The following is a 72,089-nucleotide window of genomic DNA, read 5'->3' as shown; positions in this document are numbered from 1 at the left end:
TACAGAATGTACACCTAGCAGTTAATCATGTAACATTTTGTCTGTAAAAACATTATGCATTTTTTTAAAAAAACTTAAGTTTCTAGCTTGTATTTATCAGAAAAGTCATACTTTGAATTTAGTGGTGGATAATTTGATTGCCTTTTTTTTCCTCTTGTGAATTAACTTACTGTGAAATTTAGCCTTGGTCTGTGTGTGTGTGTGTGTGTGTGCGTGTGCTCTTGATAATGTTTAAGGTTTTTGCAGCAGTTTTTATCAAACAAACATTCCATCTGTGTATGCTTCCTTTACTTTTACGGATGCATTTGCAGTGTGCACTGTTTTAACCATTTACATAAATGTATAGAAAGTGTGATAAGTCAGTCACAAAACTGAATGCTGTTGCACATTGACTAAAACTGCATGTTTATCAGCCCTTTAATATCAGGCTAACACATGGCACATTTGCAATGGTTTGCATTAATAGGCATTACCCAACTTCCTTTCTCACACCCACTCCAGTTTCTCCTCTCCTGTTGTGAAGGTTGTGACTGCCAGTAGTCTCCAGGTTCTTTGGCAAGAGGCCATTCTTGGTGACTGATTTTCCGTGAATGCGACAGGTTATTTTGACTGAGGGAGGGATGGCTTTACCTGATGTTCACACGTGCACTTTCCAGTGTGGATTTCTCATAGGGTGATGAGCATTGGCTTCCTCCCTCTCCCACTCTCTTCCCCACCTGGATGTTGGGGCTAACACCACTACTCCACTGCTTCTCTGATTGAAATCATAACAGACCAGGAATTGAACCTGGAATTTTCCTGGTCCGTATGGTTCAATATAAGCACAGCATTCACCTACAGCAGCACCAGGCAGCCTTGCTTTTCCTCAATTTTACAAACCACAAAGCTAGAGACTATTGTGTCACCAGTGTGTACTTTAACACTGAAATTGTCACTTGTAGTAAAGCAGCTGTTTAAATGAATGTATAAAATGGCCTTTCTATAATATTGTAATTGATGACGTAGGTAAAATCACAAGTTGGAAATGTGAAATTTTGGATTTATAAATTAAAATTGTGCTCCACAGCAATACATTCAATAGCAACTGCACTTACTTCACTATTGGCAATTAAAATCCAAATTGGGATTTGGTTCCTCTACGCCCCCCCCCCCCCCGAGACCAGTTGCTACAGCTCAAGCTGCCTGTTACTGAAGTTCTGGTTATTGTACAAACCTGCTGATTTAGTACAAAATATCATGAATGCTCCTCAGTAAAGTTTTGACAAGTTCATAAATCTAATGATCCCCAATCCTCAATTACAGTATCGATGTGCCAACATTAGCAAATTGTGTACATTTTAAAGAGCACAACTTTGACATTAGCATTGTTTAAAGCCCTGAATACCAATAGAAACACTACATGCTTAGGCTGAATTGTAAGCTTTTTCTCCCTGCCCTGTTGTATTGCAGGAATGATAGCTTTTTTTAAAAAAAATGTGACTGGTTCAAGCCCTGGATTTAAGGAACTATTTGTGCAGCTCCTTGAGGTCAGACAGATTTTCATCTGGAGTTTTTAACAAGAACTTTTAGCTTTGATTTAATTTATTGGTTTAAGATCCTTCAAGTGACCCTTTGTCTTAAATTGTTCATTTCTATAGACCTGGTATAAACATTTTATACACATGCATTTAACTCTTTCCAGGTGCATTGCTGCAAATGGTGGTGATGTAAAGAGCAAAATGGATGATCATGAAAGGGTTACTATGTAATCAGCTTGGCCAAACGTTTACAGAAATTGCTTGAACATTTTTATATTTTGCAATGGCCTTCAATTACAATTAATGTGCCATAAGTAAATAGTTGGAAGTTGAGAATGCTGATTCAGATTAAGGTGTTGATTTGTTCTATATATTCATTTGTTTTACAGTGAATCACAAATACCAAACCAGTTGTACATTTTAGAAAATAATTATCCTTAATGTGTAAACTGTGGTGCATTCAGAAGCAACGACTAAAAAAAACAGTGGAATACAATGCCTCTAAAAATGTTCTCTTAAACTGCCCCAAATTGGTACATTTTATGAAATATTCTGTGAAAGCATCTTTCACCCAATGGCCAGTATTTGAGGTTTGGTTCAGAAATGTAGATTTGGCCAAAATCTTGCTTCAGTATTAAGATTTTGAATGTAATTCAAGCCAGTAAGTAAGATTTATATATTTAATTAAGATGACCTCTAATGAAGTGAAAGTATTCACATAACCTTTGAAGCTGACTTAAATTTCTTTCCTTAAATCTCTTAGTACAGGGGTAGGAATTGCAGAAAATCTGTATTTGAAGGAAAAAAAACAATGTTAATGCTGTAACCTAATACAAAGTTGCCTTGAGTCTGGGCATGGACAGTTGTTTAATTGCAAATGTATTTGGCAGAATAGAAATGGTGTATAATTTAAGAAAAATCAGTGTTAAACAATTGCATAACTAGTGTGTATCCAATACGCTTCCTGCAATGGGCATCACTAGTTAGTAATTCTGAAACTGCCGTTAATTGTGTACCTATTAAAATGAAGTTAATTTCAAAGGCCAATACAAGACATGTGCCATGCATTTCCTCCTACATTGCTACTGTATAATATCTGAAATGACCTCCACTTGCTCTTTCATTAGTCTGTTTTCACATAACTTTTCTTTGTATTTGTACAGTGGCTTCAGTGAAACTGATGTTGCCATATTTTGGTTGTAACCAATAAATGCTTTTAACCAAGATAGGGATAGTTCTGAAATGATTTGTCATTGTTTAAAATTTACACACAAGTTAATTGTATAACATGCAATCAATCTTTAAATCACTGGCTTCCTTAATCCAGAAGTATGTTGCACCAACTCATGAAAACACCAATGTGTGATGTATTCAGACAAGGCTCTCGAATTGCTGTTATGTTAGATCTTATTATTGCAAATGACAGTTTAGATTCATTAATATACCATGTACCACTAATTCACCTTGTTAATTGTTTGCTTATTTCAGACAGTGATTGCTGAAAATCACTTCATCTGTTCTTTAAGAGGAAAAATCACTGCAGCTACATTTGAAATTTATTACCAAATTATACGCAGATGTACAACCAAAGAAATACTTCCAATTCTTCATATGCCATTTTTGATCCTTCCAGAACAAGAAATGGAGAAAAATTTAAGTTGTTTTACAAAAATCATGCCACCAGTTAAACCTCTAATGTACAAAATAGATTAAAGCCTTTCCATAGACCTTTACTTACAATGTTAAAGTGATTAACTTGAGGGTTAAGTCAAAATATAAATGCTTAAGAAATATTTCAAATTTTGGTATTTACATCTAAACTTCTATACAAGATTGAGCAAGTTCAAAATCCCTTCATTTAAAGAATTTTCTCCAACCCATTACAATAGAACTGCAAATTATACCAATTCAAAACCTTGTCTGAATTGTAATAAGCAATGACCACTGTATTAATTACACAATACCCATCATTGTGCCAGCTTGGAACTACAAGTAGATTGTTAGGTGGAAGTAGATTGTCAGGGTTGATATTGGACCAGCAGTTACTTGATCATCATTGTTTAACACCCCCGACCAAAAGCAAAACAGAATATTCCTAGGTCTCTCACACTTTGCATGAAACGCATCAACTTAGTTTGACTAATTCACAATACTTCCCATTTTTGGCATTAAGTACTGATGAAACAACGGTTCAGTAAATGTGCATGTTTTTATAACTGGTAATAGCCATTAGACTGGATTTATTTTGCTTTGCTTTCCCCAGTATCAACCTTGACCAAAGCATAGGATCAGTGTTTATACCAACACAAGTACCTCCCTGACAAAAATAATAAATATTCTGATGCAGGATTTTTTTTGGGGGGGGGGCAGTATAGAATTTGTTCAGAAAGTGATTTTAATTTACCTTTTTGGACCATCAGTTACTTTGAATTTAGGGTTAGTTTCCCTCAATACCATTGTATCCACATAACATGCATGTTATAATCTCTTCTGGTTTCTCTATCTGAATACTGAATGTGACATACTGGTAGGATTGAGATGTAATATACGACTTATGCTTAAAAAAGGCAAGGAAATAGATCCTAACGACTGAAATGATTGTCAAATTCAACATTTTATATTGATCATATTTTGATATTTGTACAAATTTCTAGCAATTTTTCAGGTTTCATGAACTGTTGAGTTATCCACACAAATCATCAGCAGATAAAGTGCACAGACTATGTCATTCATAGGTTCATTTGTTGGAGGAGTGGGGGGGGGGGAATCAGAGATAAGCAAAATGCAATGGATTTTGTACAGTTCCCTGACTGGTTGCATGAAAATCAAAGATCAGCAGTGATCTCTTTAGAAAAGGTTTGGTTAGTGTTGATAAATCGCCATGACACATCTTTCCCACATCGGGTCAAATTTCTAAATAGGATTCTAGAAAAGAACTGTACAAAGGCTACTAGAGGTTTGTATTTTTCATACGTACTATAGCAACCGATAATGTACCACAAAATTTGATGACAATCATTGAAAGAGCTGCTTTAGGTCATATATATATATATATGCTTCAGTTTGTTACTGGCTCTGCTCGAGGTACTGTTTTGTAAAGAGGTCCCATTTCACTTTCTAGCCACGTTGCTTTATTTCTGCAAGAAAAGTATCGAGAATAGATGTGTATCAGAAATATTTTCATTATTAAATGCTAGCTAATGCAAGGTTACAATGCTAAATTACTAGCTTTTTGAAATCGAACACAAATTCAGCTAGCAATATTTGCTCTTGTTAATAAACAGTCTGGAATAAGACCAACATGCTTTTACATACAAAATACTTCCACTGACTGCTAACTTCATTAGACATGTATACGGCAATATACCTTGACCTTGGAACAAATATTTTTGTGCAGGTAGGAGCTATGTATAATTTATGTTTCCAGTATGCAAGACTGATTTATATAGATTTATAATTGCATAGGTTTACTAAATTGATACCAAATACATGTAAAGACTACATGTATCTCTTAGTAACATTCATGGCATAAAATATATGCACTGTAATGCTGGAGATGTTGAATGTTGATTTCTTAAGGAAGCGATGTTAATTTTGGAACAAACATACCAACACCATATTGGCATCTCCGTGGGACAGTGAGTCAGGAAAGAGTGGTGATTATGGAGCTAAGATACATTTGCTTCGATTACAACAAATAATGTGTATATCAGACCCGAGCTGGGGTCGGGATTGGGGAGGGTAGAGGGAAAGGCAGTCGAAGAGGAGGGTCTTGAAGGTGGCGAGGGAGAGGCTGAGGCAGGGGCTACGAGATGGAGTTCCAGAGGGTGGGGCAGAGTGGCGGAAAGCCGCCTGCCATAGTGGGCGAACGAGGCAGGAGCCGGAAGCAGACCGGAGCCTGGTGAGTGGAGGGACCGAGCAGGATGATAGGAGTTAGGAGGTCGCAGATGTCAGGGGAAGCAAGACCAGGGAGGCTTTGAAGGTGAGGACCAGGATCTTCAACTGTATTTTCTGTGTGATGGGTAGCCGTGGAGTTGGGCGAGGAGATAGGGTCACGGAGCCGAGTGCGGGAGAGGACACGGGCTGCAGAGTTCTGAATGATATGTAGCCTATGGAGGGAGGAGTTGGGGAGACCGACAAGCAGGGAGTTTAATAGTCGAGCCTCGATGTTATGAATGCGTGTTTGAGGGTCTCGTGGCCTGCAGTGTGAGACAGTGCAGAGCGAGTGATATTGTGGGATCGGGGAGTTGAGGGTTTGATCAGGACAACGAGGTTCCATATTGGCTGTAGAGATTAGAATAATTTTAAGGGATTTAACAGTTTGAAAAAGTTTTTTTCTGCCTTTCTAGACAACGGTTGTAAAAGAATCAAATATTAATATAATGATTGTGCTTTCACTAAGAACTACTAGACTGAAAACAATTTTGAGAATAAATCATGTGGCCAAACATCAGCCAAAGAACATTACTCAATAGTTTTGATCGTTTTTGTAGTGACTCTAAGAATTCAATCTTTGTGTGAGGCTGGTGATATCTTCTTCCAATTTTTTCTGAGTGCAATCGACCTCCTGCATAGCTAGCAAAGGTACTAGCCAATTCTCTAAGAATGTAGTCAAGTTGGGAAAAAAAGATAGGTCAGAAATTTAACTCATCTTCTTATGACCAGTTTCAATGTCCTACATCAAAGCAGTCACTGTGTGGGCAAACAACAATCATGCTACTTGTAAATGAGGAAGGATGGCTGATTTTCTCCTTTGTCAGAAGCCTATTATAACTTCCAAATGCTGTCTCTGAGATCAGTTTGCTGAGCAAACTGAGAATTAAACTTATAACCTTCTGGTCTGTTTGCTTACATATAATGCTCTATTTGTAATTAATTCACTAGGCCATAAATTAGGCACCTGCCTATAGCATAAAAATGGTAAAATATACTTACTGCTGGACTTGATGACTACAATTTGCACTTGTAAAACTAACAACCATTTGCAGTTTCTCCGTAGCGTAATCCACAAACTGACGCTTAAACGCTCTCTCCTTGGCCTTAGTTGTCCATGTCAAACGTTCATATGCGTACAAAGACCGTAAAGACTTAAGAATAGCTACAAGTCTCCAGCCACAGTTCTGAAAATCTAAGGTAAAAGCCAATATATACTATTATATTGCAGTTTTATTTATAATAAATAAAAAATAATCCTTGCATTTGATGAAGCGCTTTTCACATCTTCTGGACATCTCGATTTAAACTCTGGCTAGAGGGTCCTATTCAGACGGGCATTAGATCCATAGCACTATTCTCCTGTCCACAATCCAGATAAATTGGTCGTTCATTTCATGGCTATTTCTGGTACAATGCTGGGCCAATTAGCTGCCGCGCTAATATACAATGCCCTTCACACAGGGCGCGTCTTGGAGTACTTAAGATAGTTTTGACTAGTCACCAATGCACATTTACTGGCAGCATTATATTACCAAATGCGCAGTGTAGATTATTGATTTAATAGATTTTATATGACTACAGTTTGCCTGCACTCAGACTTTGCAGAATATATTAAATGTTATGGTTCGACTGTAATCTGCGAAGCACTTTGAACATCCCCTGACTTGAAAGGCACTGTAGGATTATTATGATAATATTCCACAAATTAAAAAAAATTGTTACCACTCCTCAACAACGAGAAAGCCACTGAAGTTCGTGATGTCAAAGAAGCTAACCAGTAACTAGGGATATCATTAGTCTTCCTGTGCAATGTTTTCCCGAGCAAGCAGAGGTACATTAGTTGCAGTTGGAGTGGATAGAGGTCGAGGAATCTATAATATGAAAATACAAGTATTTATAAGATTATTCACAACTTTAGAATCTTTACCACGCATATTTTCCATTGAGAGACTCATTACATTGAATATTTTAGTAGTAGGGATCTTAAAAACTCTCCATGCAGATCTATTGGCTTTCTGACGTCATGCAAAATATACAGTCAAATCACTTTACAGTGTACTCTGTGAAGCGCTTTGAGACGTCTTGGAAGACGTGAAAAGGTGCTGTGTCAAATGCAAGGATTATTATGCCGGTCACTCTTAAAGAATCATGTCATTATCATGTTTGATATTAGCACAGACAGGGATCCAGTGAACATCCTAGTGACATTCTAGTTTTCAATGGCTCAATTTCACTTCAGTGCTTGAAACTGAATGATAAAACAAGTGTAGGTAAATTGTACTACTCCATTCTTGCCTAACAGCAATTGCTTTATACAGCTTAACCACAAAGCAGAGAATAGGTGTGACTGGATTTGCTTGGGTAGCAATGACCTGTTCTCCCTCTTAGCTGCAGCTGGTGCGCGACTGAGAGAGAGCTGAGAAAGAACAACAGAGTTGGAATATTTACCCTCAAAATACACTGTTCCCTTTCAATGGATTTGGAATAAAAGCACTGAGAAAATACTGCTCTAAAGTAAGACAATTTTAACACAAATCAGTTTTGCAAAATTTAACATTTGAACTAATTGATATGAAGGAGAATTTTTGTGCAAAAGACAAATGAACAATTTACAGAGTGCAAGAGAATACCTGAAAACTTGGCTCATCTAATCCCAGCAGGGCCACGCGAGCATTCTTTGGACCGAGAAAACGATTGACCAGCGATGCCCAACCGAGTGAGAATGAAATTCAACATTTTTCCTGGAAATCTGCACATATCTGATCACAATTCAGATCATAACTAAGATCAAACCTTCGGTATGGTAGAAATATATTGTTCTGACTCTGAGTTTCTGAAGAAAGTAAGGCTTGAGATTGTCTGCAAAATAACAAGTAAGCAGCTTGATCAAAGCTCTGCATTCAAATAAGACACTAAAAATATGTAAAAGACTGACAATTTGTAGTTGTAGAATACGAGTTATCGTACTTCAAACTGCACTAAATTATAAAAGCTACAAATCTATTTGAGTTTTAATGGAAAAGTTAAAGCACCATTTAACTTTAGCAAAGTCTGGAGATTTAACTGATTTGGCTGTGCAGGAGCGTGGCTTCACTGGGAGGCACGGGATGTTGTTCTGCTTTATTAACCTTCATTTAATTGGAATTTGCTATTTTTGCTGATCCTAAATTTAGTTGAACAAGACACCTGGTGATGAACCTGTGGTATTGACCTTTTCCTGCTTTCTCTTCTCCCAGTTAATCTGTTCAACGAACACTGATAAATATCTGAACTGTGGAATTTGCTGCCGTTAAATCACAAAGACCAAACACGCTTTCAGCGTACACACCTATCATTTGAAGCTGTGCCGTCTGCAGGGAGGCACTGACTGCACTGGAGCACCGACCAGCCAGGTTCTTGCTAGTCTTTCCTCAATGTGCTTGTGCAAATCCTGGAAAAATACATTTTATATACACACTTTAGTAATTACATTATCTTGATAAAATGAGAGATTTTAAGACAAAACATTTTGCCACAAATGAAAAGATTCTCACTCACACTTCGATAAAGCTTCAAGACTTGTGGAGAAGAATGAAAATCAGCGTGAAATTCATCAACTAATACAGAAAGGCGGCAAATTTCATCAGTCATTGCATTGGAAACCTGAAATACAAGATATGTTTCATGTTAATGTGAACAGTACTAAACAGGTTTATTTTATTTAAAATAATTGACCTATTCTAAAACAGAGATTAGATAGATTAACTAGCAGTGTAAAAGCGCAAGGGGTTCATGTTTAAATAACAAAACCAGACAGAAAATGTACTCATTCATTTCAAGCTTTTCCAAGAATTCAATTAGATAAATGACAAAAAAAAATCAATAGTACTTTGGTTTTTGAATTAAGAGATGTAGGCTTAAGATAGATGGAAGGACATCAAGCTGAAAACCAAGAAATCCAGTTTTGAATTACAAAAAACTATTTTGTTTTGAGTTAGTTGAAGTTTTCAAAATGGAAAGTTTTCTGGAAGCTCATTAGATACTTTCACGAGCATGTAATATTTTGTACATAATTAGGATTGTGCAACTCTAAGGTTAAACTGTCAAATGGGACTCTGGGACCAATCCACTATTTAAGCCTTCTACCCAAAACATGTTCCTTCAGCTAAGAACCAGAGATACTGAATTCTAACAAGTCAAAGAATCAAAATTTTCCTGTTTGCAGCAGGATTACTGTTATGAACCCAGAATGCAATTGAAGAATTGCTTTTTATCTGAGTGTGGAGCCTGCAGAGAAATACACTGGGAAGCTGCTTTACACAAATAGGCTGCTGTTTGCCCACACAATACATATTCACACTACTTTACAGCATATCCTGTAAAACACTTTGAAGTGTCTTGACAATGTGATAAAGCACTAGATAGATCAATGTAATATCTAGAGAAACATATTGACACCTTATGTAAATGTCACTTATTTTGTAGGAAGAACATTTTCTATCAGCTCTTACCTTATCTTGTACCTCTGATGCCACCAGCTTTATCTTCTTCTTGCATTCTTCAGTTAGTAGAATCAGTTGGTTTTTTCACAAACTCCAGTCGGTCTTTGTAGTCCTCTCGCTCCTCCAAGGAACACACTCTATAACGCAAAGAATTAGTTAGAATTGTGACTATATCATAATTAGTTGATGCCATCTCTTCATATTAGGAACATGGGAACTTTAAAGTACATCCAGGAAAGTTTTACACTTTCCATTTAATTTTTGCTTCTTGATCACCCAATAATATACTCCATCCACCACTTACTGAAAATAAAATCTCCTAGCCAAAGGATGCTTAGGAGGTGTCCCAAAAACACTAGAATAGAAATCCATCATGTAAACAATAAAACATATGTATTTAAGTACTCAATTTAACCATGACTAATTTTTAATCAGATACATACATATACATTAAAAAAGCATGGTATCTGTAGTTCTTTCCCCCAAAGAAAATCTAGAATTCTCACAGCTGCACCAGTACACAGTGTAACCCACCTTATGAAATGACGAGCATCTTAAAGTGTGTTTGATAGTGGGAGTAAGATTGAGAATCTGGTCAGAATAAGGCCCCAAACTGTATCTAAGTGGGAGGGTCACCAATGCGCATGACAAAATTCATAAAAGGACATTATGCCTTCTTTTCTCTCCTCATATGAAGACATCTGGTCTATATGTGATAATGACTAAAGAGGAATTACTGGTTTGACACAGGTATATTTGAGATTAACAGCAGCATTCAAAATGGCCATGATCTGACCAAATTTTGTTGTTAAAACTAGATCATGAATAAACCTTAAAATAAAAGGAATTGAGAGCAATGGAGAAAATTAATCTGTACTAACAATTGACATTTTTCCTAATGTTTAAATAACTTGAGATAAACTACAAGTCAGTCAAATGTAGAAGGCAACTTGCAGTTCGATCCTCCACCCAAAATTTATAAAAGCCAGGTTAAGTTTCTTTGTAATGTTGAGAAATGATCCTTTGTAGATAAATCAAACCACTGTGCAGATTTTTCCCCCCTACCTTTATCTGCTGCAACCACGTTGATCGAGTCCATGATGTTTTTCACAGTGTCTATGATCTGTTTAGCTGTGATTGTGTGCTGCTCAAATTTTGTTTTCACTGCTGACTGCGAGATACACTCCTGCGAGACCCAAGCAGGAACACATTACTGTGAACCCCATATTATTTGGTGTAGACATATATAAAGAGCTTGTCAGATACAAACTTGCTGCTGTTAATTAGGAATGTGCAAAATCATAAACTTCACAAGTGGAAAAGCAAAAACGCCCAAACAAAAATATGCATAAACAGTAGCAAGACAGTATCTGACAAAATTTCTATTCACAGTAACGTGTTAGTCTCAACAAAAATAAGCTCATGCATAAAATGATTATCTAGGCCAAATGTATCTTACACTAAGTATGTGAACGTAAACTAAAGGCCTGTCACTTACCACTAAATTATAGCAGCATTTCCATGACTGATTGAACATCTACAATTTACTATCAACTTACAAGTCAGAGAATATGCATATCTTAATTCATTTAGATTCTGTGTGCGATTGAGTATCAGCAATCATGCTTCTACGCACACATCAAAAAAAGTCACATAAATAGCAAGGACTAAAATCAGCCACAAGCCTTTCTATGTGTTTTGTTCTAAATTGTTCTGTCCAGTATAATCAAAAGTGTACTTTCCTAATCACATGTATAAATTGATAAATTGTTTTACTTCTATCTTCTTAACCAAAATTAGGAAACTAGTAAAATTCAGTACCCTTATCCAATGCAATTTTAATCAAAATAAACAAACAGAAAAGAATACAAGGGTGGAAAAATAAGGAATGAAAAGGAAAGTAGCATTTCTAAGAGCATCTCACTGAAGCACATCTAGACTTCAGCAATGAATGCAAAAGGTTGATTAATAAACACACAATTAAGGAGCACTAAGGGACAGCTGTGGGATAGAAGAAACAGCTTCTCAATGAGAAACTAAGAGTTAGGTGATTTCATTATTTAGTATTAGTTTCCAGAAGAAAAGAAAAAGGTTAAAGAAGCAGAAACCCAGTACTTATCAACGATCGTCTACACAATACAATATTTGTAAAGTGCCTTTCACGTTGGGAGGACATCCCAAGGCACTGCACAGTCAGGGATTAAGATCCGAGCGGGGAGCGCGTGGGGGCTGGGATCAGGGAGGGTGGAGATAGGAGGGTGGCTGAAGGCACGGTCAAAGAGGAGAGTCTTGAGATGCGCCTTGAAGGAGGCACGGGAGGAAGCGAGGCGAAGGGAATGTGGGATGGAGTTCCAGAAGGTGAGGGAAGAGAGGCTGAAGGCCCGAAGGTAAGGATGAGAATTTTGAACTCGATCCTCTGAAGGATGGGGAGCCGGATAAGAGTGGGGGTGATGGAGCCTGGCGCAGAAGAGGACATGAGTTGCAGCTTCTGGGTGATCTTCAGCTTGTGGAGGGAAGAGTTGGGGAGGCCGACAAGCAGGGCCTTGGCATAGTCAAGCCTGATTGTAATGGAGGCATGTATGGGGGTTTTGCAGCTTGCAGTGGTGGAGTCTGGCAATGTTGCAGAGATGGGGGAAAGCAGAGCAGGACATGGCACCGATGTGGGTGAGAAAGGACAGTTGAGGGTCAAACAAACGCCTATGTTCCTGACTGGATTGGTGGGGTGGAGTGTGCATCTGTGGATGGTGATGCTGCCAGTGCCTGAGGCGTGGAGGCGCTGGTGGGAGCCAATCAGGAGGGCCTTGGTCTTGCTAACATTCAACTGTAAAAAGTTGTCTCTCATCCAGGAGTTGATGTCTGACAGGACATCAGTGGTCCTGGGGTTGAGGGTGGAGACAGAGAGATAGAGTTGGGTGTCATCCGCATTCATGTAGAAGTTGACCCCATGTCTGTGGATGATGTCACCAATGGGGGAGCATGTACAGGTTGAAGAGGAGAGGACCAAGGACAGAAGAACATTGTACACTGTACCAACGGTTACAAATATTATAAATATACAATGAATTCAATTAGTGCATAATGAAATTGTTGCAATACCATGTTTTCAAGACTTATGTAAAACTTCCTCGTATATTTTAGAACATACTCCTTAAAAAGATATTTGAAATAAAAAGCTATTTAGTGCTTTTCTCTGGAAGTTCAATTTAAACCTATATAGCAGTAACTATTTCAACAGCAACAAATTGCACTTATATAGTACCGTTCACATCAGGAGGATGTCCTAAAATACTTTTGTACGTATATCATCTTACAATGTTGAATTATTGAAGTTATCTAAAGTAAGTATGTTGCAAAGTTAAATTTACATTTCCTAATCATGAATGCAGTATATATTTTATGAGATAAAGGAGAAAAACAAATTTTATACATTTAAAATCATACTTAACTTTTGCTATTCTTACTCAAATTCAAGATATTCATAACATCACAAACGTAATAACTTCATTATTTTTTACTAAATAAAAGCTCAGCACATGTACTTTTCAACTAACCAGAAGTTATAACTGCAAATCTAAGATTTGGAGACAGCAATACGTACTTTTGGAGCTAAGCACAGTTTAGGCTTGAGGAGGCATAACGGTTACAAAATAAGAAATGTGCAGTAATATAAAAAGTTGAAACAAAATACATATTTAGCTTGTATACAAGTCTAAGTCTAATGCATTCAAATGACACAAGACATTATCAAAGAAATTCCACTGACATTTCTTACATAGACACAAAGTCTATTGCATTTAGAATCAGATTGTAAAGTGATGCATTTAAAAGCATCAACAATTACCAGCCTATTAAAATATACCCATAGATTATTTACCTCAAACCGCCGCTCAAAATTCTGAAATTCAACAAGTCTGTCCTGGAACCCATCTGCTAATGCACCACCTGAAGAACAAGAATGCAGGATTTAAAAAAGAAAATCAAAAACATTTATTTATAACTATGGTATCATAAAAATTTGAACTCTAAAGGGAAAATAAAACAATGTACACCAACCCATTTGCTGATTGCTGTATCTGGCAGGATTATAATGGGAATAGGTTCTATACATCAGTGTTTGAAACAATTGTACAGAACTGTCAGACAACCAATCTTAAACAAAGTTTAAATATTGTGGAAGTAACTATCATTTGATGCAATCCCAAAATATTTTTTAAAAATCATACAGCCTCCCATAAAACAATCACTAAATAGTCAGTTGGCACCAGTGGTATTAGGTTGATTGACTAAAGAGATATGGAAAAAAGAGGTATTTTAGAAATTCATCTTTAAGAAAAAAAAATGGAATAACATTCAGTGACAAATTTACAACATTGTAGTTATGTACAAGACTTCGGAGATCCAGAAAGTCTTAAAACAACTAAACCACAGGACTTACCACCTTCTGGCATCCCTTGTGCTTTATGAACTCGTGCATTCAGAACCTCCTTGGCTGAAATAAAAAAGATGCGATTCCCAGCTTGCCGCCGATCCATTACTCGAAGCTCATCCACGAGAAAACCGATACAGCGGTCAGTATGCTGCTGGCGCACCTGAGCCATACACCAACAGCTTCATTATTAGGTCATTGTTATTTTCTAGAATTAATCTAAATTGGTTAAAACTATCATCTTCATTTTACTTTGTATACTACATATGAATAATAGCAGTAAATATACAAACTGCAAATGTAACATGTTCACACAAATGCGTTCATATTTCAGTAATTGTTATGTAGTGTTCAATAAGCACCACAAGCCAGTAATGCGCAATAATGAAATTGAAATATTTTGCATCCCTGTATTTCTCCAATAACAACATCCATCAACAACTTACCTCATCCATGTATTCTGGCTCAGAAGCAGAGGCATCCCAGCGATTATTCAGAATGAAAATGTTGGGCTTTGAAAGGCGTGCATTAACTTTATGGAAAAACTGTTTCTCCTGAAAGTGACAAAAAACTTATATGTTCACGCTATTCTGAAGCCAAAATGTTCTTTTTCATACATCTTTGAATTCAGGTTTGCAGCCAAACCTAAAAAAAACATTTCAAATTTAACACTGAACGTTCTGTGGATTTGCTGGGTCTGTGGTACAGGACTTCCAACTTATGAATGGTGACTGGAAGGTAGTTTGTTATATTTAAAATTCACAGAAAATCAAAAGTAAAGCCAGTAGTATTAATTTTACAGGATTAGAACAGTTTGGGAAGCAACTATTGAACATTAAGATAATTTCTGATTTATTTACAGTTTGCATGAGCGTGGATTCAGAATTTGCCACTAGCACAAAGACATCAGCATCCAGACAGAACTTGTCAATCCAGGTGTCCAGTTCAGTTGTGACATCGGTACCAGGGCTGTAGAAAGAGAGATCAGTAAGTGTTTGAGAAAAACAAAGGACTTGATCAAAATATAAAAATCTGCAACAACCTACAGATGGTCATATTGCCTCAGTTACAATTACAATTACATAATGAATATGAGCTAAACACTCTAGTGCATACTAAAGTAGAAATTAGACCCTAGTTTAAAATTTCTATTAATATCTATATAATTCTGTTTCTTTACCAAATACTAGTCACCTAAAGAATGCTGCGCAAAAGTCAGTACAACTCTAACTCTTTAAGTCAATCAATTTGAAATTCTAGTTTTCTACATCACATACCTATCCATCAACACCAAGTCATCTCGGAGTATAACACATTTTGATTTGGGCCAGAAAACACGAACAAGACATCCAGCATCCAAATATTCATTCTGATGCAGAGCATGTGCCAGCTGGTTCACAGTCTGAAAGCAGAGAAATATACATTACTGTACAATAATATCATCAAATGTTCTGAAATATCAAATGCAGGTGGAGCTTCTGAGGAACCCCTTTCTCCTCCAGCAATAAAAAGTTTCATGTTAATTTTTAAAGAAAAATAACCTCCCTTTGCAGGAAGAAGCAGTTATCTTAACGTATATGTTTAACACCAACTTATATATGTTTAACATTAAGATTTACATTTCATTACTAAATACTAATCACCTAAAGAATGCTGCGTAAAAGTCAGTACAATTCTGAACTATTTAAGTCAAGTAATTTGAAATTCTAGCATGCCAAATCTAGTTTCCAGCACTTTGGGATGTCCTCCTGATACAAAAGGCGCTATATAAATGAAAATTTGTATGGTATTATATTTACAGGAAATACTGTTAATCTGTAAAACTCATCCTAACTTTTAATATACTTTAATGGAGTTTCCACTGACACTTATACCTGCAATACATTCTATACAGCACAGCCCTCACCTTCACGCTCTTTTTTTCCTCAGAATCTTCAGTCATCAGATAGGCTTTATCCCATCTGTTCCTTCAACACTGAGGAAACAGTTGGTTGTGTGTCCAATTCCACTGGGTAATACTTTATCCCATAGCATTGCATTGATTACAGTGCTCTTCCCATTGCTTGTTCTATGGGAAATTCAAGGTAAAATAATAACTGTTCATTATGGGAGAAGAGGGTGTGAGCAGGAAAAGTCTTTCAAAATCTGTTTGCATAAGATAGAATTCAAAAGACTTGGATTGCCCACATTATATTTTAGAAAGCAAAAGCTATTAGTGCACAACTCATTTGTGTAAAACTTCACCTAGACTGCAAAGAGTGGGCAGAGAAATAATAATGCCACAGATTTGCAGAGCTTTAGATGGCATCAACATTTAACACTCATGAAGATTTTGAAAAAACAAACAGGAAATAATCTTTGCAACTCACCTTCCAAAAAATGCCACTTTCATGTGTCGCCGTGCCAGCACCTCACTGATTCCACCCACTTTAGAAGCAAATGTTTTTAACTTTTCCAACTGCTCTTCAGTTGCTATCTGATCTGGTCCTTTATTTTGATGAGATTCTAAAGTATTTAAAACACCACAAAGAGATCATCTTACTGTTAGCCTGGGGTTTGTTTTTATGTCTATTACATCACTTTTCATTCAGTGGATTGCATATTCCTAACAAACATCTGAAGTTATAACAGTTGATAATTAGCACATACCACTATCACAACTGCTTCAGAATGATCCAGTTACAAGCTTTATAAACTAAACAGTCTCTACCAAGGAATAACAGAAAATAGATCATTTTCAATCTCAAGCACACCAACAATCAGTTACAACTATGGTGTCCACAAGTTACAAGGACCAACATTACCCTAAGATTATCTTTTGCAATCCATTAGCGATTATTAAACACCTAAAGAAACAGCGGACTGTATCGACGGTTTACCTTCAATAAAGCCTGCACCTTCAGTAACATATGCCAGCAGCTGTTCAAAGATTGCATTAATCTTCTTTTTCGCTTGAACAAAGTGCTTCAATGGAGATACATTTGTGTCGGTCATGATTCAACTTAAATACAAAGCAAAGAATTGTAATTACAATGCAGTTTGACTCAGTAATACCAGGCTTCAGGACATCTGGATCTGTATGTAATACAGGTACAATACGATGTGGTACAGCATTGACACAGCATGTATTACATCAGCAATGCAGAGCAGGATGAATAGCCTTATTCATTGTCCCTGAGATATTTTGAGACATTTGACACAAAACAGCATTATCAAACTGTCTAAATTAGATACCTGTGACATGAGAAATGACATCCTGAAATAAATTTGTTATATTTGATGTCATTTTTTGGTGGCATGTAAGATGTGGTACCGAATTTCTATTTTGTCCGAATACTTGTGAAGAAATAAACTGTTTTAAAGAACCATAATTTTATAAATAAGATTATTGATGAATACAATATTACAAGAGGGGAATCCAAATACAGAATGTTATTGTTTATGTTAACCCAAGACAAAGTTTCTTTGTGACTACTAGAATTAGTTAAATGAAATCATAAAATTCTCCTTGAAATTACCAATCAGTGTTTTTGCACCAATGTATATCATTATTCAAGAAAATAATATAGCAATGTTTGAGGGCTTCCCCACAAAAGAAAATTATAATTGGGCAAAACAAACAGCAAGCATAAATATTCACATATAAAATGCTGTTGTATTTAGACAGACAAATTGGCTGAATATTTCAATGCAAAGTAAACAGATAAACAATATTGGGAGTCAAAATTATTGCTTAGATTTACTCCATAGTGCATCCATGTGATTCACATTCGGAGTCTTCCATACTCAAGTATTCCCATTTCATAGTTTTTGCTCAGTATCTAAATAACGAATAATAAACAGCAGCTAAAAGCAAAATTCAATATATATTTATTCAGATATTATGCCACCTCTGAGCACCTTTTTATCAGTCTCCTTCACCAAGCGTCTTTTTGCAAGCTACCTTTGCCAGGTGTCTGATAAGACCAAATTCAAGGTGAGTTTCAAACATAATCCTTAGCATCACATACAGCTGCAGGATTACAATATTGTACCAACTCCCAATATATTGGATAGCAACAATCACTAAGGATGTGATGTCACATTGCAGCTATCATAAGACTTTCTTCACATTTATTCTATGGCGTATCATACTTAAGTTTCACCATGATATTGTATCACACTATTTAATCACAGTGGCAGTAAAGACTAAAGGAACCACCTGGAAATGCTCTAGCTTTTCTTATTGGTTTGACACTCTAAAAAAAAATCTTTTTTGACGATAATTTCATTATTTTTCATACCAAAATTCTCCGTTACAAGAACGGCAGGGACTGACCACACAGCAAAATAGTGTCAACCAATCGGTCAACTAAAACTTGAAACCACTGAACAAGAGGCCACAGATCGCAAGGAATTAATTCCACCGTGAGAGTTCTGCAAACTTTCTCCCCAACCCCAAAGGTAAGTCGTGTAAATTCACAATTACTTTTCTTTCTTTGGCATCACATTTCTTGCCACTCAGTTCGCCATATGTAACTAATACTGTACTAATTTCCATTAAAAAAAAGGCTTTATCGAGAAGTTGACTCAACAAAACCACTATTATGATGGAAGGAGTTTGCGAAACTAAGGGAAGTCTAAATATGACCAAGATTGGGTAAAACTTTGAATCCGCATTTTGTATAAAGTTTAAGAGACAAGTGATGCTTGTATTTATGTGTAAAGTTGCATTTGTGTAGCGCCCTTCACAGGGGGTAAAATCTCAAGAGAGATTTACCAGCACCCGGTCAGCCTCAGAGTCAAACTAAAATAAAAACACAAGGGGGCAAATGTGAGGATGGCTCAGATCTGCATTTGATTTCTGACACAATGATATTTTTAATTGAGACGAACGTGGGCAAAGGTCCAAACATGGAACTGAACGCACTGGAAGGAGTTCATGAAATCAGCACCGCATTGGAACACCGCTCTGATTCTGAGACACGACGCTGCCGTCGCTGCTTCGGGACCCGAACCGATTGCCACCGGGAAACATGGGTCAAAAGGTGGGTCACAGCGGACACGTGTCACCCAGACCACTGGTCACTGTCCGCCACAGGGACGGGAGGCAGCCTCCTGCCCGGGGGGGGGGGGGGGGGGGGGGAGTGGGGGGGATTAAGCTTCGGAGCAGAAGTTAAAATAATATTTATTAACAATAATAATAATAATAATGTGGTCACTCAGTCCGGCACTGCTGGTGGGGCCGTCGCTGGGGCGCAATCGGCTGCCGCACATTACACACAGTCACTACACTTTCCGGTGTATCCTGTGAAGCGCTTTCAGACGGTCTCCAGGACCGGGTCACCGTTCGGGACGGTTGTTGCTGTCGTTGTTGTTATGCGGGAGGGGAGCGGGGCCTCGGGGCGCTGCCGTGTGCGAGTCCCTCACACACCGCGCGCGAGGCCCGACCTCTCCCTCCGTCAGTCGGTCACTCAGTGAAGGCCCGAGCTCGGGGGGGGGGGGGGGGGCGGTCTCTACAGTGAGGGGAAAGGGGACGGCAGTTAAGGGAGGGCGGGGAGAGCCTGGACTGGTACCTCACGGCCCCCCCCGCCCGGGCTCGAGGCCTTACCCGCTGCCCCTCCGCCCCGTCCCGCGCTGTGCGGCCGCTTCCAACTGTCACCGCTCGCGAGCAGCCACCGCGCAGGCGCACAGCCGCCCTCAAGCCCCGCCCCCCCGCGCGGCTGCACTGCTGCAGGACCGGCGGCTGCCGGGAGGGGGCGGGGCCAACAGGTCAAGGTGGGGGGGCAGTGTGTGTGGGGGTGGGGGGTGGGGGGGGCTGTGTGTGGGGGGGGGGGGTGTGGGGTGGGGGGGGTGGTGTGGGGGGGGGGGGGGGCAGTGTGTGTGTGGGGGGGCAGTGGTGTGGGTGGGGGGGGCAGTGTGTGTGGGGGGGGGGGGGCAGTGTGTGTGGGGGGGGGGGGGGGGGTGGTGGGGGGTGGGGGGGGCAGTGTGTGTGTGGGGGGGGGTGGGGGGGGGCAGTGTGTGTGGGTGGGGGGGCAGTGGTGGTGGGGGGGGGGGCAGTGTGTGTGTGGGGGGGTGGGGGGGGGCAGTGGTGTGGTGGGGGGGGGCAGTGTGTGTGGGGGGGCAGTGTGTGGGGGGGGCAGTGTGTGTGGGGGGGGCAGTGTGTGGGGGGGCAGTGTGTGTGGGGGGGGGGGGGGGGGGCAGTGTGTGTGGGGGGGGGGGGGGGGGGGGCAGTGTGTGGGGGGGCAGTGGTGGGGGGGGCAGTGTGTGGGGGGGCAGTGTGTGGGGGGGGGGGCAGTGTGTGTGGGGGGCAGTGTGTGTGTGTGGTGGGGGGCAGTGTGTGGGGTGGGGGGCAGTGTGTGGGGGGGGGCAGTGTGTGTGGGGGGCAGTGTGTGTGTGTGGGGGGGCAGTGTGTGTGGGGTGGGGGGGCAGTGTGTGGGGGGGCAGTGTGTGTGGGGTGGGGGGGGGCAGTGTGTGGGGGGGTCAGAGCGGTGTACAAATATACAGTGATCCAGGACGCTGTTCCGCTTGTTGTTGTTCATGTAATTGCTATAATATAATCCCGGCCTCTGACCTGAGACATCTCAAAGCGCTTCCCAGGACAGACTGTAAAGTGTAGTGACTGTGTGTTTTGTGGGCAAAACGCGGCAGCCGATGACGCACAGCGACGTCCCCACAAACAGCCGTGGGTTGAGTGAAGGAATTATTACCCCCAGGAAAAGCCCCCCCCCCCCCCACGCCAATCCACTAACAGCTGAGCTCCCACTGACCGCTGCTAAGCGGAGCCGCGGGGAGTGAGGCGCAGGGAACAGAATAGGTTTTGTTGTTGGTCACAGCCGGTGTCCGGCACATGCGGAGACCCATCACTGTGCAAACCAAACTGAGATTCTCAGGTATCTCACCTACATGTGGGAATCCCTGACCTCAGATTGTTGGAAGGGAATGGAACGGGCACTCCTTCCACTGCTTTTACCTGATTCCGGGAAGATTCAGGTGAGAATAGAGCAATAAATGGTGCGGTGGCATCAGTTCATTCTTAAAGTGGAGAGGAGAGAAAGATGCATTTGGCCGTTACTAATAAGGGATGGGTGGAATCTCTAAATGGAGAAAAGATATTTCAAATGCTCTGCAGTAGACACAGCAACCAACCATGGAGAACTGAAATAGAAATGTAGGAAGGGGAGTTGTGGGGACCTATAGTTTTGTAACAATCATAACTAACCAGATTCTCAACACTTCCTCGGACAATTTAATAACTCACTAAATCCATGAAATAAACCAGGTACATTACGATACATTTTATTACAAACTAGCTTTAAAACTGAATAAAAATATTTTCTTTTTCTGCATTGTTAAATGTAGGTTTTCCTGAGGCCAAAATAATTAGTCTAGACCAGTTTATACAGTACATACAGGCTTTTGTACTAAGTCACTATAGGTTACTATGTAGTTCTGTATTTTACTTTGATTAAAGAACATCTTCTGAATTCCATAATTGGGTTGAGGTTTTCAATTCTATTCCAGTTACCCCGTTATTCTCTATGTAATGCAATTGGCCTGGTATTTATATTAGAAATCACCAGAATAAACTTAAAACATTTTAAAATAATGTACATATGTAGTTGCAGAACACATTGAAAAGCTTTTGACATACCAAGTAGAAACAGTTTATTAAAATAGTAAAGATGTATTGTAGTCTGAATAGTTAAACAAAAGAAATGCAGATCATTGTCAGTTTAGTTATTTTTTATAAGCAATAAATACAAAATTAAAGCAAGTGCAGTCTTAGGCCAAACATTTATTTCTTGCTTTACAAGAAATAAAAATTAACTATTGCAAGCCACATCAACAATTGAACTCCATGGAAGCAAGATATTTTCAAGACGTGTGTAATGAGTAATACCAAAAGAAATCTAATATTCTTGTAAAATAAATGTCAAAACTTGTTTCAGGAGTTTCCCATTTTCAGCTTAATTTGATAATTTTGTTCCATAAACATTTAATATTTGCAAAAGGCTTTATATATCATATACTTTTGGCACGTTTTTTAAAAAATATATCAACGCACATGCTTTCACTCAAGTCCAAACTACTTGATCAAGTTCAAACTACTTCTAAATACATGTTAGAGATTATATTTAGTCCAATATCTAATCATTTGAAAATCTAATGTTTGCATTGTCATTTAAAGTTTGGCCTCAGGCGTTTTTGAAAATAATGGAACTCAATTAGTCATTAAATAACATTCATTATTGGTTTGATTTCTTATACATTTTATCACCATCATTGCCACTTGGTAACCAGTTCTGCATTTTAGAAAACGGTGGCTCAATACAGTAAAATTCAAGTAAAGCATCAAACCCGCTTCCCAAGAAATACAAGGGGGAAGGCATTTAACATGGACCAGTGCAGTACAATTCTGTCCAAAATTGCAAAACAAATAATGATAGTGCTGAAGTACCTCCAGAATGAAAAATAGGTATTGTGTTGTTGACTGTTATTTGGTGCTCCTGCCCCAAAAGAACTGTTGCCTGCGTAGACATTAAAATGGATGCAGAACCCGAAATGCAACATTTAACACAGAAATAAACTTGCTGCTCACTGAAGAGAAGTCAGTGAGATTCCTAAGATTTAACAGTAAGCTTAGTCTCTTAGTAACCATCAGATGGACCATTCATAGTGGACGTTACTAATCCAGAACATAATGCAGGGTCCATAAAAAAACAGTATTTTATCTAAATGCTGCAAATTTACCATACTGCTCAGCAGATTATATAAATGCAAAAATATGCTTTGAAATTGAATCCTACTAAATTAACTTTTTAAAAAAATATTTCATTCAACTATCACCTTGTTGGATATTTTCCAAACTCAATTGAGATATACAAAAGAAACATATTAAACACAATGAATAAATTACATTTGGAAGTGCAACGTTTGAAGCCTTTCTATTAGACAATAGTTACACAGCCAAAGTAGAATGAGTCAGCAACTAACAGAAATGTCCTTTGTGAAGTGTTTAATAGAAAAGTGCGGAAATCTATTGATAATGATCTTTGGAAACTGTATGCTCTATTGGACTAACACCAGCACAGATTAGTGATCAAACCTCGGCCTTCCCAGTTTATATTGTTCAGCTACGTACTGTAAGTGTAACAGAAGTATATATGAAATTGACAGAAATTACAAGCAAAACAGGCAAAATTTTGCACGATTCCTGAAAGCATTATTTGTGCTAATTGGGTAAATTGGCACCAGGAATGCTTTAAGGAATCATACAGATTTTGTCCTAATACTTCAACATCCACTTGGTCAGAAATTCCAACGGACCCTTTGCATTTGGGCAGAAGAATGGCAATCTTGTTAAAAAAATACTCAGATGTTGTGTTCTATCTAGGTTAGTACCATGGTATCAGAGTCACATGGCTGCTTTTTGAAAATATATCATATAGTAGATGACACATTTGAAAGTATTTCACATGAATACCCGATAGTAACATAAACACTTAGTGGTTGGAAGGAATTCACATCAGCCACATTACCCAGAGTTTAGAGAATTGTTTCACTAACTAGCCAAATCTTTTCAGCTAGATGATCTTGTTGTAAGATCACTATATTTTAATATCACTCTCAAATGTCAGGCAAAGAAAATGAATAAAAAGCTACAAAATTAGCTTCTTTATTTTGAAGTTAATAATTTTGACTGGAGAAACTGTATTAAAAGAGGAAGAAAATGACCAGATTGTGCCTTAGGTATTCTATACAAACTATATAAAATATTTATCTTAAGGTTTTTGATTGCACATGCTTATCCATTATATTGCTTAGGATCCAAAGAGGAAAATATACAGGCACTCAATGCTACACAAAGGAAGTCTTTGCTTGCACAAATATAATTTTTGGTTAATAGTTGAAATAAACATTGTAGCACTGACTTGCAAGTCAACAGTTTGCACAAGCTGGTATTGCACTTCAAGTTAACTACTGCATTATTTGATACCAGGGTCAATTGTAATTCTGTTCCCAGTATTCAGTGTTTAAATGTTCACATATATTTATTGATTCTTACTTATTGTGAGACAAAACATTCATGAAACATGTGAGAAATGTCATCGAGGAATGCAAAATTATTGATGAATTAAAAACATTAATTTAATGATGGGGCTGAGTCACCTGGAATTCCAGCATATGATCAGTTTTTGTTTTACTGATAATTTAGTTTCATCTAAAACCTGGTTTGCATTCAAGATTACTATACTAGACTATCCAGGCTACTAAAATAGCATTGCAATGATGCTTAATGCTGTCCAGGGTTCTATGATTCCTATGCGACTGATACAGTCTGATTTTGCCTGAAATCTCATTCAGCAGTGCAGTATTGAGTCTGGGTTATCAATCAATCATTCCAGTCCATCTGGACTATGCATTGGTCAGTTCAGAGTATGCTGTCTGATTGTGTGGAAGATCCAATCCATTTTTGTTGTCCAGCCACCATGATGAGCATCATTCATCTGCTTCATGAAATAATCCAGTGCTTCCTGCTCAGTTTTGTCCAGTGCCAATGTTTTACGTATATAGGCAATATCATCAAAGGATTGGAGTTCAGGCATTCCCGAGCCCAGCATCATGGAGAATAAGTTGATGAAGAGATTGGCATGCTGCCGGATTGCCAAATAGGCCTTGTAACATATCTCTTGAAATCTGTAGAAACAAGTCATTAATACAATAATTAAGGAAATTTCCCAGTTAAACTAAATTTCATATAAATACAAATTAGAATAAACAATATCTGGAACTCTAAACATAACAATAGAATGTAATTTCTATATTGAAACTCATCTGAATATTTTCTATGTAAAAAAGATATTCAACAAATTACATTTGTTCTACAATTCACAGTTGAATTAAGAGGAAATAACAAATTAAACCATCAACTTTAAATGAATGATTTATATCACATATGATTTATCGCTGTTTGGCTTTAATGGCATACTGAAACTTTTGTGAGATGACAGTTAACCACAAATGATGCCATTGGTTGCTGGTTTTATTATACAAAATTGATCAAATAAGCAGCTGTGCACAGAGTCTCACAATGATTATATGAATGGTGAATGCCTGTGACAACCCACTACCCAAAATTCTAAACTAAAATTTCCAATTCTGAAGTGCTTTGAATTGAACTTAGTTTCACAAACCGTTTTTTTCACAAGCAGTTTCATGGGATTAAATCAGAGGATACTAATATACACCAATAACCTTGTACCTATGATCTCAAACGATTTAGTTATAATAATGCTAATGAATTAGCTTATTTTTTAACAGATATAGATTTAATCACATCTTCTTCTTACCTCTCAAACTCTCTTGTTTTTGTACATTCTTGTGCTCCTTTACTGATGACTATTAAAAAGTCTTGAGTTAGAACAAATGGCACACGTTCACGTTTGTAACCAAATTTCTTCTTTTTGTGATCCAAGAAATGACCAAAATCTATGTGGAACAGCTGGAAAGTTCAAACACTAGTTTGTTTTTGTTGCCAGTTTATGGTAGTTACACACTTACTTTTAAATAGAATCTACTTTACCAACAATGGGGTCTCAAGACAATGACTTAATGACTTTTAAAAATACTGAAGATTAAAAATTGTGTTTGGACGATTTTTCCTTCCAAAAAAATAAAATGGTAAGATCTAGAAAATAACAAGATGCAATTCCTGGCCACTATACCAACTGATAAAACATGTCAGAAGCAAACAAATATTTAATCTAAATAATATTGAACATGACACAGGCATAGATTTTCATACTTGGGGTGTAATGAAGCTTGCAATTCCAGCTTCAGGGATTCATAGGTCAGGTAAACCTCAAAGCTCGATTTACAATATTGTGTGCTGGAGGAAGGGACAAAAAAAAACTCAAATTGCATAATAATAATAATTATTATTAAATTGCATGGTTTTCTAGTGGGACAAACTTGCAAAATTAACTTGTCTCTCTTCTGCAAATAGCAATTAACCTGTTGAGATTCTTTCGGTTTAATAACTTAATAATATTTTTTAAATAAATTGCAGTTAAGAGTCTGAAAACAGAGAATTAACCAATAAACTGCCCAGTCTATTTGTACAATGACCATGAATCTTATCAAAAGGATCCTTACCTAACCCCTGTAGAACTAATTCACTTATTCAACATTCCACTGGCTAATCTTCATGACAGTTTTACCAGGAGATAACTAATATTTTTGTGTTTTATATAATAGGAGCAACCTTTGCAAATGTCAATTACGATTTATGTTCCGTTTTAAGAGTTGTCCTGGCCACTAACATGGGATGATCATTTTGGACATCAAGTGGAATTCAAAATCTATTTGTCATTAATTTACTGTATAAATATAATACAGTATAATGCGATACTGAATTTATCAACCTATAAGGACTTGGGTAGGAACCCTTTCTTACATCTGGAATATTTTGTCTGGGGAATCTCAATGATAAAGCTTTACTAAATTTATTTAACATATTTAATCATTGCGAGCTAGTCTGAAATAAGTCTGCACTAATTTCTAATATTACTGAACCAGAATTGGTTTTACCTGTCCATCATCTTTCACCATGATGTTACTGTTGTGGCGATCACCTATCCCAAGGATGAAGGTGGCAACACAATAACCAGCACATGAACGTGTAAACAAATCAATGGCTCCATCATAACTAAAAAACATAAAACAAGAGGCCTTGTTTATTAAATCTGCATATTAACAGCCCACCCTGATTCAATGTAATCACATCCTTGGTGGTCTTGAAAGTGAAAACACAATTTTTTCAACAATGATACTTAGTTTTACAAATTGTGTTTCCCTTTACATTCTTTGCTCTTGCTAAAACATTCAAGAAAAACAAACCTCAATCTTGTTTCTCAAGTTAAGATTGTAAAATAGTTAACTAAAAGAAAAATGTACTGTAAATAACTCAGCAGATACACTTACCCTTCTCCTTTATTTTTATCCTTTAGCCACTGGTGCAGAGTATGGCTGTTGAACTGCAGCGCCCCCTTCAGGCCGCCCTTACACTGAATTTGCATGATTGTGTGTGAGTTTCTTACTACCTCAATCAGCCCAACGCAGTCACCAATTGATAAACAGCCATAAGGCAGCATCCTGTAGAAATGAAACACTAACCATTAAATGCATTCCTTGAAAGTGAAAATTACCCCAAAGACATTAGGTCTTCATAGTCTGAAAACTACAGGTCGACCCTGTTATAATTAAGTGGTTCTGGTCAATTTATTCAAACCCACATTATAATGGGGAACCAAAAAAATTGCTGATGCTACTACCCCAGAGAGAGAGTGCACATTCCATTCCAACATTTTATCTCTGGGATTTCGACCTGTAGGTGGGATGCAGAGAATTCTCAGTTTAGTTTGGATACTTTTAAGCATGGTGATGGGTTTCTACACTATGTTTGTCACTCATTTAGATTTTGAAACATAACCCATCATTCTATGTAGCTGACAGCAGAATCAGCAGTCTTGTACTATAAAGGGCTTTTTTCTCATCTTTCCAGGTGCTAGTTAAGAATGACTGTCATTTTTGCAGATAGCTCTTTGGGCTAAGTTAGTTTAACCTTCCGAGGACCACCCCACCTTCAGATATTAATTCTGGTTTATAATTAAAATTCTCCATTCTCAAATTCTCTGCTCATTGCGAGTTTCTTCGGGGACCTGGCAGGCAGTTCGGCTGGTTGTGTGGCTCTGCCACATTTTCCCCTAATAGAGATAAGTTTATTTTGATGATATATTTTACTTACGGGGATGTGTAGAATGTGAATTTGTACATTGTAACCGAAGTGATGAAATAAAGGTGGTCCCTTATTCACATTTTGCATGGGAAACGGCGGGGATTTTGACAGTAAGGGTAATATAAGCCATGTGATAAAATAAGCCAGTGTTTTATTATCAGGAGTTCACTGTGTACACACCAAAATAATTTCAGATTACCTGAGGTCAAGTCCTTGAATCTGCCAGATATTCTCCATGATTCGTATGATCTGGAGTGTCAACATATCCTGGCGCAAATCTGCAATAAACAACGGTACATTTTTAACCTCAGGCAGAATAGTTTCATTTTTGAGTGATGTTCAACTTCTAGATAAAATTAGAAAATAATTTCACTCATTCCAAAGCTTAATTTTGAAATACACTAAGAACGTTGTGAATTTTGAGCATTAGATGACATTTCCATTTTCTTGACTATTTAAACAATTCTGTCTATTTTGCACCTTGATGAATAATCATTTCATGAAAACAAATGAAATCATTTCATCAAGCTCCATGCAGTCTATATTTGAAGGCTGACTAACATTATAATGATTATCATCATCATGGGTAGATCAGATGCTACATCAATGAACTTCATTGAAACCGCTTGAACCATCCACTGAACTATTCCAGAACTTTTAATTATAATATTGGTCTGGATGAAGAAAGCCCTTTGACCCATCTGATCTCATCCCTTCAAAGCACCCACCCCACTGTCCTCCCATGACTGCAACAAGCTGCGTTTTAAATGAGTCTTGTGTCCTGTCCTCTACCACCTTTCCCGGCAATCTGTTCCGTCATTGATTACCCTTTGAGTAAAGGAAACCTTCATGGTATCTATCCTGAAATTACCCTTTACAACTCTAAACCTATGTCCTCTTTTTCTATAGCCTGAGTATGACATCTGGCAATCCAGCAATTTAGCCCAGGGACTTGTTTTGTTATTCAGGAGGTAATTGTGCAACCAGCTCAATAATACCATTAAAAAAAATGGTATGTATTCCAGAGCTCTGTTGAAATGTTAATCTGTGTATCATTCTAAACCGGATCCCAAGAACAATAGTTATTTGAAGTTATTAAAAACATTAGAACACTAGTCGTACATGGGGAAGGGCTGAACTCAATTATTTTGATTGTGGAATGAAAGAACCTCATGGAGTTACAAAATATTCTGGCACAATGTTTCACAAGAGTTCTTCTGACAGGATATGACTGTATGTGAAAAAAAATCCCCAAAATACACAATTTAATCAATGCCAACCATTTCATCTCAGTAAAGATTAAAAACAATCTGTAAATTTCCTTCTATAAAAAGAACCACTATCATTAAGTGACATATGTTATGTAACAAATACTTTCAGAATATCACAACATGGTAGGAACCATAATACTGTGGGTTGAGAGACATCACAGCAATCAAATGGCTATTGTTAAAAACATACTATTTTGCAACTATTTGTCCATTGTACTTACCATCTCCATTTTTGAAAATGATCTCATTATTCTGAAACAGTAACTCAGACATGATGTCTGGGTTCTCCCAGTTTAACCATAGTGGTCTTTTTGCTGATGACATAATTCTGCATTCTTCAAGCCTAACAAAGACAAAATGGCACAAAGCTTGGGATTTCTAAGGGAAAAGCACATTAAGCTTTGTACGGTGGAAACTCACGAATAAAGATCAGCAAATGAATAAGAATTTTAACCACATTAGCAGGTTGACTAATGAGCTTGTATTACTGGGCTATATAAAGCTGAAATGAAAAAGATTGCAAAAAAAGAACCTCATTAGTGAATTGATCACACAAGTATGGGGGGGAGGGGGGGTGCGCATAAGGCAAGATACTATTATTTGAAATACCTCTAACTTCTCAAATTATACCAACGGGTTATGTTTGGCTTAGCTATCAGAAGCAAGTTTTGCAATTTTATATGATAAAAAATAACTACTTGCACTTCAACTTTCATATCTTCACCAATTAGATTAGTAGTGATCTTCACTCCTTTGAGAGAACCGTCATATTCCTGATCTAGTCTCATGATAGCAACACACAGCCTTCATATAAAAATTCAGATAGAAACAGCCAGAATCATAATATAATAAAGTATTGAAAATGTTTTTCAAATCATTTTTCCTCAGAAGTAATTAGATCTTGCCAATACTAAACTATTAATTAAATCCGAATGAGTTTTTTCAAGATTATTTGTAATTACTCATCTGACTGAAGAAAAACTGACTGGAGAGACCTACTTCCACATAGCTTGAGTATACATCCTGACATTGACAGTCTATGGAAAATCTTATGGCCTGGACAGCCAAACATCTCTGCAGTATATCAAGACCTAAACAATATGTCCAAGTTATGATCAGAATTCACCCATCTACATGAATGATTTCACTCTTTATGGAAATGCTAACCCAGCAATAGTATATCTCAAGTCAGAGCATTTTTCCTCACTGTGGGTAGTCAAATAGTTAGCTGGAATATCTGCAGTACTTTGCATTTTGCAAATAGTTAGCTGGAGCAGTTCACACTTCATTTGACTCTCAACCTGTTGAGCATGATCTTTGAGTTCTTCCGACTAGAAGGGTTCTTTTTCCAAAACTATAATAGAAAGTTTATCACGGATTTAACACCAGGAATAATTCTAAATTGCTGGTTATTTTGCAACAATGTAGTCTACCTCAGATTTCCAAGCTGGTGAGCAGGGTTGAGTGGAGACATAAAGCCTTGTAATGCATCCATGTAGTCTGGTCTCCTCATTTGTTCGACCAGGAATTTCATCTGCACCTTAAATACAAATACAATTTTTGACTCATAGGAACACAGGAAAATAGGCATAGGAGGAGGCTATTCATCCATTTGTTCAGGTTCTATCAGTTTATTAGATATTATTTATCTAATATCAGCACCTTGGGATGTCCTACTCTCGTGAAAGGCGCTATACAAATGTAATTTTGTATTGTTTGTTTTAATCCCAATGCGGTAACCCTTTCGACATACCAAGTATCTATTTATCTTTTAAATAACCTATTTAAAGCTGCCTCTACAGATTACTGGGGCAAAGAATTCTAAATCTTCAGAACCCTCTGCGTGAAAAAATTCTTTGTTACCTCTGTTCTGAAGGTCTCAGTTCTGATTTTAACCCTTTGTACTAGATCCCTTTAAAGGGGAAGAGACCTTCATTGCACGAGTTACCTTTTGTGTTTCATCCTTCTTTTCCTGTTTCAGGATATCAGTGAGATTAATCAGTTTTTCCATGGCCTCCACCTGACGACTAAGATGTTTCAGGTACATTCCACATGCTCTGCAATATGACTCCAGAAGCAAACCAAAACGCTGACTCACTGTTTTGTTGTGCATTTCAGACCTGCAGGATAATAATTAAAACCCCAAAATTACACATACAAGCAACTGACAGTTTTCACAACTGGTTATAGAATTAAAGGGGTATTTGAAAGAAATCAAAAGCTGATGGAATTTCCCCTCCGACCTAGGAATTTTAATATCAAATATATTAACTCTAACGCCACTCTAATATCAAATGTAATCAGATTCTAAAATGACAAATTAATGTCAAACTTACTTTAAATGCCAAAAAAAGAAGTGACCTATTCTCTGATTGGTCAGTGCTTTCTTGAGTAAAAACCGTACCAGTGGGTTATCCAAATACTGTTCATACTTAAGAACCTGTGAGTTTCAATAAAAAGAAAAAGGAGCATTTATAAATGGCAAATATGAGTGAGTATTCACACAACATGGAAAATCTTCATACTAAGTAAGTCAGCCATAATTGGATTTTCACAATTCTAGTAATAGTTTAAGATTAAATTGTCAATAATGTCTGTACCTGAACCAACTGAATTAGGTATTGGGAGAGCTTGTCATCAGTCAAACTCTTTTCTAAGCACTTTACTGCAAAATCTCGCACCATGGGATCTGGGTAATTGCAGTCTAAGAGTTCCATGGCTTGCTCTGGCTTGATTGGAGGCCAGTCCTTTAGCAGACAGTACATCTGTGAAATGGATTGTCAGATTTTCAACTCAGAGTCAGCTATCTCATGTTTACTATAATGCTACGACCATAATTCGAACCATACCATGTATTCTTTCTATAAAGGACTATGTGGCATGTTATATTTTGGATCTTAATTACCATATTGAAATTATATCATATACAATCATGCAAAAAAAGTACGTACATCACATCCCAGTAAATACTATCAATTGTTCCATGCAGTGTATTGCTGCACAAACAGAAAATGATACTGTAAACACACTACCTGAGCGACTTCATCTCTTGAGTTCCACTTCACAGATAGAAGCAATTTAGGAAGAATTTCAGGTACATTGACACTATAATGCCTACAAGAAAAGACAAGGTAAACCCCTAGATTAGTGCAATATCTTCTTTAACTCTTAGATTTTTAAGTTTCTTCACTCAGTTTTATTTTTGCCATGAAGAGCTGAAGTGAATGATGCATTCAATCTCTGGAGTCAGCTCACCAATACTGTTCTCTCACTTTTGTTATGAGCAGCTCTATACAGGTCAGACAGAAAGCTTGATGTGTTTGAAAATGTATCGTACAAGGCAAAAAAAAATGTTTCCACATGATTTTTTTGTAAACTTACCTGGTAAGCCTTGGAAAGCTTAACAGCTTGTTTTGTCACTGGCCGAGTCACACTCTTGCTGCTGCTGGCTGAAATACATGGGAAACTAGAAATGTCAACTTTTTTTTTTACAATTACACTTCCAATATTTTTTTTAAACCAGTGACTATGAAAAGGAATTCTTTTGCAAATGATTGGTCATCCAGATCTCTGCTTAAATAGCTCAACACATTTCCCCTTCTCTTTTTTAAAAAACACCATTCTCTAGATTTCCATGTATTTTCCCAGCAGCAAGCCATGTAACATCTGTTCACAAAAGTTGCTAATGATGGTTTCACAGTAGTTAATGGTCACTAATAGACAAGTTAATAGCATTCACTTTGAAACTTTTTTTTAAATAAGTGTAGATAAACTAACAAAAACACATTAAGCCTGATACAGGTGTTTTCGAGCAAAGAACTTTTTTTAACAACTGTATAATCTTACGAAGTCAGACTTTCAAGTAGGTATGATATAACAATGTTTTCTGCTCATGAAATATATAACTATAAACAATTTAACACTGTGTTTTCCTGATAATCCGCGCACAACAGCAACAGCACCGTTCACGTCGGAAAGACGTCCCATGGTGCAGGACTTTTGGAGAGTCAGGGATTTTTGGACCCAAGCTGGGAGTTGGGGTTAGGAGGGGTGGAGAGCAGCAGGGGTAGTGGGAATGAGATGGTGGCCAAAGGCACGGTTGAAGAGGAAGGGGGAAGCAAGACTGTGGAGGGCTTTGAAGGTGAGAACGAGGGTTTTGTACTCAATTCTGTGAGTGATGGGGAGCCAATGAAGCTGGGCAAGAACGGGAGTGATTGGTTCGACATATTTGACATCCAAACCCAAATTACTGTCCTGTAGTTTAATTGCCAAATATTCAACTCACAAGTGATTTGGGCCATGTGAGCATACGGAAGAAAAAGCACCTGGGGCTCATACTCTTAATTCTAACCCATTATTCCATATCGGCAAATCTTATAAATAATAGTTTAACACAACATGCATAAACTACATCAAGATCAGAAGCCAATACATAAAAAGCCACCTTCTCTAGCTAAGGAGCTTAGTGGTTAAAGGACTCGCCTCGCAAACGAGAGGACCTGGGTTCGATTTCCGGGTAGGGCAAAATGATGGGCAAGTTTCCTTACTCCACACACCTCTGTATATTAACAGTAAGTAGGAATCTGGTTGGTATTTGATTTATGGTATTTAACTAAGATTTATTGTCTCCTCAAATATTCGTATTCTGGGGGTAATAATCCCTTCAAAAAACATAATTTGGTCACTCAATCTATGACTATTCGTGGGACCCTGCTGTGTTTTGCCCATAAAATACTGTCAATTCACTTTGCAGTATATTCTGTGAAGTGCTTTGAGACGTCTCAAAGACACGCTAAGGCGCTATATCAAATACAAGGAATATTATTATTACATCTGGTGGTTTCTTACCCCAATTTGTTAACCAAAATTTACACACACACCACCAAGATTCTTCACCTAAAAAGCCACAAAGCTCAATGTCCAAACAAAAAAACTTTAGTATAATTTTGCAACCAAGTATCACTTAATGTCTATACCTGTGTCTCCATAAGAAATCTTTCTCTTGCTCTGTGATTTCTGACAAAGGATCTCGACTGCCTATGCTTCGCAGCTGTTCAATGTCACCCTCGGTTAGGTTGCTATCACAAGCTATTCTGTTACTCTGTAAAATAAAATGTTTGTGATAAAGTATATTCAAGCCCTCTCAAAAAATATTCCTATATGGCAAAAAAGTTTTAAACAACGCACACATTTTTTGTTTATCAGATAATTAACAAACACATTTAAAACCCAAACAATATGTAAAATTCTTCAAGACTATGCACATCAACATTTGTTTTTTGTGATCAATGGAAACAAATAGAGTAGTTTGGAAAACTTGATTCATGGTATTTAACTATGATTTATTGTCCCTCATATATTGTATTCTCTAGATCCTTACTATACATCCTTGGAAGTCAAAGACTGTATTAAACTAAGTACTGGGAGCATGAAAGATTCTCATATATAAATGGTGGAAGAGGAGACATTCATTATGTTCCCTCTGCCTCTGAGTTCAGCATTACCCACAATATATACGGAAATAAGGAATGAGAATAAAATTCTAAAAATTCTCATGAATCAAATACCAAAGCAAAATGGGTTATTAAACTAAATCGCTAACACGGCACAGGAAACTCTTTGAAGTGGAACCATGATTTGCCCACTCTTAATTATTAGTGATCTTAAATTCCACTTGTGAGCCCATTGATTCCTCAATACTAGCTTTGTCTGCACGTGGTGCATAATCCACAATGTCAGTGTCCAGTGTACAATTAATCGTTCCTTTCAGAGTACATTCTGTCCATGACTGAATATTTAATAGAGCACTCTCTAATCAGGATTTGTTTTCTTTTAAACACTCTTATGTCCTATAGGGTCTTGTCACAGCATTACTGTATGACTCCATAATCCTGATTATTAAATTTTGGAGTACCAGTCTTCTTTGGGCATTAAGTATCTACCATAGGCCTTGTGCATCAATCCTGAACATCAAATCAGATTTAACCAGCTCCTTTCTTTGGCAGAATATGGTTATACTCCTGATATAAATGAGAAGGAACTTAATATGGCCTTTTACCTGAATTCTAAGTACATTATCCAGTCTATAGATATTACCCATAATCCATCTTCACTAATCTGGAGCATTTGGAATTTGTTGACAAATCATCTACCCGACCCTATTCTGCAATTGCCTGAATTACAAAGAATTGTTTTCAGGTTTCTATATTGCATAACAATGCTGAATAAATACTACATGACCCATACAACATTACTGTCTTAAAACATACCAGTCTCAATCTTCACTCTCCATCTCTTCTCTCTTCTTCCCGCCCAACCATACATGTTAATATATATTATTATACAAGGAAAGCAAATACAAAAATGATAACCAAACTGAAAAGTAGCTAACTGTTAATATTTCAGAAAAAAATTAAGTTCTGAGATATAATTGTCCAACGTATTGACTTGTTTTCAGTGACCTTCTCTGTAGAAGTCACTGATTTTGGTCCTTTCACCCATTTCCCAATTTCCTCACTTTTGTTCCCGATCAGTAAAATTCCTCCTATATCTAAGAGAGTTGAGGTTCTCAGCGGCTATGATCAATAAGCCACAAGTAGCTGAGAGAATGAATGCTTCTGTGAAATTGTACTGCAGAACTAGCTTTACAGCTTTTTACTTCCACTAGCCATTTCGTTACTCAAGATTCTAAACATTGTAAAATGATCAATAGCTTTCCAGTATACTTTTACACAATCTGGTCCACTGGTTTCCAAATGTTCTTTATTGCATTTTTCTTACCAGTCCAACTAGGCAGTAGTTATATCCCAACTCTCTAGACATGGTCCAATTGGCATGGTCCTCAATCATTGACATAGATGGGAATTTTACTGGGCTACTAAACCAGTCAAACTCAAGTTCCAAGCATGGGGTTTCCTGTGGGAAATAATATGTTGCGATTTAAAAGTCCAAGTAAATCTTACAAAAATAAGTCATTCATATATAAACCAATTAGTCTCCTCAGAACTAAATTTTACATAACAATGCTAAATTGTAATTCTAAGTAGTGTATGTTTCACTACTTTTAGATTTTGATACATCAGCAACATTCAAGGTTAGCATTTTATGGAATATTGGTGAATTCCAAACCTTATTAGGATTTGATCCAGTAACTCCGATTGGGTTCAGCAAATCCTCCATCCCATGAGGCACCGGCCATAAGTTCAATGCCATCTTACTGGAGACCAAAGTATCTGTGTAATCAAAGAGGTTCACATTTCCCCAAGCCAAAGGACAGTGTTCCTACAATAAAAATCAACATAAGGTTTGGTATAAGTGTATTGCCACATTGCAAAAGATCAAATATTGCATTATTTTAATTTTTACATAAGTTTTTTTTTTACATTTTTACATCACCATCCCATGCTTTTAAAACTTCAAAAGCTTCTCCAACAATTAAACTTTATATTAATTTAATGTCCTTACATTTTCAAGCTGAGCAAGTCCTTCCAAGCATCATTATTATCCCAATGATGATCATTTCATCATCAATATACATATTTAAAAATGTAGACAAATTATACAAGTATGTTAAGATTATCAGAATTGTAAAAGTTTAATTGAAAGCTATCAATGCATAGCTTTCAAAAAACCCAACACTTTTTCTGGTTTTGCTCCTACATATTCATGAAGTAATATTTAATTTTACAACTGCAGTGTTGCATTGCCTCTTACCTCTTTGGCACCTTTTCTGCCTTTGACTGAACAGATGGAAAGGCAAAGCCGAGCTGCACGTGGAAGATCAGGAATGTATATATCATAGGTAAGCCACTCATTCCACCTAGTGCAGAAAATTCCAATAATCAGATTATAAAGATGACAATTAGGAGAACACATGAAAATGAATACCTAGATTTGAATCTTACATACTGCATAACGCTAAACCATCCTATGAATATTCATAGCAATAACATTTTGTTTGTCTATTCTTGGCCAATGGACAAATCCAGAAACACTTATCTTTGCTTTTAAGAAAACATTAGCATTAGGAAACCATGAACAACATAAAAACCCAGTAACTAAAGCCAGACAGTATTCAAATTCAGTGCAATGTTACTGTTCCCAATTTTAGTAACTACTTAGTATGGTGAAATGCAGAATATTTTATTTGGTAACTTTATTTTTATTTTATTTGTATTCTAACTTCTTACCTGGGATTTGAACAAGGTACTCTTTGTGTGTTCACGTTATCGCACAAGGGGTCACCTCCATGGTATATACCCGTTCTTACATAGATCTGAACATCGACAAGACATAGGTATTTTAAGATTATATTTGATGTTTTAATACTGCCTTCAAATTAACATATTTCAATTTATTATTGTACAGTAAATACCTGAATCTTACCTTATCAATATCTCTAATATTTACATTTACATATGTTGCGCACAGAATTTTTATTCTCAGTACACTGTTAATTGCCCAAAGGAACTTGGCTGAAGCTTCTCCGTTCATGTAGGGTGTAGCAGTGGAGATCCGTCGTGCATAAGAAGGGATGGTGAATGTGTCCAGTGGCAGTTGAGTGTACAAACTATCTTTAGTCATGAGCATCAGATTAGGCATTCGACCAAGGATGATACAACTTTTTACATACTGTAACAGTCAAAGACAAAAATATGAAACATAAGTTGCAATGCCACAGTTGAATAGCAATCAATTATAATGAACAGGCAAGAACTAAATATTCAGAAAGACCAAATAATGTATTTACTCATCTTCATCTTCTAGAGCTGCTGAAATTAATTATATAGTTAACTATTTAAATATTTTGGACAATTAAGTTTAAAATCTAGAAATCAGCAGTATTTCGAAGAAATCCAAATAACACAAATTTTAAAACTAAGACTTTAAAGGTACAGCTGTCTCATGCCTTTTTTTTGTCTCCATGATACTACAGTTTCTGTCTATTGCTGGCCTTGTGAATATTTACTGTCCCTCCTGACAAGGGACAAACCCAAGACAGGGGCAATTCTTCGCCATTCGGCAGCGAAACAATACAATGCACATATACCGAAGCCAGAAAGTCGGTATTTTCCTCTAGCATCCTAACATCCTTGATTCGCTGTTCTGCAAAACCTGCTATCAACATTCTCAAATCATATCATGATTAACATGTCACATTTAACATAAAAATCGATTTCTAAATATCACTTTTTCAAACGCGTAGTCAGTTTTTCTTTGCAGTTGCCTCTAAAACCAGCCCCAAACTATCCAAGTATATTACAATGAAAATGTAAAGATGAAAGTTTCAAACACAAGTCAAACCCTATCTCCTGAAGGTAATGAAATAATGCTTTAACACGGAGGACAAGAAAATTGATATTTGGCCTCAGACAATCATTTATGTCATGGATGTAGTCAGTTTCTTACCTTGTACTGACTTAATGGATATTTTTCCAGCAAGTATTCATCACAGCCACACACTTTCAGTATGTACTTGCTCTGGTACTCCTGTACACACATTTTCAGCTGTTCAGGTGATAGCAACATACTCCGGGTTTTCTTCCGGATTGCTTCTGCAATAACCTGTTCGGGCATGCAATCATGGTTAATCTTCAGAGTGTATTTCTGTTTGTCATTGTTTGGAGACACGATAACCCAAATCACCACAATTATTTGACCTGAAAGGAAATGACAAGTAAGATATTGTACAAATAAGACTCTCAAAATTATAAGTGCTATATCAAATCCAATGATTATTAGCTAACAAATTCCCTCTTGAATTTGCTGACGTAATATACTTCTACTGCCTCCCAGGGTAGTCTATTCCACCCTAATCACATTTATCAGTATGCATAGTTATTCTCCCATTTATCAGTTTGGGTATATTGTGGTACAAGCTACTAGGGTAGAAAGTATTTTAAATTATCACAATACATTAAAAATATACAAATGACATTAGTTAAAAACAAATTTTACTTTCAGTCACATAAACAAAATTTAATTTGGTACTATGATAGGTGATGAACTGACTTACCTTTATCCAGTTTATTGCTGATATGTTTGGGTAGTTCTGGGGACGATTCTACATTGGAAGGATAAACATACAATGCTCGACTGTTGGCACCATTTACATCACGTAATTCCACTGCTTCTTTACAGACACTAAGTATGTTTCTTCTGAAATCCTGGACCTCATGATCCTTCACAAGGTCAAACTCACAGACTGGCATCCCAATAGCAAAGCCTATAATAAAGCACGTCAGTGTTAAGCAGCGCTCTTCAACAGGCATCTGGGGTACATTAAAATAAATCTTTATTTGCACAGGGTACCAAATGGTCAGTTTGGGTCAAGCCAACCTCCACTGTGTGAAGAGTTCTATTACACTCTGCTCTTCCTTGTCTGCTATTCTACTTGCACAGTATAATGGTTTGTTTCAAAATTGAAGCAGTTTCACTAGCCTCAAAAAATATTTTGTCACTCATTTGTAAAGTAGTGTAGAATTAAGATTATCTCTTATTTATACTGTACTTAACACTATTTATCACATCCAATTTATTGTAAAATAATATAAAGCATGTTTCAGGGTCACGGTTTGGATTCCTAGCATTACTCATTTAGTGAATGCAGTCCATCAAATGACAAAACAGGTTCCATAATATTAAACATTCTTCAAATGTACAAACACTGAAATAAGCTTACCAATTTCTCTATTTAGAATCTTTTCTTCTCTGTTTCCCACTGGCTCAATAACTTTCAAAAATGGTTGAAAAAGTCGAAGGTCACACAAACGACGCGTTTCATCATAAAATTCCTCTCGTTCTGCCTCTTGTGTTACACTAACAAAAATGTATGAAGATTCATCCTGAAGCAGCTGGTGCAGGGGATACTTTCTAGCTTCCTTAAATAGATCATGTTTAACACTTACAAGTGTGGCCTCACGGAGGCATTCTAACGTCACTATCATTCCATTTGGCAGTAGACAGTCCACTAAAATCCTTGGGGGCATCAAATGTAAACCCCAGAGTTCACCTGATGATGGTCTAGGTGGCATTTTGCTCCCACAAATTAGAAAAACGTTGTATTGAGAATGCTAATATTCTAACGTGGTACCTAGAAGAAAAAAAAGGAGAAGAGAAACCAATTACTTGCGGCACATATATTGAACAATTTATATTTCTACCTCAATGGCCTTCAAGCAGATAATGCAATAGTTACCAAGGTATGAAATGCACCAAACGTAATGCGTTTTGAATGACATGTCAACCCCATTACTTTCTATACCTCAGATTGGGATGAGAGGTGAACTCATCATCTGTACATTTTTAGTACCTACCATCGACTTAGTTGGCTCAAACCTGTGCTTGTGACTATCTCCCTGGGGGGAAAGTAATTTTTCTTAACACGTAACTGAGGCATACATCACTTCACAGGCATATTCACTGTATGTGATCTGAATAATGGTCCATCTCACACCACAAGACTCATTAATTCCACTAAGATCTATTCATTTAAAGCTGAACAATGGGTAGGGCCCAGGGGAATGCATAGCAAGTGAGAACAATGCCCTTTTAAATATGGGATCCAAACATTTCCTCACTGTTGTCCAACATCATTTGTCTTGTCCTGTACATAGTACTTAGAACATACAATAGGCTACAACTATATATGTCATCCAGCAAAATGTCAAGAAAAATGCAAGCTTGGCCATTTAAGGATCCATCCCTTTATACTTTGTATCTTGAATTTGCTTTTCATTATACCCATTTTTTGATCCACTTTGAATATATTTTTAAATTGCTAAAATATTCATGTCCATTCATAAAGGTTAGTTGGATAGAACATAAAACAGCAGTGAAAATAAATGACAATACTGTTCTAACCGTAATATGAGCTAATGCCAAAATAATTCAAGCGACAATAAGAGCTTATGATAGGTAGATTTTTTTTTGTTTTCACTAATTCAGCACAGATCCTAAATCAAACCAGGGAATTTCCAGGTTCAAATAGCTGAGTCGTACACCAAACCATGGGGAAGCCTAGTTAAACTATTTTTGAAACAAATTTGCTGACCTAAGCTTACAATGGAAAGTACAATAATGTGAATACAATATTGTTCTAACAATGAGAGAAAAAGTTTTCTCCTCTCTCAAATGCATTTTAAACAAGAGTTTCGAACAAGTTCAATAATCTAACTACCTGTTCTACATAGCTTTATGTATTGCTCCAAACCACTTTTATAAACAATAGTCAAAAACATATCTTACCCAAGAACTTAGAAGACTCATTAAAATAAGTCATTAAGGTATAACACATTATTACCCAGAAATTAACATGCATATGAATTGATCTGAAATGTTTCCATAAAGTATAATAACTATTATCAATCAATATTCTTAAACTCTTGGTTACAAGCTACATAAAATAATAATTCTTGCATTTTATATAGCACCTTATCACGTTTGTTGAGACGTCTCAAAGCGCTTCACAGGATATACTGTAAAGTGGATTGTGGGAGAAACGTGCCAGTTGCACAACTGCATGGTCCGACAAACAGCCATGTGATCATTTTTTTTACTTGGGGACACAAAGGGAAACTTCCTTCTCTTTTATGGAGAAATAGAATTTTTCATGGCAGGATCCCGGATATGAGGAAAAATTGTAAGGAAAGGGAACAACATATGTCAGTGCAATTTTAAACCAATGTTACTGAGCACTTTCAAATACAGTGGGTGCAACTTAGATAAGTATAACAAACATTTAAATTTGGTAGTAGTATGTCATACACGATACAATGCATTCTCACAAAAGATTGACACTCAAATTCAACATACTGACATCTGCTCCTTAGTTTCTCTTAAAATAAAATAAGCCATTAACAGATACTGTAATTATCTAAGCAAATAATGTTTCAGGGGAAGCATTTATATCTTTCAAAAGTGCAGATTACAATTTGCTGCATAACACTTCATAACATATGATTTCTTATAGTGTTTATAAAAGCTTTACCTAGATTGAAGTGTACAGTTTTTAATCCTGCACAATAATTATGTAAAATATATTTGTATGAAAGTTAAGTGGTGTAATCACTGGGCAAGATACTCAACACATTCACATTGTATTTAAATCCTACTAAGTGCATAAAAATCCTGCTTCAATTTTCCATTTACCCAGCTAGGAAACAAACTGGTGGAGGAATTCCATCCTCCTCATGGTAGACAGCAAAATGTTCCAGATTATGCTGTCCAAATACTATAAAGTACTGTATTGAAAAAGAGTATTCAAGGCTCTGGGATGCTACTCTGTGTGAGGGGCGCTACATAAATGCAAGTTGTTGTTATTGGAAAATACCTTTTTAATTTTTTTAATTTTTAATTTTGTTCTCCACTTAAATGATTCTTAAAATGGTAAGTTAACATCTTGAAAAGAAATGAACCCCCGTACGATAAAACACAAAAGCTTGTATGTGTGATGGGGGTAAAGAGGTACTTTATTGTGTGCAATCAACTGTGAATCTTAAACATATAAATGAATAGGTTACACCACATTTGTACTATAAATCAAACCACCTAACAATAAACTACTGAATATAAATGTTGTCCCACTGGAGAAAACGCAATTTACACATATGTGATGTTTTTTGATTCACAGCACATGCAGAATAAATTCCTGAGTTGCTGCACATTATCAAATATCCTCCACATGACTATAATATCAAAATTACAATTCAGTCAAACCACTTTACAGTATATCCAGTGAAACGTTTTGAGACATCTCAATGACGTGATAAGGAGTACCAAATGCAAGGATTATTACAAAAAGTATTTGTAAACATTTGTAAAAGTATGAGAAGCTTATCTTTTTCCAAAATAAAACCCTGACCAAATTAGTTGCGAACAATTTTAAAGACAACTGACTCAAAAGTCACTGTGCGCTTTCTCTATTCACTGCACTATTGTGTCTGACAAGATATTCAAGAGGATAAAGTATGGTCATGGTTCAAGCATTCCACCGTACATTTCCTAGCGGAAAACTTTCCAAGCTGAAATGAAGTAGTTTACCTTTCAAGATTTTTTTTTAAAAAAAATCTAAAACGGTGGGGTCCCACACACTCCAGAGTACAGTATATGAGATTCGACAGGTCAAGGAACAACCTGGCTCTGCCCGCAGTTCTACATACATTGCTCTAACAAGGACTGTGCTTTTTAATACTTATTTTAAGGAAGGGAAAAGCAAACCCTAAAACTTCACCCAAACGGTAAAACACACACACACACAATCCTCTATCTCTTCCACACCTCCCCATCCCCACCCCAAAGAAATAAAAAAAATTTGAAAGTGAAACTCGCTCTGCAAATCCTGGTCAACCGGTTATTCAGCAGTTGTCGAATCCGAAGTTTACCAATAGGACCCCCACCAGCCCCCAAAATACTGCGATGATTCCCTTTCCTCGTGTTCTACGGCTCTCCAGATCACAGTGAAGAAGACCAAAGCCATCCACCGGCTGTACAGTAACAATAATAATCCTCGCAACTGATACGGCGCCTTATCGTGTGGTTGAGACGTCTCAAAGCGCTTCACAGGATACGCTGTGAAGTGTAGTGACTGTGTGTGTTTTGCAGGCGAGGTACTTACCACCGAGCGCGCTGTGCTGGGCTGTGCTGGGGGAGGCTGTGCTGGGCTGTGCTGGGGGAGGCTGGGCTGGGGGAGGCTGTGCTGGGCTGGGCTGGGGGAGGCTGGGCTGGGCTGTGCTGGGGGAGGCTGTGCTGGGGGAGGCTGGGCTGGGGGAGGCTGGGCTGGGCTGTGCTGTGCTGGGGGAGGCTGGGCTGGGGGAGGCTGGGCTGGGGGAGGCTGGGCTGGGCTGTGCTGTGCTGGGGGAGGCTGGGCTGGGGGAGGCTGGGCTGGGGGAGGCTGTGCTGGGGGAGGCTGGGCTGGGGGAGGCTGTGCTGGCCCTCCGGAGGGTGGGGGGACCTTCACCTCTCCCCTTCCTTTCGTCCCTGAGACTTGTGTACCGGCCCTCTCAGGGTTGCCGCCCGGTGCCCGATGTCACCCTTTCGCACTGACGTCGCCTCCTCGTCGTCCTTCCCCCTCCTCCGTGTCGAATTCCTGCTCCTCCTGCGCCCACCCCCTTCCTTTCCCCTCACGATTTAGGCCTCTGTCCGGCCGACGAGCGCCGCCGTTTCCCCATAGCAACCGCGCTCCCCCCCCCCCCAAAAACAAACCCTAACCCACACAGACACCCACACACACACCCACACACACGAATCAAGTCACCCCCCCACCGCCCCCCAGTCCCCGGTCAGGAAGGCGGGCGGGTGGGAGAGACAGACGTGTGTCTGTGTGTGTCTGTGCGCGCAGAGCCACAGAATTTTTTTTTACCTCAACCCAAGCGCCAACGACTTCTTTTTTTTAAAAAAAATACACCGTTCAAACCCCCGGGGCTCCAGGTTTTTTTCACCGATTATTATTGACGCTTTTTTTTTTCGGTCATCGGGGGATCGGATCCGGAGAGGCTCTCTCTTTTTTTTTGTCTAACCTTTCCCCCCCCCCCCCTCAAAAAAAGAGGCGATCAAAAAAATAATAACAACAAATAAAACAAACAACGACGACGACGACAACAACGCCGCCGCCGCCGCCGCGCGATCAACTGTCAGCGCGGTGACCGTTGGTCACTCAGCGGCAGCTCGAGGCCGACGGATGGGAAAGCAGCGACTGGACGGCGGGCCCCGTGCGCGCGCACACACACACACACACACACAGTGCGCATGCGTGCATCCACCACACCCCCACACCCCCCCCCCTCTGCCGTCTCGGACTGAACCAAGAAAGCATTGCGGGAGTGGGGGGGGAGAGGACAGCCAACACGCCATCAAATCGTCATCTCCCATCGCTGGAGTTTTTTATATTTCTACTCAAACTCCAGTAGCTTTAAAGCTACGTTTAATATATTCAGTCGGATTTTCCTTTCTTTGTTTTCTGGGGGTGGGGGGAGGGTTCTGTCGTCGTCTCCCCCGCACGCGCGGCTGGCGGTGGTGGAGCCCGGCTTGTCGCGAGCTGTAAACAAGCTGCCGGGGCTGAGGGGGCGGCGGGAGGGCGGGAGGGAGGGGAGGGGGGAAAATGGCGATGAACGTCAGGCGAGGCGCAGGGTATTTCCCAAATAACCACCGACGTCGCAGCCCGACGCTGCCGGCCGACAAGGGCAGCGATCTTCCCGCGCAGAGGTTCGGAGGTAAGGCGGACACCAGCCTCCGCAGTCGGGGGTTAGTTACCTGTCAGTGCGAGACTGAGGGGACCAGAGGGCCATTTTCTGATTGAATGAACGAGTTAACTGTCTGATGGCCAAAGCCTCCCCCTCCCCCCCTCCCGCCCCCTCACACACACACACACACACACATTAACTTCGGTGATGGTGGGGGTGACGAGGCAAACCTTGTTGGAGAGGTGACTGTACCGCAGTGGGGTTTATTGCCGCTGTGATCGAGATGTGAAAAAGGTGCTCGAAAACCCCAAAGAGGTCGTGATTTGGGGTAAAATGGTCCCTTGTGGTTCGGTGTTCCCGTCAGACGGAGGGGGTGAAGAGTCTCTGCATCTCTCAGACGTGCCATTCACTTATGGAGTCCTGTAGCTCAGTGGTCGCAGCACTCGCCTCGCAAGCGAGAGACTTGGGTTTGATTCCCGGTCGGGCGATACCTTGGCCAAGTGTCCCCCCCCCCCCCCCCCGATAATAATCCCTCAAGAAAAAAAACAATAATAAATTGGTCACTTCAATCCACGACTGTTTGTGGGACATTGCTGTGCGCAATTGGCTGCCGCGTTCGCCCACAAATATACAGTCAATTCACTTTACAGTCTATTCTGTGAAGCGCTTTGAGACGTCGAGAAGACGTGAAAAGCGCTATATCAAATGCAAGGATTATTATTATTATTTCCAGTGACACATACATTTCTTACTTAGTCTCGAATACACCAGGTTTGTGTGTGTGTTTGTGTGTTTTTTTTCTTCTGTAATGTTTTCCAATTTGTTTTTTTTCCACCATTTGCATTAAACTGTTGTGGGGCACATACTGGGAATACAGCAAATCATATACCTTCTATCGCCTTTCTCATATAAAATTGCGGCTAATTATACTACATTCTCATAAATTGAGTGACGGATGCAGGGCGAAACTTTCGGCAAGTTTCCTTACTCCGCACGCTTCTGTTTTACCTAGCATTAAGTAGGAACCCAATTGTTAACTGATCGGAGGTAATAATCCCTTCAAAAGATAATAATAATAATTTGATCATTCAATCCACGACTATTTGTGGGACTTTGTTATGCACATTTGGCTGCCGCGTTTCGCCTACAAAGTGTACAATCAATTCACTTTACCGTATAAAGTGCTTTGAGATGTCCCGAAGATGTGATAACAACAACAACAAAATTACATTTGTGAAGTGATAAAGTGGTATATCAAAAGCAAGGATGATTATTATTATCAACTGCACCAACTGTTCTGTTTTAGCACCAATGTTCATGTTCATATCAATTAAGATAATATTGTCAAATTATGTTTAACTAGCATGTCTGCAAAGGTATTATTTATCATAACTATAAACTGAATTGATCATAATATTGGAAATTGGGCTTATATAGTTTTAGCCGACACATTTTGGTGACAGCTATAACTGTCACTGGGTAATTTTCTGTAATATACGTTAAATCAAAAAGAGTCGAGATAAAAAAAAGATATTGTCATGCTGCTGGCAATGAAACATTATTGAAAGTTACATATTCAAATGATGATACTCACAGGCCTTTGAGGTTAGCTACAGTGTTTGCAAAAACAGCTTCACTTTGAATTTTTTTTTACAGCATCAATACAAAACTTCCATGTTCCTTGACCTGCAATGTCAGGTGCTAAATGAGCTTTACCAGCCCCAGCTAATTATGTGAAAAGGCAATGAAAGTGTAATCATTTCAATGTCACAAGTTACAGTTAAATTGTGTGGTTTCTGCAAATGGATTGACACCCTGGATTTTTGCTCAATAACCTAATGAGTCAGTAAGACATTTTGTAGTCCTTTACATTTTGGAAAGTTTTTTTTACCGCTGTTTAATTATATACATTAAAAGATGAAATAAGGGATAAGGGCTTATTTAATATTGAATTTAGAGTGAATAATACAATAAACCCAATAATATACAGTATAGGGTATTATGTTCAAAACATTTTATTGTTTACATGCTTGCTCAATTTTGTTATGATTATGTATTAAATATTGCTGAATACAACCATGTCATTTAATACAACTTACAGTTTAACAACACTTTGTTGTCATTTATGCAATATTTTCTTCCATTTAATACAGTAGTTTCCAGTCATACAATTTCAGTGTTAGGCTTGCTGATCCAGTGTAGTTGAAAGGAAAAAGAAAAAAAGATTTCAACATATTAACCTTGAAAATATTTGTGTTTTCTTTCCAAAGTCTATTATATTTTGAGCCTCAGGAAAGACCCAACCCCACATTTTTTCACAGAGCTCATTCGTCTACTGTACTCTCGGAGTTTCCCAATGGTGCTTGTTTTCCACTGGGCCTGCTGTGATTTTTATTACAAAAATTTTCAGTGTACTGCTTCCCCCAGATATTTTGTCACAGTGATCCTCACAGTGGTTTCCTGTGCATTCTTGTTTCTAGCAGTGATTCACAATGAAGATTTATTTTCTAACTTGGTACAGAAATGGTTTATCACATTATTCTGTAATGCTCTGAGAAGAATTTGCAATGTCTTTGATTTTTTTTAGCTGTTCTTCACTGATCTTATTTAGTAAGCAGGGTGTCCTTGGGGCTTAGCTGGCTCCAAGGTGATGTGCCTGGTAATGGAATATCAGAATCGAGTCATCCAGTGGGGCAGACTCGGCTTCCGGTTACTCAGCCAGGCAGGTCTGCATTACCTCAAGGCATTGTTGCTTGCAGACCAGGCAGCCTGGCTCGCTGGCAGGACTTGGAAGGGCAGACCATTCAATGGGGCAGGTATCGTTACCACAACAGCTCCTGTTAACCCTGCAAGCCTAACAGGTATGATGGTTCTCGCTGGATAAGTAGTCGAAAACTTACCAACCAGTGCACACAATGGCAAACTACTTGTGTAACCTGGTTAAACTCCAAGAATGCTGCATCGCACACTTTGGGGTTATCAAGCCACGGCTTTTGCCAATCTGTGCCTACTATTTTCCAGGAAGAGAGAGCATGCTCTCCATTTCAGATAAATGGGAAATTTCCATGCATAGGTGATGTACATATATGGATCTGTCTGGTTTAGCTATTCTTAAACATGGCCATGGGTTTCCACATGTGCCTGCATATTTGAGGACTTGGTGAAAACATTGCCCTCTCACCTCCTCACCACAGCTTCTAATTCAACTCAGTTTAATGAGATTAAACTCTTGCTCTGATATCTACACGAGTTTTAAGTGGATAAAGGAAAAAGTGACAAGAATTGTTACCGAATTACCCATCTTATCCAAAAGACTACAAAGAAGGATAGTCTGTGAAATGGAAATTTCACATTGGCACAGTAGGGGTGATCATCCAAGAATGGGTGATGCAATGGAAACTTTACCATGCATTTAATCAGTGCTGTGTGTGACTCAAGAACACTTAATATTGACATGGTGCAAAAAGAGAAGAAATGCTTAATTCACCTCATTAACAGCCAGCCCTCACCTTGGCAAGCATAATCCATTAATGCTCATCTCGTGCAATGATTTGGCACCATCGTTCTTTTTTTTACAATTTCACTAGAAAACCCTGCTTCGTGTAATACCTTTTTGATTAAACACTCCTGTTTTTTTTCTGAATAACTCACAATGCTGATTGTTCCACACAGAAGTTAGCTACACTTTTGAAGCCCTCGTTTCTTGCAATTCACCATAGCTCTCTTGTGACTCAGTTGCATTCCCAGTTTGCTTCTTGTAACAGCTTCCTCATCAAATTAGAGATTTGTCATTAAATTCACACTGTTGGAGTTTCTTAACAGCAATTTGTCACAATCCTTTAATATTTTACAGATTGCTGTTTCTCATAGAGTTTTCCCACATGCTTCCACTCTTCATAGTTAACATGTTATAACATGCTCATTCCTCACAGTAGTACACTACTGCTCTTACGTCGTCAATTTGCCACAATATAACCACAGAGTTTTTTCTTGCAACAGCACATTGATGTGTTTTATTCTTTGTGCATTTCCTGTTGAGCGCTTTCTTACAAGGATTGGAGAAAAGTTAGTCACCTTCGGCCTCTCACATGCTGTTTCTAACAGCTATCTATAGAGCAGCATTGGTTGGGAGACAATGCTTCTCTACAGCTTGGGAGCATATCTGGAACTTATCCTCTGAGATAGAAGAGGTTTGAGGTCTAGAGAGGATAATGAAACCAAGAAAAAGACTTAGTTTAGGACCTTTAGTTTAATAGAGCCTTTCACCCATCTCCTAATAGTGTTTCTTTGATTTCCCTAAAGGGAGAGGAAGTGGTGCTGATCCCAGCACTGGCAACATCTAACAGCCGGACGGCTTGGAATGGGGCCACAGACACAAGGAGCGGCTGGTCTGTGGTGTAGTGGTTTTGCCCAGGCCTGAATTAAGGCAGCGAAACTTGAGGGCCTCAGGTGAGGGGAAGCGGGCTGAAAGAAGGCCAATTCTTTGAGTACCACTTTTTTTGAAAAGAGAGACCAGTTCTCCACGTTCAAATACCTGCACATCGTACATTTTTTCATTGAGAGCCCTTGGAACATGAAAAATCTCAAAGAAAGTTCAGCCTTATCTTTTTATTGTTGACTATACTTTATAGAGGGAGAGTAATTACAATATACTCTTACTGTACTAGATGGGAAGAAAGAGAAAATCATTCTCGTGAATTTGATAGAGGAAGTATGTGGACCAGAGATCTAAACCTTCAGACCTCAGTGAGAGGATCACCTCTAAAATGTTATTCCTGTTTAAAGGATGGTCTAAAACTTACCTTCCTAAATAGTTTACACAGCCAAATACAATATTTAAGATGCAGGAAGGTAGATCATTATGTTTTAAAATTCAGAAATCTAGTTGAAAACTCAAGACCCACATTGCATAATGGCACCAGGTTCCAGTAATGGTGACAGAAAGATTGGTTTTAACAGCTTGTTGATTGTAAGAGGAATGGAAGACTTAAGAAAGTTTAAAAACTTAGGCAGTCTTGAAGCCCTGGGAAAACTAAGTAGGAGATGGCATGCTGAATCTTGATTTTAACACAGTGAAATGAGCAGGAAGGCCATGTAGGGCAGCATATTTGGAAAGGTTGTTATGGGACAAAGCGAGAGGGTGGGGTATGGGGAAAGAGGGAAAGATTTCCTATTAGATGTGAGATTATTTATTGAATCCTTTCCAGGAGAAAGGTACTAGAAGAACCTCTCCAAATACAAAAGCAATAGTTTTTTTTGACAAACTGCAATGTTCTCTAAGGCCTCTTGACCAGCAGCAATGTACATTTTAGCTAATTATGATGGAATATTTAACACTTTTCCATCCATGTAGTTACGATGAGCCCATGTAAATGTTCCTGATGTTAATCAGTGAGGTGGTTCCCAATAACTGAACCCTGGAAAATAAAAGGTTTATTTGCAGACATCCTAGATGGTAGCTATTAGCAATTACAATTAAAGTAAAGCAAATTCTTCTGCGATTTTTCTGGCTTCCAAATACTTAGAAAAAGTGTTTTTTGCCTTTGTTCATATTTATTGTGAGTATTGATGTGCGAATCTTAAGAGATGCCCACTTCACAGAAACTTCTCATACAGCTTTCATTTCACTATCTTGACACTGATGTCAACTTTATCATTTCTTTGCACTGCTAGACATCCTGGGGTATTAAAGGATGCCAGTTGTTTCACCTGACTATTATGTACTAATCAGTGGTGGTCTTGGAAATCGCCAGTCCTCATACTGATACAGAGCTGTGTGGAACTACTAATGGACAATTTAATTCAAAGATCCAGTTGGAAGGCTATAACTGAACTTGCTGAGAAACAACTAAATTGAACATTACTCTCACGTTTTCTATAAAATAGCCATTAAAACTTTCCTGAATACAGTTGCAATTTTCTTTTCCAGTACTTCCATGTTGACTGAGGGGAATCTGTTCCAGCTTTGCATCATTGCAAGCTACCCATTTCTTTGAAGTAAATGTTGAAACGGCACTAAAACAACCGTTATTGAACTAAATCTTCTTTCTGACATTCTAGCAATTAATAACATACAGCTAAAATTGGATTGTTACTGAGTTCATAACACACTGGCCAAATACTTTTTGTCACAACTGTATTATCACTGCAGTATTTGTATAGTATAAAGTTGCATTTAAAAAACCTGCACAAGAACAAAGTGCAAAAAGGAAAAGTACTACTGCAAGCTGTTTGCCTAAAACATTTAAGATTCAACTATTCAAATTGAGCTGAGATACACTTCAAGATCAGGAAAGTGTGAAGTTATGTTGAAAATAAGCTTAATCTATTAATAACTTTCTGATTCCCTAGTCCAATGTCTGCTCTGATCCACGAGACCGGGTATCATACAGTGAACGCATGTTGCTGTAATTTGTTAAAACTTTTTCTTTTAGCTCCAGATATGAAGACAAAGACTGATTGTGGGATCCCTGTGTGCCAACAGCCATATCGACACACAGCTTTGTCTCAACCACTACAGCCAATGACTATCCAAGCTGCACCCTCCAAGCAACTTCAGCCTACCTCGCCTGCTGTACTACCATCCTCCTCCTCACCCCTGCCGCCTGAACAGAAATATAAATCTTCTCAATCTGAACATGTCCCAGTACAGCAAGAGATAGCACCATCCTGTGAGGTCGACCGAGATCCTGTCTTAGCAGACCTCTGTAGACCACTACTTTGTAAACTGTGCAATGTGTCTCTGAATTCAGCACAACAAGCACAGGCACATTACCAGGTGAGTAGGTTAGTGAATAGGAAAGTACTGTCATAAAATAATTCAATGTATTGTATTCTAGTCAAAGAAGTACAACTTAATCAAAATAACACATGTACTGAATATGGATTAAATAATGAGTGCTGCTATTATTAATTCAGGCTCCCAAGTATTTATTGTGTTATCAAAGAGATTTCACATGGGAGTAAATAGTCCATTCTCCTTGTATCCATCCATCATGTTAACCCAGACATTAGAAATAAGTTAAATTGATTCTTACACAAAAAGATTTTGTGGCATTAAGATGTGGCATTAACACCCTGGAAGTTATTTTACTTGAATGACTACCTTTTTGATAAATAGTGCTCACAGAGCTAAGGAAGTTATTCTTTTGTTTAAAAAAAAGCATGATTTAAAGGGGAAAATGAAAGAAAAGAATGATTGTAAAGACAAAGTGAGTTTGTGCTTGGGAACTCAAGGCAGACATTATTTGTGTGAGGAAAGGCAATGGAGGGATAGGTTGGTGCTCTCAATTGCCTTTCCTAGCAACTGGTGATATTTATACTGATCGTTTACCTATTATTAGAGCCTGTTTGCTGCAAAGTTTGTTGCTGTATTAGAGAATATTTGACACTATGGAAATCTTTTGCACATAGACAGTTGTTCATCATCACCATGCTAGTGCAGAGCTAGATGGAATGCTACTATAAAGATTAATTGACACTTGTACTTCAATATATTTGTAATGTTTGGTGAGAGTACCTAGTGCTTCATGAGAGTATAATTTTGAAATGTATTCACATGCTATTGAATTCTGAGTTGTCAGACAGGAGGTTATAAACATTTGCGGAGCTCAGAGATTACCCGTGGAGTCTTGTAGCTCAGTGGTTAGAGCAGTTGCATTGCAAGCGAGATACCTGGATTCGATTCCTGGGCATAGTGAAATGTTGGGCAAGTTTCCTTACTCTACATGCCTCTGTTTACCTAGCAGTACAACAACAACAACAAAATTACATTTGTATAGCGCCTTTCATGGCGGGAGGACTTCCCAAGGCGTTGGACAGACAGTTACAGACCGAGTTAGCAGTAACCTGGTTGTTAGTCAATTGGCAGATCACTTTTCAGAGGATAATAATCCCTCAAAAAAAATTGTTCACTCAATTCACAACTGTTTGTGGGACACTGCTGTGCACAATTGACTGCCGCGTTTCACCCACAAATATACAGTCAATTCACTTTACAGTATGTGTTAAGTGCTCTGAGGTGCTACCTTGTGTGGAGGGCTCTATATAAGCGCAAGTTGCTGTTTATTCTGTGAAACACTTTGAGACGTCTAGAATACGTGGTAAGGCGCTATATCAAATGCAAGGATTATTATTATGTTTTCAAATGGCTCAGAATTCCATAACCGAACTGTTCTGCAGAACGTAATGCATTTTGTAATGTAATTGTGAGACATGGACTGGGATTTCCGAGCCAAGTGGTCAGAATGACGACAAAAGGAGCACATTGCCTCTTTCTTTCTCTTTCTAACTGGCAAATACCATGTCTGCATCGGCAGATTAAATACCATGTCTGCATCGGCAGATTAAATACCACGACTGCATTGGCAGATTAAATACCATGACTGCATCGGCAGATTAAATACCATGACTGCATCGGCAGATTAAATACCATGACTGCATCGGCAGATTAAATACCATGACTGCATCGGCAGATTGAGATTTATTACAGTTTTTTTTATCATGAACCGATTATCAAAATGGTGGTAGATTATATCTTATTCTTTACCAGTTGAGGAAGGGATTGTGAAGCTATAGGTTAGATTTATTTATAAGAATTTTGCAAGTGTGTTTACTCTGAAAATAGCAAATCAGAAACCATAACTACAGGTACTATCATCTGGATGGAAAAGAGAAGAATGGGTGAAGAATTTACATATCTTGGTGTTTTACCAGTTGCAGTCTGTGTAAGCCATTACACTTTACAGTGGTATTTTAAATATGTTTAGCTATTTGTTCTTCTATTGTCTTATCATCATTGTAATATCTTGTCAGATCAGATGGATATTCATTGAATAGCCTTAGGCTGTTTCACTGCAGTGGTGGTAGTGCTGAGTCATACCTATTAGAGAGTGTAGTAAATATATTGGGTGTTTTCCTGTTAGCTCAGTTAAATAATTCTGCATATTTTTCTTTGTTTGTGCTTACGGCATATCAAAATATGGAAGCTTGTTGTGCATTATGCTTTTTTTTCTCTCTGACCAACTCCTGCATTAACATGTATTTCCTTAAGGGTAAAAATCACTCTAAGAAACTTCGAAATTACTATGCTGGCCATCAGTGTCCAGCTCCTACCAAAGTGACTCCATCTGTAGATCAGCCAGTTGTACAACCTGCAGCAGAAGTTTCCAAGGTAATGTAAATATGTACTTTAATAATAATAATCTTTGCATTTGATATAGCGCTTTTCACATCTTCTAAACGTCTCAAAGCGCTTCACAGAATATACTGTAAAGTGCATTGACTGTATATTTGTGGGTGAAACGCGGCAGCCAATTGCGCACAACAGTGTCCCACAAATAGTCATGAATTGAAGTGACAAATTTATTATTTGTTTTTTTTTCTTGAGGGATTATTATCCCTCAAGAAGTACTGTATTATCCCTCAAGTAGAGTACTTTACTTGACGTGGCACAGATTTGCAGACTTATTGTAACTTAAGGCTTTTTTTGTTACCTTTTCATTTAATACAGTAATAAATTTAAAAGCTATAATTTGGTGTTTAATTCTCTATGTTTTTGCTTAAAGTTAAAATGTTAATACTTGTGTTTCAGATTGTATTTGATAATGAGGCAGTGAAGGGATCAGAAATAACTTTTTTTTGTTTATAATGTCTTGTACCTGGATTTTTTTAATGTTTTTGAATTACTGATGAGTGTCAATTTCTGTTCAGCCAGGGTCCTCCAAGATTGCAGGTCGTGTGATTCTAGCCACAGCAAATGATTACTGCAAACTCTGCGATGCTTCTTTCAGTTCCCAGCTGTGGCTCAGGCACATTATCATGGGAAGAACCATGCCAAGAGACTGCGGCTTGCAGAAGCCCAGAAATCCAGTTCGCTTACGTATGTACATTAATATTAATCCTTGCGTTTCAGGCTAAATAAAATTGTAACTGACTCCTTAACAGCTTTGCACTTGATCAATGTTTTACTTACAGAATTAACTGAATATTAATTCAGTTGAGGGTTGCCATTGAGGCTTTTTTTTGAGCTATACAGCTCTTATAATTTTAAATAATTAAGGTACTTTGATTTTTAGGGAAACAACAGATCTGGCAAAGAGACGACCAAGGAAAGAAGGGAGCGAATTTAAAAACGTACCCAACCGGAGGAATCTACATGGAGCTCAAAATACCCAAGGTGTCTAATAGTTACTGTTTACTTGTAAACTATTTGCAAAGTTGACCAACAAACATATCAGTGAGTAATGGAGCCAGATATTGGGCAGGTCCCACATTAAAACTGCATCTGTATTGATTTTGGTGACTTCAGTCAAGATGACATTGGTCTGTAAAGTTGGCTTCAGTTGCCGAGGTTAGAAAGATGACCTCTAGCGGGCTCTCTGTGTATGTGGTTGTCAGGTGAGGACAGGACTTGAGCATAATTCTCTCCCCAGTATTCCTTACCTGTTTCAGCAAAGATAGTATTCTTCATTTATCAGTAACATTTTGTTATGTTAGAGACTTGTATCATCTTCATTCTCTTGCACTCCTTAATCCCTTTTCCCACTCAAACAAAATTAGCTTCCTTAGCCTTTTCAGATCGTAATGATTAGAAACCCCAAACAATCTCTGTTCCCCTTCTTTGAATCCGTTTCACTGTCTGTGTTCTGAAAGCAATTACAACCTGACACAATGGTCTTGTAGCATACTGTTGTAATTGTTCTTGCAGCTATTTCTATATAAAATCATTTCAAATGGTTTTAGTTTTTTTCACAAATCTTTACATGTTCCAGAATAGAGCTTTCCTATTAGAATATTTTATTCAGCATGTTTTATTCCTGTTTTCCTATACAAAAAGTAAAGAATCTTGATGTATTTGGATAATATAACGAACATAATATGTTTATGGCCTAAAGTAGCTGCCTTCTGTGCTTAAAAAAATTCTTGGCAAAATCATTTTGGATCTCTCACTTTAAGTTTTATTCTTTCACTCTTTAATTCAAGTCTTTCAATGTGAGCTCTTTTATTATACAGGTCCTTATTTTAATCCTCGTCCACGTCAGCGGATTCCACGTGACCTGGCAATGTGTGTGACACCGAGTGGACAATTCTACTGTTCTATGTGCAATGTGGGTGCGAGTGAGGAACAGGAATTTCGGCAGCACCTAGAAAGTAAACTGCACAAAAGCAAGGTGTCAGAGCAGCGCTACCGGAGCGAGATGGAGAACCTTGGATACGCCTGAAGCTGTTGAGCTAAACACATCTTAAAGCCTTAGGAGAAAGCTTATGATTGTCTGTTACCCATGTTTATACCATCTCTGTACAGGAAGTTTTTCAAGATTTAAAATAATTCACTTTAACTATCACTGTTTTTTTAATGTACAAATCTTTGTTTGGTTCAGGTAAAACGTAATTTGTTATTTTTGTTGAATGTTGCTGCTTTATAGAGAAAACCTAAGTTTTTTTGCTATTATATTCTGTCCCTTAAAGGGGTGAATATGTAACTGGGAATATTCTGCTTCTGAAGATAATTTCGGAGACATTAAATGAACGTATTTGTTTTTCTTGTTACTGTAGATTAATTGTCTAGAATTGTTTGTGTAAATCTAATTTGAATGCTTTAACTATTTTTGTTTCCCAGTTTATAATGGTTATCTGAAGTTTGAATCAATTATTTATTGCTGGATAATCTTTAAACAGAGAGAGGGAGTTTGATTATCAAGGGTGTCTTTTGAAAATGATATACTGTAGTTACAGGAATTGTTATTTTAACATCCTTCTGTTTGATTCATTTCTATTGATATTTAGGATATATATGTTTTTAACAAGTGCACTAGTGACATTAAGGGGGAGGATTACTAAATTGAACAGTGTGATGGTGCTGAATAAATTATAAAGAGTTTTATCATAACCTGTTTTTAGTTAAATTTCCTCACATTTGGGTTCAGTATCTCCATATTCATTTTTAACAGAATCAATGACAGGAGAAACTAAAGGATGCTAATGTTACTTATAGTTTCTTGTAAATAATTTTTAAAAAGAGCCCTGGTAGTACAGCTCTCCCTTGAAGACCGGTTTCACTGTTTGCTAATTTTATGAAAATAAACCATGGGGTAGGATCAGAAACAACAGTAAAAGTTAGATTTGTGGAAACAGTTCCATGTGCTACTTTTTAAAAAAAAGTAATCTGAACAATTTTCATTTCTCTACAATGAACAGGTAAGTAAGACTTTTTGACACTGGAGGTGGCTGATTAAGTATTTGTGAGAACTACTGTAAGGAGCTGGTGCGGCGAATTGGAAAATAGGTAGATAGATAATGCAGTATGGCCAAAGTTAGTTATATTTGAGTCAATGGTTATATATTTTTGCACAGATATACTGCAAAGTTTCTATTCTAATAATAGAGAATTGTTACCCTTCTGATAGCCTATAGTGTTTGCTTTCCATTCTACCAACTCTATCCCTTGTCAGTGATCTGCCTTCAAGGCTAGTTTTATGAACATTTGGCACAGCACCTTTTTAATAATTCGTAACCTTTGCAAATTAATGTTCTTTAACAAAAGTTTTATTTTTTATAATTTTTTTTACCAAAATGTGAAATATGCTGATTTTGTTTATGTCATTATGGTCATTTGTTATTTTCTCTGCTGTGGAGTGTTTTTTTGTGAGATGAAATATGTCTGTGTCTAAGTTTTAACAGATGATTAAAAGTTTTAACAGATATTAAATTCAGCCTTTCTAGGCTTATATTATAGATGTTGATATTTAAAAAAAAGTAAATTTTATAAATCTGTGGTTAAACTGTAACTACTGCATGATTATACCTGTTTGAAATTCTAGTTGTAGCCAATGATACAATCTACTGGCAAATTGCATTTCCATTTCAAACATAGGTTTACTACATAATGTTCTGTCTGTTTATTCAGATGAACAGAAGATTTCACACAGAATGGCCACAGTTAGTATAAAACCACTTGGTTTTCAAAATAAAGTATATAGTGAAGGATATATTATATTTAAAAATGTATTATACATTTCCAATAAACTATTGTCAAATTACAGAAATAAGAGACTGAATTATCTGTGCTCAGAAGTGAGTTTGTTTTTATTTTGGAAGTTTATGTTGTGTGTCTTCTGTGAATTCAAATTGAAAGAAACTACTTTTTTAAAATTTCTTTGTAGATTTGTACAGTAATAATGTTATGCAATTGTTTCAATTGTTTTGATGTGAACCACATGAGTATCAGTGCAGTTACCCTCACCTATAATTTACCTTTCATTTACAATTTACTTTTAATTTATAAAGTTTAGTAATTGTGTAGATAGAATGTTTGCCAAGAGCAATTTGTAGTAAAACAGTGGCGTGTTTAATGCTGCTAGCTGCATAAATTATCTGTGGCAAACATTCATTTATTGGGACACAGAATAAAGTCTGTCACAAATAAAGTAGTTTTTCGTAATTCCTATAGTCTGTAACATATAATGGTTTTGGATCTTTATTTTGTGGAGTCCTGTAGCTCAGTGGTTAGAGCACTCGCTTTGCAAGCGAGAGACCTGAGTTCAATTCCCGGCAGAGGGCGAAACCTTGGGCAAGTTTCCTTACTCCACACAGAGCCTAATAATAATCCCTCCAAAACCAAAAACAATAATAAATTGGTCATTTTCAATCCACGACTGTTTGTGGGACATTGCTGTGCGCAATTGGCTGCCGCGTTCGCCCACAAATATACAGTCAATTCACTTTACAGTGTGTTCTGTGAAGCGCTTTGGGACGTCCTCCCGACGTGAAAAGCGCTATATCAAATGCAAGGATTATTATATTATTTTGATGTTTCTTAGAAAACATGGGAAGTTTAAGATACATTAGTGAGGTGTTCTCTGCTAATACAAATCAGAACCCGCATATTAAATGTGTACATCATACATGTCTATTCTAGAAGTTGGGATGGAAAATAATTTGGTTATTGATTGCTCTCTGAAGCTTTCTAGTCGACCAGAGACATTATTCAGGATCGCTCAATACCCTGAACCAATCCCACCAATATTCTGGGTCAGTCAGCGGTCCGGACCTTTCCGTGTACTCTCACTGTTCAGCCAATGTCCTGAAATATTCCTTGTACTGTTGTGATTTTGTCGCTTGATGATATGTACTCAAACTTCCACTATTCTGCCCACACATTTACAACGTCATCTAATCGGTGGGAATCAGCAGGGTGGAGGTCAGTACGCTACGTGGAGGTATTTATCCGCGGTTGATTGTTTTGGGGAGATGTCCAATAAGCAGCTCATTTGGTCACTGCAGCGTTTAATTGACGGCAGTCGGTGCTGCTGGAGGACTCTGCCACCTCGTGGTCGACAAGTGCACATTGCAATCTTGAACCAATTTTTCTTTTTTAAAGTACTTCCCGATCAATCTCAGTCACCTTCTCTGCTGATCTGCGATAGAGTTGTTTATAGCCAAGAATGTAACCGCACACCTGAAATGTGACATTAGCAGCAATGGTCTCACGTCGCTACTCCAAGTTACAAAATAGCCCATTCTGCCGGTAACCGGATTTACATCACACCGACAGGTACACACTTCTGGGTCAGAGGTCCCATACATCATAATAACACATTCCATTACTCAACAGGTTATTATTTGTGACTAGGAGTTGCTATTTCAGCGCCTTGGGACGTCCTCCCGACGTGAAAGGCGCTCTATAAATGGAATCTTGTTGTATTTGCAAAGGCTGATGTGAATATCGGGTTGTATATTTCTACAGCATTTGGCTGTTACAGTAAGTAAATTTCTGGTTGGCAGAGAGAAATCATATCTGTGGGTTTATCTTTTAATATTTTAGGTTTTATGAATACAGGGATATGGTAATGGTGGGAAAAAAAGCAACGAAGTAAAGAAAAAAATCTATCCAGTAAATATCCTCCTGTGTGCAATCTAATGAAAATTCAAGCAAAAGCTATTTCTATAGGATTGTAATTTTTTTACTGCGTCCATTAAAATATTCATTACCTAATGAGCTGAGGAAATGACTGGGTTGAAGTGAAACCAGATAAGAATATAATTGAACCAACTTTTATGCAATGTGCATGCAGAACTAATTTGTGTACTGCAAATACTCAATCGCTTTTATGAAAATATGATTGAAATTTTGCCTGATTTATTGGGTTGGAACGAAGCAATGCATTTATTCATAAATTTGCTTTATGATGTTTTATTACTTACACTTGGCCAAATACAACACATTATTAGTATAATGGCTTAGCTTAACTTTAACAAGGTGACTCTGACACATTTGCCACAAAATACACAGTCAATTCACTTTACAGTATATCCTGTGAAACGCTTTGAGACGTATTGAAGACGTGATAAGGCACTGTATCAAATGCAAGGATTATTATTCAAAAAAGACTGAGTGGGTCAGATTCATAATTTATAATAAGTAGCAAGCAGCTCAATACTATATCAGGAGGATTTAATGGAAAATGAAGTAAATGCAGATCAGTACAGCACACATACAACAACAACTTGCATTTATATAACGCCCCTCACGCAGGGCAGCGTCCCAGAGAGCTTGGTACCAGAAAATGGTCACGTTAGGTCTTGGAGCAGCTTCCCAGTGGATGAGTGATTGCAACTCAAGAACATAGACTTCTATTTCCACTACTTGCAAGAAAGTGCGGAGCAATTGTCACTGCTGTTACTTTCTTCAATCATTTTGCACCTGTCATATTCTCAGGGGCTAAGTGTCCACCCCATCCCTGTGAGCATCATCATTTGCACCCTGCCCAATTCCATCTACATATATTATTTGGATGCCCACATCCATTGTCATTTACCAGGTACTGGAATATTACTTGGAGATGCATAAATGTGAGCATTTGAGAACTGATCTACACTAAAATATATTAAAATGAACCCAATGCTCACTCAGGTTACGGAGATGGAAGCCAATTTAGAGTCTGTTTACAGTATAGGTTGTGGAGGATTTATAGAGATAATGATGTAATGCAATTAACACACACCACATGGAAATCACGTATCTAAATCTGAAGAAGCCAATTAGACAGATGGCTCACAAAACCCAGGATAAATGATCAAAATTAAGATCTTAATTTTGACTCTGCATGCCCTCATGTTGTTCTGCTTCCTGGTTAGCAAGGTGACTTGCTCACTCATCTGATTTGTAGCCTGGTTTATTGTAGACTTGATCTTTGATCAGTGTACCACACTTTCAATGATAGTTACAAATTAAACCTTTTTCATTCCAACTTCACAATAATGTTGCTTTTCCTGAATTATTCCAGTTTCCTAATAATCTACCTTTAATGTTGCTGTTTGCCCCCAAAAATGCAAGAGTTTGAACCGTGCCAATGCCTTTGTAAATCGCCATACACAATTCAGCTTGACCTGCATTTCAGCAACAAAGCAAACATTGCAGATGCCTTTCTAAAATGTCATAGTTAAATAAAGTCCAAATAAAATTTAGGGTTATAATGGTTTTGTCAGTGTAAATAAAGATCATCCTATCCCTTTAACATAACTGTACAGTAAATCCTGCGAAGCCCTTGACAGGAAAGGTGCTATATCAAATGCAAGGATTTTCAAAAAAATTATAAATATATGTACAGTATTTATGGTAAGATACCTTTGTGTTGTGATTCTACACTTTTCTCTCTGATTAATTAAAAATCACTTTCATCAATATTTCAGTACTTTACCGCTACTGATTAAGTTCCTCTTCGGATCACTGAAAATCCACAAAGCAGAGCTGAAACCTGCTCTGTCAGGAGACTGCTGCAACTTACTGCTTTCACACAAGAGTGCACTGCTGCACAAAAATGCTTAAGAAAACTTGTTCCTCCTGTTAAATATGCTATTTGCCACTGATGCTATTCTCCAGGCTAACAAGCTAACTTTAAAAGGTCACATTGGCACGGTGGGCGTGAAGGGAAAATATTTTTTAGGCTTTATGACCAGCTTTGCTGATGGAATAATGGATGTGGGGAAATGAGTTGCAAAAGAGTAACTTAAACACAGGTTATAAAGGTTTTTTAATAGAGAAACTCAAAAGCATCCTGACTACAATGCCCATATACAGTATATGGTCCTGCCCTGGGATTTAAGTGTGTGAGCGAATTGCAAATGTAGTTGGCCAAAAGTCCTGTTTCAACATTGTAACATACTCTGATATTGCACCAATTTGTAAAGCTGCCTTTGCAAAAATGCAGACATGGATCTGGGGAAAGAAATTCTGCCGGAGTCTAGGTATTGATTACTTTTGCAGCATTTCAGAGCGTGAACACTAACAACTAGCATTTATGTAGCGTCTCAGAGCAACAACAACAACAAATTACATTTGCATTGCACCTTTCATGTTAGGAGGAAGTCCCAAGGCCCCGGATGGATAGTCGGGGATTTGAACCCGAGCTGGGGGAAAAAAAAGACTAAGCCTGGAAAGATCCGTGTGGAATTTCTCCCCCTTGATTATGAGGTTCCTGGAAGCGCACTGCAGCGGTCACTCAACCATCCAATATAAAATCCAACACTTTCTGCCAAGTTCCACTCAGCGAGGACAATGGCTCGGGTTGTCTCCTGATCACATTCAGGCAATGTTTCTGTACAGCTGGTTACAGTCAGCCCCCGCTTGCATTCCCAAGCAATCACTCCAAGCAACAGCTGACAAAAAGAACATTCTTGTCAACTAGCCGTTGAGATTACAACATAGTCATGTATGAATGACAAACCAGGATGGGATTTCTGTTCTATTGAACAGACACGCATTCCCCGTTGGAGTAACCGCTGCCAAAACGAGCCTCACACAAACTGTTTGTTTCGGTAGCTCGACAGGCGGTCACAATAACCCGGAGGAAAATGGGAAAATAAATCAGGGTAAACAATAAATCTGGTTTGTGGGAGACTGGCATTGGATTTCACTAATATGCACATGCTATAAAAGTCTTTCAAAAAGGCCACATTATGTACAATTGGAAACCAATGACTGAAAGTGTAAATATTGCAGTATTTTATTATATTCACAAAACAGATGCATGCAAAATGTTGACCCTTAAAAATCTGTGCGAGGAAGTTTGTAACGGATTCAGAGATACAAAATCTTTGCAGTCAGTGAAAAGATTTTGTTCAAAGACTGAATTGAAGCTGGTGGCATCGATGTTATGTGTTTTAATTGTGTTTCCAAAAGAAAATAGAGAATTAATTGTGACTGATAACAGTCTCTTGGAATCTTAAGTTTTTAATGACTCAATCTGTTTACAGGGATGGGAGACTGCTTAAATACATAAACAGTTCTGATTCTGAACAAGAGAGGAAGAAGACAGGGTGACAAATTCTCTCAAGGCTTCGAGCACTCCCTACATTACAAAATCCATCAAACAGCTGCTATTTGTGGCATTAGGCAAGGTTCTTGCCAACAGAGAATATTTTGAACCAGCTACTGTGTAATTTGCTGTAAATCCTTCAGATTTCGATTTTAAAAAGCACAGTCTGATCTGCTTAACAATCCTTTTAGAATTTCCCAATAAAATAAAATAAGACTTTCCTACCAATAACAATGGCTCCTGCCCCAAATGCCACTTCCAATTATTACAAATGAGTCAAAATTTGGGTACAACTGTGAATGAGCATAAGCTACTTACTTTTAATTAGAGCGACCTGTTTAATGATCAACAGAGCTAATTGTACTGAATTGCTGCTAAGATTCCTGTTGGGACCAGTTTAAAATGCATGTGTTTTATTTTAACACAGGACATGATGAATTACTGATCTTCTGTAGATTTCCCACATTGGGCAGCTTTTAAAACTGGATTGGATTTGCCAAGTAATTATGTAAAATGATCAAAACTCGAGGCTAAGGGATTCTACAATGCCACTTCTCAACCTTTTTGACACCCAAGCACCAGGTCAGTTTCTTTTTGAAAGGATTTGGACTATTAGTAAATGAGCCCTGTAAAGTCACTGAATCTAAAGAGATATTTGGTTTGGTTTGGCCACTAATGACATCGCAGTATTTTCTCTAAATCTGCCAGCAGCTCTTTGATTTTTTTTTTCAACAGTTCCGTGTTGTTGTCTGTTGTTTGAACCCGCATCGTACTAATGATTTGGAAGATATTACAGAATAATCCAACTCAAATCAGGTGTTGTGTTATTTATGTGACAGTGTGGCTAGAAACATGTCGGGTTAGCTATGTGACTGCAGCAAACTGCCAGGATGTGTAACTAACTGAAAGGAAAACATTGCCCTGATAGCTCCAGGCAGACTAAACTATTTTTGAGACAGTGTTCATTGACATTTTCCCAAGTGATTAGAACTGTTTGTGGTGTGACTGTCTGAGTGTGCAGGTCATACTGTCAGCTCTCATTGCACTCATGTGGCAGCTGCAGCCTCACATGGGTAAGTGCGGAGAACAGAAAGAACTGCAGCAAGGCCAATGTTGAAGGGTGTTATCAAAGTCTTAAGGAGGTTTTGAGCAGGATCAGTTTCTGGAACAGTCAGAAATCGTCTGCTTCAAATCCTGAGTGGCAGAGGTGCTGTATGGATCATTGTCGCAAAAGCTTGAGCTGCTCAAGCAGAAACTGTTTTAAAGAGACTCTTTATGGGACGCTGACTGCTGTGCACAATTCGCTGGCAATTGGCAATTTGCCTACGAAATACACAGTCAATACATTTTACAATATGTTCTGTGAAGCGCTTTGAGACGTCTCAACAACGTGATAAGGCTCTGTATCGAATGCAAAGATTATTATTGTTATTATAACTGCTATATTGTAATTTTTTTGTGGATATTTTCATAATTTGCTTTATTAATGCTACACGATTCTCAGCATCAATCATTATCAGTTATTGAATAGGATCATCATATCAACAGTCATGTTAATAATAATCCCTCCAAAACAAAAAAAAATAATAAATTGGTCATTTTCAATCCACAACTCTCTGTGGGACGCTGCTGTATGCAATTGGCTGCCGCGTTCGCCCACAAATATACAGTCAATTCACTTTACAGTGTGTTCTGTGAAGTGCTTTGGGACGTCCTCCCGACGTGAAAAGCGCTATATCAAATGCAAGGATTATTATTATTATTATTATATTCTGTGAAGCGCTTTGAGACGTCTCGAAGACGTAAAAAGCGCTATATCAAATGCAAGGATTATTATTATTTATTATGTCATTTAAAAAAACTGGTCAAAACCATGAAAGCAATAATAATAATAATCCTTGCATTTCATATAGAGTCTGATCACATTGTTGAGACGTCTCAAAGCGTTTCACAGAATATATTGTAAAGTGAATTGACTGTATATTTTGCGGGTGAAATACATGGTCAATATATTCAGTATTACCAGGTTGACAGCAGCCGCTTAAGAGAGGCATTTGAGGAGCTGTAATTTGCTACCAGTCCCTGCTTTGGCCTTTTAGTGTAATACAAATCACTGAAACTTATTAATAACTGGTGTTCAAGGCAATAATGTAACACCAGCAAGCAGTGTATAGCACAGAGCCTCTGTTCCTCGGCAGGCTCTCTCCCTGGTGGCTCTACTTCAGGGAACATTCTCCCATTTCTTGGCCTTGGGGGTTAATCTGCCTTAATCCATCTCTGTCGATGGTTTGCTCTATACTGATGGTAATGGCAAGGGTGTATGGCTTTGGCTTTCCATTACTGATCTAAGACTGCCCACGCACTGTCTGTGAAGCCTCAAGTTCACTGTTTTTTGGCAGCAGCTCAAGTTCACCATCTGATTGAGATGACTGAAGGCTGTTCTTATCCTCTTGCCTCTCAGAAGCCAGAATCCTGTGTAATTTCTGAAGCTCACACTTGGAACTGCTCTCAGATATCTAATAGAGCCACAGGCAGAGTTGTTTCCAGAGCTGTCTGTTTTACTAAACCCGTGAGTCGGGAGGATTATATCACAGCCACTATGTCAGGTGACATTTGTTGATCAATGGATTCTAATCCATGTTATTTCTGGTCAAAGTTACCTTTACACAGAGCTTCATGTTTAGAGAATTTGGGCTTTCTGTTTTGCTTGTAATTAGATGTCCTGTCTCTATTGCTAACCAATATATATGAAGCTGAAAGGCCTCAATCCAAGTTTGCTCAGACAATTGAGTTATTGTTTCTACTGTCCAGCAATTGAATTTTTTTAAACCAAATTCTGTCATTATCTTAAGATGCATCACGGTAAATCCTTGCATTTGATGCAGCATCTTACTATGTCCAAATTTTCTGCAAAATGTAGTAACTGTGCAAAATGTAGGCAAATGCAGAGGTCGAATTGAACACAGCAATGCAAGATAAACAGCCATGAAGTGAATGACCAATTTTATTCGGGGGACTGTTGGCCAAGGCACCAGCAGAAGAAACTCCCTTCTCTTTTTGAACAGTGCTGTCGGGACGTGAACATGTACCTGAAAAGGCAGATGGGACGTGGGTTTAATGTTTCATCTGCACCACTGACATGGCAGCACTACGCCAGAACTGCATCAGTGTCAGTCATAATCCCATCACTGGGACTCGAATCCACAACCTTCCAACTCGGAGGTAAGAATGTTAGTGATTGAGCAAAGCGGATACACCTCCTGAGTAAGAACATTCAGCACTAACAAGAAGGGAACCTGATTGCCATTAGGACACTCTCCAATGCACCTTCACGTCAGACAGTCTGAATAATAGTGCACATTCATTCTTTAACTCAAAGTGTATTTACCCAGAAAATTGAAGTGTCTTCACAGTGTAACCAATGTATGGCTCAATGTGCAATTAATTCAGCTTAGGAGAAGCTGGAATCTCTGCAGTTACATTTGTCAGTTGAAAGGTAGTAATGTTGAGGATAGTTTATGATGTAAGGGAGGTATACAATATATTTATATATTATTAAGGTATAATAATAATGCACATCGCTCACTTATAACAGTTTTTGGTTTGCAAATATATTGATTTGATTTTACACAGGGTGAAATCTGCAGTATAGTTTGTGGTTTAGAAATATCAGCCCAGGGTTCAGTTGGCTGATGGTTTCTGGCAACATTTTTAAAAAGCCGTATGGAGACTGGCGTGGTTTATACTAAGATTGTGAGATTTCCTGGTTTGGAGATTATGTAACGGGTGCTTTTCCTGCTCAGACAGGCAGGATGTGGCTGTCACAACTCGTTACTTTCCATTCGAAATGGCCCTAAAGCAGCTGGCCTATTGCTAACCCACAAGCCGTCCATCTTTCTACAGTAATAACAACATTCCGCCCTGCCTCAGCCTGAAAAACCTTTATAGAGGGTGAATTATAAATATTTAAACACACAAAATTAGTGCCAATTCGGCCGGGGTGGTAGCACTCGTGCCTCTGAGTGAGAAGGTTGTGGGTTTAAGCGCCACACAGAGAACATAGGCTGCTAATGGAGACTGATACCTCAGTGAGATAATGAGGAAACTCTATTATTATTTGGATGTGGCACTAAATCAAGGTTCCGTCTGCCTTTTCAGTGGACTCCTTGGCAATATCCTAACAAAAGCAGTGTTATTCTGGTTAAAATTCATCCAACCTGTATAAAAAACAGGAATCCTGCAGCTCAGTGGTTAGAGCACTCGCCTTGCAAACGAGACACCTGGGTTCAATTCCAGGCAGAGGGCGAAACCTTGGGCAAGTTTCCTTACTCCACACATCTAATAATAATCCCTCCAAAACAAAACAATAATAAATTGGTCATTTTCAATCTACGACTGTTTGTGGGACATTGCTGTGCGCAATTGGCTGCCGCGTTCGCCCACAAATATACAGTCAATTCAGTTTACAGTGTATTCTGTGAAGCACTTTGGGACGTCCTCCCGACGTAAAAAACGCTATATCAAATGCAAGGATTATTATAATGAGAAACAGTTCAGGACATTTTGACAAAAGACACTATATCAAATCCAAGTATTATTCTAATTGAACACATGCGAACATCTCGTGCAATCTTCAGGGTCTGGGGCATCCTAATTATACCCTACAAATTCAATAATCTTTTATTATGATGTAGGTTTGAAGTCCTGTAGCTCAGTGGTTAGAGTACTCTCCTTACAAGCAGGAGGACCTTGGTTCGATTCCCGGGCAGGATGAAACCTTAGGCAAGTTTCCTTACTCTACATATCTCTGTTTACCTAGCAGTAAGTAGGAACCCGTATGTTAGTTGATTGGCGGATTGGTTTTCTGGGGGTAATAATCCCTTCAAAACAATAAATAATTTTTTTAAAACAAATGATAATTTGGTCACCCCAATCCACGACTGTGTGTGGGATGCTGCTGTGCCCAATTGGCTGCTATGTTTTGCCCACAAAATATACAGTTAATTCACTTTACAGTACATTATGTGAAGAGCTTTGTGATGTTAGAAGGACGGGATAAAGCAGTATATCAAGTGCAATTATTATAACTATAGCTGATAATTCCTTGATGGAAATCTCCTTTTTCTCCTCTCATTCAGGACAAATATTAATTGCTCATTTTTGAGAATTTTTTTGGGGGGAAGTACTTTATATTTCATTCTTTCAAGTCTTCAATCTACTTTGCGTTTTTTTTCCAAAGCCAGGAAATAAGGTTTTGCAAAACTCTATTTAAATTACCGTCAGGCTGGAAGCCTAATAACATTGGCGTAGGACTTGAAGGTTGAACAAATCCCTGATTGCTGAAGGCTGGCTATTGTATATAATCGTGTGGTTTCCTTGACATCAAACGTAAAAGGTCAGCTGAGATGCTGAAGATGTCAGACTGACAAATAACAATTCAGTATGTTGTTTGGAAGGCAAGATTTGTGCAGAGCAACATTCATCACGTGCCCAGCTGACTGTATAACTAACCTGGCGAGACAAATGGTCAAGAACTTGTAACCCCTGACATTTGACACACAAGTTAACTTGATTGCCGAAGTGAAATGCAGTCTAATGGCTTTTTTTTCTTTAACAAAAAGCAAACATGAGCAATTCAATGAACTCAAATCAAACATCAAAAGGGAGAACTCAGCTTCCGAGGATAGCAGTAAGCTTTCAGCACTCCGCAAATAATATAGAATTACCCGTTTCAAATGACTATTTGACAAGGAAATTGGTAAATAGTGACACGCAGGAATTCGCTAATGTTGTGTCTTGGAAACATCGGATAATGTTTGTCTTGCACTGGGGTAGATGTTGCAATTATCCTCAGTTGCTGGAGCAGTAGATACCATTTCAAACAAATGTAAATTTGTTAACAATTAAGAATAATAAGCAAGTGGATATTCCCAAGTGCAGGGCTCGAGTGGTGGTTGTGCACTTGCTGCCTGATCACTAACAAAAAGCAGTCTGAATCATTGCCTATGAGTTTATTGAGGGAGAGAAAATATCAGGCAGTGGGTCATCTCTGGCTTTGATGGCCAACATTCTCGTGGCTAGGAGATTACGTGAAGAGGCCCAGAGAGCAGGACATTTGTCCATCCTTATAATACAAGGAGGCCAGAAAAGAGAAGGCAAATGAATGCAAAATGGCACTTTTATTTGATGCAAATTCTTAAGAGCTTCTACTGTTTTCAGTATTCAACAAACCCAGAGAAACACTGAGACACTAAACATGGCGGAGAAGCATTAGAAGAATGAATGAAATCCCCTTCCTCATGTAATACGCTCCGTGCTCTTCATTTTGAGGAAACGTTGAGTGCCCCTCCTTCCCCATCTTCAGGTTGTGCCTGAAGACCTTCCTCTTCCTCACCCCCTGGTTTGGTGTCACTTTCCACCACTGTCAAGCCCTGGGGCGCTACCCTGTGCTGTGTACAAGCAAGTTGTTGTTGTTTCTCCTCCAACCGCCCTCACCCAAAAATGAGCAGTGCCAGAGGACTGACATTCCTCATAGCTTTATGCTGAAGATCATTGTCTTCAATTCCAAAGTCTGAAGGCTAAGTCGTGTGTACAAAGTTACACAGAGGAGATGAGGATGAATACATAGCGTTATTAAGGTTGCTCGCCTTTGGTGACAACTGAATACTTTTTCTCAAATGATCATTAACACACACAAGCCATTATTGCTTGCTTATGTCTCTCTCTATAATTATATTATATTAAACAGATGCATTTAATGGATGAAACAGAGGCTCCAGTAAACCTTAGATGAATGCGTAACAGAGAGAGGCTATTTATTAGCTGTAATATTTTGACATAATATATGTCACTTCTTAAGGATCTCTGGTGAAGATTGGCTTCTTTCTCTCCTCATTCTTTGATTCTTTTCTCATTTGTTGTTTTTGGTGAATTGTTCATTAAGCAGCGAGAGATACTGTGTCAGCTTTACCATGACAACAATTAAAGTTCCTCCAACGAACAAGCACAACGGCCAGAACAAGGTGTGGAACACAGCGTTAGGTCCTTTGAGCCTGGTCAACAGAACATTCTTTTGTCTTCCGTCCGGGTCATAGTAACAAGGGAAAGGCAAGGAGGAGACCTGGAACTTGGTGAAGTTGTCTCGAATGGCGGTGATTAAGATTTCAGAATCTGAAGAATTCTTTTTGCACTTTGGCACGTAGAAACACTGAAAAAGAATAAAGAAGGTTATTATTCATTTCTCTAACTCAGTTAATGTCACAGAATTATGTGTCACAGTTAGGACACAAAAGAAAGCCATTTGACACAGCACGTCTGTGTTGGCACTGACTCCAATGCTGCTACTCTTTGCCCAGAACCTCTACAATTCCTCAAGTAATAATCTGAGTTTTGGTGCTTGCCTGATGTTTCTAGGATTTGTATTTAATAATCCATTAAATAAACCTGAAAATGAAATGGATCTCATCCGTGTGAAGTTTTGCTCTTTCGGCACATGTATTTTATCCAGAGAAGTTGAGCATTGATATGATGGAGAAGCTCCAAGACACTACGTGTGAAGGTCCCTGTATAAACAGTGCATCAGCCGGGCGCAGTGTTAGCACTCTCGCCTGAGTCAGGAGGTTGTGGGTTCAAGTCCCACATCAGGCCTTGGAAACAAATAGTCCTAGCTGTACATCCTGTGAAGCGCTTCGAGAAAATCTCAATGACATGATAAGGTGCTGTATAAAATGCAATGATTATTATTAAATGCATGTTGTTCTTTTTTCATCAAGGGCTTTGAGATGTTCCCTGACATAGAAATGTAAATCGTATTGTAAACGTTGGCATATTTGCTGAGATCAATAAAAAAAGTACACATTTACAAATATAGCTGCGCCTTTCAAACAGAAATATTGCTTAAAATAATCACTCCACAAGTATGAGCCTCCCATCTATCCCTCTCCTACACCCTATGTTGATTCGTATGTAACTGGCAGTCAGTGAGTAGGTAATCGAGGAATTCTCCTACCTCAATTTTCGAGAGGACGGTTTCTTCTGTGTGATGTAGCAGAACCCTCTGCCCTGAGGATAACAGATTAACGTACACCTGCAAACAGGGATAGTCTGATGTTTGGTGACAATCCTCCCCACAGCTGTACGTGCAGCTCCTGCGATCAGTGATATTGGCCTCCAGTACGACACAT

At 38.2% G+C, this 72,089-nt stretch overlaps 3 protein-coding genes and 1 pseudogene across 14 annotated transcripts in view; 1 reads left to right on the top strand and 3 right to left on the bottom strand.

The window, feature by feature from the left end:
- Nucleotides 1–6,015: 6,015 nt before the first annotated feature.
- On the bottom strand, nucleotides 6,016–20,040 carry LOC121849907 (annotated as a pseudogene).
- A 1,950-nt stretch (nucleotides 20,041–21,990) lies between these two features.
- pik3ca (phosphatidylinositol-4,5-bisphosphate 3-kinase, catalytic subunit alpha) lies at nucleotides 21,991–44,054 on the bottom strand. Of its 2 annotated transcripts, XM_007889084.2 has the most exons (21): nucleotides 44,026–44,054; nucleotides 40,093–40,503; nucleotides 39,427–39,636; nucleotides 38,820–39,070; nucleotides 37,797–38,042; nucleotides 37,601–37,686; nucleotides 37,125–37,230; nucleotides 36,540–36,692; nucleotides 36,192–36,326; nucleotides 34,388–34,512; nucleotides 32,444–32,525; nucleotides 32,012–32,176; nucleotides 31,748–31,851; nucleotides 31,360–31,531; nucleotides 30,845–30,951; nucleotides 29,633–29,754; nucleotides 28,340–28,418; nucleotides 27,327–27,497; nucleotides 26,934–27,051; nucleotides 25,694–25,845; nucleotides 21,991–25,040 (listed from the first exon to the last, which is right to left on the bottom strand). In XM_007889084.2, exons 2-21 carry the CDS (start codon nucleotides 40,442–40,444, stop codon nucleotides 24,770–24,772), a joined length of 3,207 nt encoding a protein of 1,068 aa, XP_007887275.1. In that variant the 5' UTR covers nucleotides 40,445–40,503; nucleotides 44,026–44,054; the 3' UTR covers nucleotides 21,991–24,769. The 2 variants fall into 2 exon arrangements, with proteins under 2 accessions (XP_007887275.1, XP_007887284.1); XM_007889093.2 differs by lacking the exon at nucleotides 36,192–36,326.
- A 1,429-nt stretch (nucleotides 44,055–45,483) lies between these two features.
- zmat3 (zinc finger, matrin-type 3) lies at nucleotides 45,484–57,479 on the top strand. The gene is given in 7 exon segments (XM_007889055.2): nucleotides 45,484–45,619; nucleotides 52,024–52,367; nucleotides 54,642–54,761; nucleotides 55,301–55,379; nucleotides 55,382–55,469; nucleotides 55,666–55,766; nucleotides 56,603–57,479. Coding segments are annotated over 7 exon segments (1,053 nt in total). The 5' UTR covers nucleotides 45,484–45,507; the 3' UTR covers nucleotides 56,812–57,479.
- Nucleotides 57,480–70,334: 12,855 nt separating this feature from the next.
- Nucleotides 70,335–72,089, bottom strand: part of si:ch211-247n2.1 (calcium-activated potassium channel subunit beta-2) — a 19,945-nt gene continuing 18,190 nt past the window's right edge. For all 11 annotated transcript variants that reach the window (XM_007888967.2, XM_007888975.2, XM_007888994.2 and 8 more), the window contains 2 exons: nucleotides 71,915–72,089; nucleotides 70,335–71,113 (listed from right to left, as the gene is read on the bottom strand). The exon at nucleotides 71,915–72,089 is cut by the window's right edge and continues 21 nt beyond it. In XM_007888967.2, coding sequence (XP_007887158.1) covers nucleotides 70,817–71,113; nucleotides 71,915–72,089 — 472 coding nt within the window. In that variant the 3' untranslated portion in view covers nucleotides 70,335–70,816. The remainder of the gene's footprint in view (nucleotides 71,114–71,914) is intronic.

Source organism: Callorhinchus milii, unplaced genomic scaffold, assembly GCF_018977255.1.
Source record: "Callorhinchus milii isolate IMCB2004 unplaced genomic scaffold, IMCB_Cmil_1.0 Scaffold11, whole genome shotgun sequence".
Taxonomy (NCBI): Eukaryota; Metazoa; Chordata; class Chondrichthyes; order Chimaeriformes; family Callorhinchidae; genus Callorhinchus; species Callorhinchus milii.
This window is presented reverse-complemented; position numbering and strand designations above follow the sequence as displayed.

Excerpts from the sequence above, each read along its gene's own strand:
- pik3ca (XM_007889084.2), bottom strand. The coding sequence starts at position 40,444 with ATGCCACCTAGACCATCATCAGGTGAACTCTGGGGTTTACATTTGATG. Across the intron at positions 37,231-37,600 it reads GTACCTTGTTCAAATCCCAG|GTGGAATGAGTGGCTTACCT; the intron begins GTAAGAAGTTAG and ends TTTCTGCACTAG. Across the intron at positions 34,513-36,191 it reads ACTACTGCCTAGTTGGACTG|AGTAACAGAATAGCTTGTGA; the intron begins GTAAGAAAAATG and ends TTTATTTTACAG.